We start from the raw sequence: 61,291 nt of genomic DNA, 5'->3' as shown, positions 1-61,291 counted from the left end.
TATCCCACCTTCTGGATTTGTTTGTTCCCTTTGGTGTCATTTAACTTGTTTCACTGTACCCTGAAACCTTTCCCCTTATTTTGAATGTAAGCGTGAGAGGCTCAGCTTGTTGGCTGGTAACATATATACCACATATTAGCACAGCGGAGAGAGCAGGATTTGGCTTATTGCAGTGGTGAAGACCCGAGAATGCATCTGCTAATTTAGCAGTTACATGAGGGTTTGACATCAGGTCCTTGTTAGGGGTTGTTGCATCTGCTGGAACTCACAGGCTTGACTGCAGAGAGCCCACAGTAGAAGGCTGTGGAAGTACTCACCAGGGTAAATTCCAACAGAATGAATCTCCAGACTGTTCAAGTAACTGCCATTTCAGCCTCAAAAGGCACAGTCCACGTTGGAGGCTCCCAGGTTCCCTTCTATTCCAAATCTTTGTGCGATGGCAGTGGCTTTTCTGATGTACTAAGCTTTGGTTTCCCTCCCATTTTCTTTCCAAATGATCTCTGGAGTAGAGAGGAGTTCCATAGACATGAACTGTGACCCTTTGGATGACCTCCATAGGTAACAAACCAGGTGCCGGCACGTTTGACAGTTCCCTTTTCTAAATTGAAGTTAACGTTGTGAAAATAATGGTTACTTTCTGGCATTGGTAGGAGTTAGGAAATCTTTGGATAAACAGAATGAGCATGGTTCTTTATGTTTTTGCTCTAGACAGAAAGCAGCGTGTATATTGTGTTTGGACCCAAACCTGACTCCCATTAATGTCCTGCAGGACTAGTGTAAGTACGGAGCAGTCTATATGCTCTCTCATCCAGTGTTCAAAAATAGACTGGTTGAACTCTAACTTTCAATTTTGTGGAATTTCCTGCAAAACACCAAGAGCTGTAAGAGGGTTTGGCTATAATATGTGAGCTTTTTTTTCAGTGCCAGTTCTTGGGACAGGTAAAGGAGTGACTCTTGGCCAGAAGACTTGAGTCACCAAGCTGCCATGCCTGCTGACTGCTTACGTCCCCAGCTGTGTGTGGTTGGGGGGGTGGCGCCCACGTTGGGCACAGTGTGAGTTGCTGCCAAAAGGGCCGAGGAGGTGCCCCTTTGGCTTCTTATCCCAGGGTGCCTGTCATGCCCACCTGCCCGTGAGAAAATATGGATGATTTCAGTAGGCCCTGGAGAAGCTTGTCACGTCTGATTGTGCCCACCAGCTGGAGTTCCATTCCCAGACTAGATGTGTTCATCAGTGACTTCAGAAACCACATTCAGCTGTGCTTGGCTCTGCTGATGGGGCATTCTAACAACAACTGGACTTCTCTCTGCTGCTTCCAGCTGGCCATCTTTCCTCACCCCTCCAAGCATCGTGAAAGAATTCTTCACATCCTTAATCTCCTCTCCATTTCTCCCCCAAAGTGTGCTTTGATGCTTCAAGAGAGAAGGCATGGAAGTATACCATTGGGGTTCCTGGAGATGGACTTCCACCATGCTCAGCTGTTTGAGCGAGCGTAAGGATCCCTGATGCCGTTCATTTGTATATTCCTACAGCATACAGCTACCAAGGGCCTTCTATGTCCCCCAACTTGAGTAGACACATTGATGTATTGGGGCAGGTGGAAACAGATTCAGGTGGAGAACTAATTCAGGCTTTCTCCCAGCAGCTGCTCCAGGTGGCCACTGTGGGGATGTTGGGCATGAGCCCAGAATGCATTAGGGGCCATATGACCAAAGGAGGCAGTAGGAGGTATAGGAGGAGCTGATCCCCGAGGAAGAGAATGTAGAGTGGGAAGATGAGGCTAAAGTTTGAATCTTGGGGACATGAGTTGAAGTGATTCTTAGCACTTCACTGTTGATGATTTTAAATGCAGAAATTGAGTAAATAAGATGTTATTTCCCAGTTCAGTGTATTGGTTGCCTACAAGAGTGTTTTCCTACCAGGAACAGTCATATACATTTGTTTTAGAATGCCTGGGACTACAGAACTATTGCAGTGATTACTTGCTTTTCTTATGGCTCAAGAATTTATGTTCCCAGGAATGTGACCAGTTTAACCACTAAAGGTTTAATACAACAGAGGGCTACCCAGATCCCTCTGTCTAGATTTGCCTTGGAAGCCAAAGGGATTAGGAAAGGAAAGCAAGGAGAATATATCAATCCCAAGAATTGAATAGAGCAAAAACCCTATGGCTCTTGTACTTAAAATATCTCAGCCCCACAGGCTCATCCCCTGTGCTTTAGGAGGGTCGTATATGCATGTTACAGGCCCCCCGTAAGCTAGTGCTGGGCATGGCTGACCTTCTGTGTTCCTCCTTTTTCTTGTGTTCTAGCCCCAACCCATCAAAATCTTTTCTGTCCGTCCTGATGTTTCCAGTCCTGTGCCCTGGATGTATGCTCTTGGCTCTTAGAACCCCAGAGAACTTTGCTTTTCCCTCTTATATGACCCTTAACTTAGTCTTAACACATTATTAAGGGATTTTGTCTATCAGATGTGGATACTTCTTTTTTTTTAAGATTTTATTTTTTATCTGAGAGAGAGAATGAGCAGTGGGGAGGGGCAGAGAGGGAGAGAGAGAGAAATAGACTCCTTACTAAGCAGGAAGCCCAATGTGGGGCTTGATCCCAGGACCCGGAGATCATTACCTGAGCCGAAGGCAGATGCCTAACCAACTGAGCCACCCAGGCGCCCCCAGAGAAAGGAAGGGCTTTTGTCTGCTCTAGCTCTGGTATCTCTCAGATTTAGCCTGGAGTTTCACAGTTCCTGTGTACTTGTATCCCTTTCACTGAACTGAGGTGCTTAGTCTCCCTGGGAAGACAGGATCTCAGCATAGATCAGCTAGGGAGTATTTGACTCTGGGGGCCTGCAGGCTAGTAATATATTAGAATGCCCAAGAACGACATCATAAAGCAAGAGTTCCTTTTGTGGGCCCTGCTCTGTGGCCTCTTGGAATCTAGATGCCAAGGAAATCCCTAAGCAGAGATTTTCTGTTGGATGATCAAAGCAAGGAATAAAAATTGAGAATTTGGAAAATGTCTCAACAGTTTCATTACCAGAACAATAGAAGAGTCACTTCTAGCTCGCTCTTGGATAATCCATCAGTGGCATTCTGTGCGAGATTCGGGAAATTTCAGTAAATATTCTTTCTTTCTTTTTTTTTTTTTAATTTATTCATGAGAGACACAGAGAGAGAGGCAGAGGCAGAGGGAGAAAGAGGCTCCCTGCAGAACAGGGAGCCCGGTGCGGGACTTGATCCCAAGAGCCTGGGATCATGACCTGATCCGAAGGTAGATGCTTAACTGAGCCACCCAGGTACCCCAAATGTTCTTTATTTCTATTGCTTGTTAAGAAATGTGCAAATGGCAGCTTGGGGATATTTGGCTGCCCAAAGCGAGGTGCATGCCCTTGACGGTCTGCCTTCTCTCAACTGGTGAGGTTCGTGAAGGCTCAGACAAACATTTTGCTTCTTTGGCTTTAATATCACGACTGGCTAGTTAAGTCAGCATTCGGTCACGCTCTTACTTGACCCATACACTGAATTTGACTCTGTTTAGTCCTTTTATCTTTTTGTCCTTTTTACTTTGCTTTTATTAACTGCTGTGTTAGAAAATTTGAAGGTTTTTTGGAGGTAATAGACCTGATCTCAAAACAGACAATGAAAATAATACATCTTGTTTTTATAGATTATGAAAGTACATACATTCTGTATTTACTGTTAGGAGAGTGTGTTCATTTGTTACATATAATGGGAAAAAATAATACAGACTTTTTGAGAAAAATTGGAAAGCATAGATAAATATAATATAAAATAAGCATATATAAATATAATATAAAAAGAATTACTGTAAGCTTACCATCCATAGGCAGACACTCAACATTTTGGCAGGTGTCTTGCTCAGTTTTTTCTACCTGTTTTTGCACAGTTGAAATAATACCGAGTAGAGAATTTTATATCTTGTCTTGTTTTTGTGTTTTGCTATCCAGTGGATCATAAACATTTTTTTAAGCCATGAAAAATGCACAGGCATATTTTAGTATCTATATAATATTCCATGAGATGGATATGCCATCATGTACTTAACCAGTCTTTCTTGTTAGACTTTTAAATTAAACTGTTTCCAAGTTCTTGCTACTGTGAGTAATGCTGGGATGAACATGTTTGGCCAGAGCCACTTCATTCCAGATTGCATTCTCTTGGGGTAGGTTCCTTGGATTGGAGGTTAAAAGTAGTTCTAAGGCTTTTCAGAGGAGTTGGACGATTTACACGCCCCCTGGCAGTTTATGAGACTGCCTCATCACACCACACTGTTGCCAGCATTAGATACTATTACATTTAAATCTTTGCTAATTTTGTAAACAAAAATAATGGCTGTCCCTAATTTGCATCCCCCCTGCCCCGTTAGTTGTGCTACTGAACATTTGGGGGAAGTTCATTACCATTTGAACTTATTTCATGAATTGACTGTGTGTTTGCCCATTTTTTCTTAGGGTGTCCACTTTGTTTTTTTATCATTGATTTGTGAACACTTGTATGGGTGATGATTTGATTATTACCAGTTTTTCCTACTAGACTGACAATATTTAGTTTTGTTCTCCTTATGTCCACAGTGTCTGCTGTCTGCTCTCTTGCCTGGCATTAGTAATCACTCAGTAAAAATTTATTGAAGGAGTAAATGAAGATAATGCTTTGTTTTGCTTGAGAAGGACTAGTAATCATTTTTTTTCCCCCCAGAGGTCTAAAAGAAGGAACTAAGTAACTGAGTGGGGACAGATCAACTCAGGGGTCATCATACATATTTTATTTATTTTTTATTATGATTTATTTATTTATTTATTTTCAAGATTTTATTTATTTATTTGACAGAGAGAGACACAGCGAGAGAGGGAACACAAGCACGGGGAGTGGGAGAGGGAGAAGCAGGCTTCCCTCGGAGCAGGGAGCCTGATGCGGGGCTTGATCCTGGGACCCTGGGGTCATGACCTGAGCCGAAGGCAGATGCTTAACGACTGAGCCACCCAGGCGCCCCTCATCATACATATTTTAGTCGTCATTCAGTCAGCATTGTGTTGCAATTAAAAAAGCCACACATTTATTTAAGTAATCTCTACACCCAATGTGGGGCTCAAACTCAGAATCGCTTGTTCTACTGACTGAGCTAGCCAGGTGTCCTGCATTGTGTTGCAATTATTTATTTATTTATTTATTTATATTTTTTTATTGTTTATTTTTAAATTTTTATTAATTTTTAATTTTAATTTATTTTAATTTTAATTTATTTTATTATAAATTTATTTTTAAAGTTTTTATTTATTTATTTGACAGAGAGACAGAGCCAGAGAGCACAAGCGGAGAGAATGGCAGAGGGAGAGGGAGAAGCAGGCTGGTGCACTGAGCAGGGAGCTCGGATGTGGGACTCAATCCCAGGACCCTGGGATCATGACCTGAGCCGAAGGCAGACGCTTAACCATCTGAGCCACCCAGGCGCCTCTGTGTTGCAATTTAAAAGTATATTTAAATTTATATTCACAGAGGGGAGAAAGCAGAACCTCATCTCTACAAAAAGTATGTAATGTTTGGGATCTAGTTCTGTTGTAAGATAATCATACCTCTTATTCAACTTTTTGACAGGAGGAGAGATTCTCAGTGTCAGGCATTTGTGAAGAGAGTCATAATGAGTCGTCTTTTTAAGATGATTATGATTAGCATCGTCTCATTGAATGCCTTTTTTGTGGTCTTGTGGACTGATTATAATACAAAATACAACTTGTTCAGACTTTTTGAGGTAAGCAGACAAAATGGGTAAAGTTTCTTCTGTTTCATCCTTTTTATTTGTGAAAATGTTATAAGATTTTTAAGGCATTTTGTTCAAGAAAATTTCCCATAGAAAAGCTCTAAGGACTTCAAAAATAGACTCTAAAATCTGGAAAGATGGGAGCAATAGTAGCAGTGGTGACATGGTTTTTTAATCTCTCCGAATTTCCTCCTAAAAAAAAAAAGAAAAACAACCTGGAGCACACCTGGGTGGCTCAGTCCAGTTAAGCATTCAGCTCTCGGTTTCGGCTCAGGTCATGACCTCAGGGTTGTGAGGTTGAGCCCCGTGTCAGGCTCCGCACTCAGCAGGGAATCTGCTTGGGATTCTCTCCCTCTTTCCTTCCCCCGCGTGCGTGCGCTCTTTCTCTCGCTCTAAAAATAAATAAATCAATCTTGAAAAAAACAAAATGGAGCAACTTGGGAGCAAAACCAAAACCCATGGGCAAGACTGAAATCAAAACTAGTTAAAAAGGTATCCCTACTATGAGCCACAACTGCACAATATTAGCCTCTGAGGGAGAGGAAGCAGAGGACATTCAATAAATACTAATTGGAAAATATGGGCTGATGTGAGAACAGCATTTTTTAATTAACATATACTGTATTATTAGTATATAAGGTAGAATTTAAGCAATCTCAAATTACTTAATTTAAGGTAGCATTTAGTGATGCATCAGTTGCATATAACACCCAGTGCTCATTACCTCAAGGGCCCTCCTTAATGCCCGTCACCCTATTACCCCATCCCCCACCCACCTCCCCTTCAGCGACCCTCAGTTTGTTTCCTATAGTTCAGAGTCTCTTATGGTTTGTCTCCCTCCCTCTTTTTATCTTATTTTATTTTTCCTTCCTTTCCCCTATGTTCATCTGTTTTGTTTCTTAAATTCCACATGTGAGTGAAATGATATGGTATTTGCCTTTCATTGACTGACTTATTTCAATGTAGTTCCATCTACATTGTTACAAATGGCAAGATTTCATTCTTTTTGATGGCTGAGTAATATTTCATTGTATATATATACCACATCTTCTTTATCCATTCATCTGTCGGTGAACGGTATTTGATATTGGGAAGGGTGTTGTTCAATCCAGTACTGGGTTAGTGCAAGAGGTTCCTGGTAATTTCTGAAGGGTGTAGAACAGTCTGGACCTTGTGAACTCTGAAGAGTGACCAGCCAAAGCTCCCTTCAGGGACATTCCCCTCCCCTCCCCGCCCCTGCTCCCCATCCACTTAGAAGAAATAATGGGAGTGGAATAAAAATTGAGCAGGGTAGAGACCCAGAGATGAAGAAAGAGAAGGTCCAGATAAAATTGGAGGAGGGGAATGGAACGAAGAAACCTTAAAAATCAAGCTAGCACATCTTTAAAACAGAAGAGGGAGTTACGTAAAGTTAGAACCACACATTTTAAAAGTTCAGGAAAAGTAATGTCATAGGAAAAAGTATATTATAAAGAGATGGAGGTAAAATCCCACACAGAATTATTATGAAATGAGAAAAGAGAATAAATTGGAGAATAATATCCCTGTAGATAGTAGAAGCCCACCACAAAGACATGTCCACAAAACAGATAAAAACTGTAGCATCTTTCTTTTTTTTTTTTAAAGATTTTATTTATTTATTTGAGAGAGAGAGACACAGCGAGAGAGGGAACACAAGCAGAGGGAGTGGGAGAAGGAGAAGCAGGCTTCCTGCTGAGTAGGGAGCCGATTCAGGGCTCCATCCCAGGACGCTGGGATCATGACCTGAGCCGAAGGCAGACGCTTAACAACTGAGCCACCCAGACGCCCCTGTAGCATCTTATTTCAAAACAAGGTAAATGTTTAATAAAATGATACGAAATAGGAAAGAACAGAGGCAAAGTGACAAAACTCAGGAAAGAGTTAGAAATAAAAGTCATTTCAAAAATGAAGATGCAGCTAAGAGCAATAAACACAACAGGTAATAGCTTAAGAGAAATACTGGATTAATGGAAGAGATTTTAATTTTTTTAAAAAATTTATTTATTTATTTATTTAATTTTATTTTTTTTGAGAGAGAGAGAGTGAGAGAGCACACAAGCCAGGGGAGGGGCAGAGGGAGAAGCAGATTCCCTGCTGAGCAGGGAGCCTGATGTAGGACTTGATCCCAGGACCCTGGGATCGTGACCAGAGCTGAAGGCAGACGCTCAACCGACTGAGTCACCCAGATGCCCAAGGAAGAGATTTTTAAAAATCAATCATAAGTGAAGAAATAAAAAGGATTCAAGAGAAAATAATGAATATTGAGAATGGGGGAAGGGGTGCCTGGCTGTCTCAGTTGGTGGAACATGCGGCTCTTGATCTTGGGGTTGTGAGTTTGAGCCCCACGTTGGGTGTAGGTTACTTAAAAATAAAATTAAAAAAAAAAGTAAAAAGAAAAAAAGTTAAAAAAGAAAAGACAGTGGGGGGTGGGGAGGAAGAAAAGATCCAACATAAGGATAATAGGAGTCCCTGATTTGAAACACCAACAAAGTAAAGGGATGGAACAAACACAAATCTATAATCTCAGAAATGTTACCTGAAATAAAAGAATTGAAATTCAGTATTGAAAGAGCACATGTTACACACCTGAGAATATGGATTTAGAACAACAATCACTGAAACATTCTAGTAAAATTATTGGACTCTAAATGAAAGGGAGGTGGAAGAAACTGAGCATCTGGGCAAAGAGGCTGCTAAGGAAAGGGAAAGTATTGGCAGACTTTGCTATGGTAACGCTTTATGCTAAAGGAAAACATTTAAGATACTTCAGGGAAGAAAATGTGAACCAAGAATTCTAGATCCATTTTATTTTATTTTATTTATTTTATTTATTTTAAAGATTTTATTTATTTATTTATTTATTTGACAGAGAGACACACAGCGAGAGAGGGAACACAAGCAGGGGGAGTGGGAGAGGGAGAAGTAGGCTTCCCGCTGAGCAGGGAGCCCAATGCGGGGCTCCATCCCAGGACCCTGGGACCATGACCTGAGCCGAAGGCAGACGCTTAACCGACTGAGCCACCCAGGCGCCCCTCTAGATCCATTTTAATTGACTTTCAAGTATAACACACACAGAGAGACTGTCATCAATCATGAAAACACTTGGGTGATAGTGTTCCCTTGAGCCCTTCCTTTGGTAAAGAATAAGTTGCAGCCAACCAAAATGACTAGAGATGCATCAACATTACGATGAGTGATGAGCATTAAATGCAGTTATTGGTAGAATTAATCATAATTGTGGGCTAACAAGGAGAGAATACAACATATAATGAATCTATCCTCTTGACAGTGAAGACACAGTACAACTCAAAAATGGAGGAGAGTGGGGAGAGTTAATGCCAAAAAAATTTTAAACCACTTTTAGAAGTCAACTTAGTGGAGATACTATTAGTAGTGCCATTTTGAGACTGTTGTGTGTGTAATATGGGATAAAGCAGATGGGCAAATATGGGACAGTTTAGTTCTGTTACCCTCTTTGTTCTTGAGAACCAGTATACTCATGGAAGAAAGGAGAAACAGAGGTAATACAGACAAAGCTAAGTAAAAACCCTCTAGTTTGACATTTAAGTTGGAAGCATCAGGATAAATTACTAAAGTATTTTATCCTTAACCATGAAAGACCTATAACACTGACCACTCAGCAATTATGCAGCCATAGTGCTCACAATTCATGTGATGTTGAAATACCATTTCTCACTAAAAACAAACTAGGGATTTTTAGAGAAATGATTGACCACAAGTCAAGGTAAAAAACATACCAGATGAGTCAGGAATATCTTGTCATACACATAGCAAGGAAGCTGTGAAAGATTACTGGGGTCATGTCAAAAGGACTCAGGAGACAACTTGAAGAGGCTGCTACGCGCCAAAGATGGGACACTTTGGGCTTCAATAAGGATGATAATTAAAATGGATTGGAATGCCTCAAACAGTCCATAAGTTTATAATGATACCCAAAACTAACTGGTCACTTTTGAAGGGTAATAAGGAACTAATTTTTATCTTTAAAACTATTAAGAGAAAGAGTCAAGCATTACTGACCTTATATGAACCATATTACTGAGTAACCATACAGTCAGTAAGGGAAACTCTATAGAAATATCCCAGTTAATAAATGAAAAGGGAGGGGTGCCTGGGTGGCTCAGTCGTTAAGCGTCTGCCTTTGGCTCAGGTCATGATCCCAGGGTCCTGGGATCGAGCCCCGCATTGGGCTCCCTGCTCAGCGGGAAGCCTGCTTCTCCCTCTCCCGCTCCCCCTGCTTGTGTTCCCTCTCTCTCGTTGTGTCTCTCTCTGTCAAATAAATAAAATCTTAAAAAAAATAAATGAAAAGGGAAATGATAGAAGTAGAGTATCACTATTTTCAACCCCCAGCGAAGAAATGGATCTAGGCAATGAGCATGAGTGGCTGCTACCATCATAAAAGGGGAGGCAAGCAGATATATGCCTGCTATGAAAGAACAGAACCTATAATCTTGCCAAAGAGATGAAACCTGAATCTGATCTAGTCTTTGGATCCAACTACTTGTTTCTGGAAAATAGAGGACAGGGGAGCATGCTGAGCTGCACCATGAGTGTGTAGTCAGCAAAAGCCAGACTGGGAAATTCTACCAGTCAAACTGCCTGGATTCATCAACAGGTAAATTGAAAGGAAAAAAGGAATGGAAGACTTGAAAGACATCAAATTAAAAAAAAAAAAACTTAAAGGGCAAGACTAAAGTATTAGTTCCAGGGATGTATACATGGGTTCCTATCTATAGAGAAATGCAAGAGAGTGATTACTGTGAAAATCAGGATAGCGGTTAATGTGGGGGAAAGGGAGGAGGTTGTAACTGGGATGGTGCACGTGGAGGACTTTTGGGATAGCTGGTGAACAAAGTTGTATTTCTTGACCCAGGTGGTAGTTACAGGGGTGTTGGCCTTGTAACAGTCCATTAGGCTATATATTTGTTTGTGTGGTTCTCTATGTATGTTTTGCTGTATAATAAAGTGGTTAAAAATGTACTCTATCTTCATTTATAGTAAATAACAAATTTCTTTCTTGGTGGTAAAAATGGTCAGCATCAACACAATGTGGGGTCAGAGGTCATGGAGGTGGTGATGTGAGGGTCAGTGTCCATTTGGCACCACTTCTGTGAACCTGTTGGTATGGCAGTGCATCTACCCCAGCATTCTGCAGTGTTTGGTAATGGACCGTAGAACATCATGGTAGGTATGGCACTCGATAGGAGTCAGGGGAAGAGCCGACTTGAGGAATCTGAATCTTTGATTGCCCTCCAGAGGCCATGTGGGTCACAAAACATACGGACCCTGGTTTGCAAGCCTGGGGGACGTTCTGTGCTGTGGAAGGGATGCAGATTTCAGTGTTACAGAAATTGGGGCTTTTCGCAAGTTACTTAATCTCAAAATTGTTCAGCTCAACATTTGTAAAGTGATGTTATTAATGCACACAGGATGGCTGAGATCATTGGATAACATGTATGAAAACCCTTGATTAACTATGAAACTCTGAGAAATTATTACCATTTTGGAGGATCTCAATGAAAGTATCAGGAAGGTCCTGGACCTGAGATCCAGGAGGATCTCAATGAAAGTATCAGGAAGGTCCTGAGAAGACCCTGTCACCTCTGGAAAGTCTTGAGACTCTGCCAGCAGGAAATGAAGGCTAAGGCAGAGGTGTAAACTGCTGGACTATTAAATGTATGCCCCAACACTCAACCTCATGGCAAAGGCTGGGAGACTTAGTGGGTCCAGGCATTTACAGAAATATCTGTGCATTCATTAGCAGACCATTAAGTTAGCTGAGTGGGTCTTTGGCCACACATAACAAAGAATACAGACTTTGCAGAAATACTTCTGGAAAGTCCCTTAAAAAAAATGGCAACAATAACAAAATTCTAGGGAGAGGGAATCATCTGATGTCCAGGGTTCCAATTTTATATAATTTAAAATATCCACTTTCTAACAACAACAAAAAATCTTGAAACATGCATGTTTGGCCCCTACAAAAGCAAATAAAAGTACAGTCAGCAGAAACTGTCCCTGAGGAAGCCCCTTTCTTAGGCTTACTAAGCAAAGATTTTTAAATTAGAGCTTGTAAATATGTTCAAAGGACTCAAGAAAAATAATTCTATCTAAAGAACTAAAGGAAAGTATGAGAGGAATGTCTCACCAAATAGAGAATATGAATAAAGAGAGAAATTGTTAAAAAGAGCAAAATAGAAATTCTTTAGTTGAGAAGTACAATAATTGAAATGAAAAATTCACTAGAGGAATTTAGTAGCAGATTTGAGCTAGTGGAGGAAGGAATTGAAAAACAGATAGGTCAATTGAGATTCTCCAGTGTGAGGAACAGAAAGAAAAATGAAGGAATAAAAGTGAGCAGAGACATGTGGAACACCATTAAATAAAAAAGGTGTCCCAGGAGACAAGAGAAAGGGCAGAAAAAAAAATACAAAGGAATAATGGCCAAAAATTCCCCAAATTTGATGAAAAACATTAATCCACACATCCAAAAATATCAGCAAACTCTAAGAATAGACTCAGAAATTCATCTAGACACATCATAAACAAACTGTTGAAAGAGAATTTGAGAGTACCAGTGGAGAAGTGATTCATCACATACAAAGGATCCTCAATAAAATTAATGCTGATTTATCACTGGAAACTACAGTGGCCAGAAGGCAGTGGGATATTGTATTCAAAGTGCTGAAAGGAAAAGACTGTCAGCCAAGAATTCTACATCCAGAAAACCCATCCTTCAAAAATAAAGATGAGTGATGTCAGTGAAAATGGTAAGAGTAGGTAGCTCTAAGGGTCCATCTGTCCATAGAAATACCTGAAAAGGGGCAAAAACTGTCAGAACTCTGGAAAACAGTCAAAGGTTTATAGTAAATGACTGAACAGTGAATCAAGAAAGCCAACTTTTTTTTGTTTTTTTAAAAAGATTATTTTATTTTTTTTAAAAAAGATTTTATTTATTTATTTGTCAGAGAGAGAGTGCATGCATAAGCAGGGGGAGGGGCAGACGGAGAAGCAGGCTCCCCGCTGAGCAGGGAGCCCGATGTGGGACTCGATCCCAGGACCCCAGGATCATGATCTGAGCTGAAGGCATATGTTTAACTGACTGAGCCACCCAGGCATCCCAAAGATTATTTATTTTAGAGAGAGAGTGTGAGCGAGTGGAGGGGGGAGGGGCAGAGGGAGAAGGAGAGAGAATCCGAAGCAGACTCCCTGCTGAGCTTGGAGCCCAACCTGGGGCTTGTCACAGGGCTCCATCTCATGACTGAGATCATGACCTGAGCTGAAACCAAGAGTTGGGTGCTTAACCAACTGCACCACCCAGGCGTCCCAAGAAAGAGTAAACTTAAAAGATAAGAAAACTTTGCAACATTTTAATTTGTCCCTGACCCACTCCCCTCCTCAGCATGGTGATTGCCCTCAAGATGGCAGCCTAAGTTCTCATTGTAGGACTCTGGTCTCTTTGGGTCCAGAAGCAGCAGAGCAGACCTTGTTTTTTTTGTTTGTTTGTTTTTTGTTTGTTTGTTTTTTGTTTTTTCTGCAGACCTTGTTCTTAAAGAGTTGTATTGTCTATTTTGACCTTCAGGGCTACCTGAAGGACTGATGCAAGGCTATTACCTTTGTTTTGCCTAACTTGGAACTTTCTCAGTGCGGAAAGGTAACTCTGTAGAGAGCATTTCTCAAAAGCAATGAGCGGCAAATGAATAACCCACCGCCATCTGGGGCAAAACAACAACAACAACAAACCAGTTGATATAAACAAAGGACATGCTGAAAACCTGAGAAGAAAATCCAGGAGAGAGAGTTTTTGGAAAATGAAGGCATTAACAAGCTCCCATATATATGGGAGAGTTTAGAGAGCCATAAATGCCCAGGGCAGGACACACTCTTAGAAGAGACCTGAGAAGACCCTAAGTTTTCACTTCTGGCTGATCTTTAGGCTCAGTGCAAGTAGGGAGTGAAGGCTAAGGTAGAGTTATAAATGACTTGGCTAAGCATTAGAGGAGTCCCCCAACACAGAGCCATTCTGCAAAGACTACGAGGGTTTCTTTTTTCTTTCCCTCCCTCCCTCCCTTCCCCTTCCCTCTCTTTCTCTCTTGTTCCTTCCTCCCTTCCTCCTTTTCTTCTTTTTGCTTGAGGCATTTAAGAAGATCTCTCCTTAAGCACTAGCTAAAGGAAGACACTTCGAAGACCATACATGACAAAGAATATAGTTTAAAAAAATATTTTAGGATTTTACTTTTAAGTAATCTCTACACTCAATGTGGGGCTTGAATCCACAACCCTGAGATCGAGAGTCACATGCTTTACCAACTGAGCCAGCAGGCTCCCTGCAAAGAGTACAGATTGATTGATTGATTGATTGATTTAATTTTATTCACTTTAAAGATTTTATTTGTGAGAGAGAGAGCACAAGCAGGGGTAGCGGCAGGCAGAGGGAGAAGCAGGTTCCCTGCTGAGCAAGGATCCTGATGCGGGGCTCAATCCCAGGACCCTGGAATCATGACCTGCGCCGAAGGCAGATGCTTAACTGACTTAACCACCCAGGTGTCCCAAGAATACAGTTTTAACAAAACTGTTTAGACAGGCCACTAAACAAACAACTGCTACCCACAAAAAGCAACAAACTCTGAGGAAAGGGAAGAATCTGAATTTTTAGAGTTACTACACTGTAGTAGTGCCTGGGTGGCTCAGTTGGTTGGGCTTCTGCCTTTGGCTCAGGTCATGATCTTAGGGTTCTGGGATCAAGCCCCATGTGGGGCTCCCCCCTCAGCAGGGAGTCTGCTTCTCTCTCTCCCTCTGCCCCTCCCCCTCCTCGTTCTCTCGCTCTCAAATAAATAAAATCTTTTAAAAAAGAGTTATTACATCGTAATATTTAAAATGTCTAGTTTCAGGGGCACCTGGTTGGCTCAGATGGTTAAGCATCTGCCTTTGGCTCAGGTCATGATCCCAGAGTCCTGGGATCGAGCCCTGCATTGGGCTCCCTGCTTGGTGGGGAGCCTGCTTCTGCCTCCCCCTCTGTTGTTCCCCCTGCTTGTGTTCTCTCGCTCTCTGTGTCAAATAAATAAAATCTCTAAAAAAAATAAATGTCTAGTTCTAAAAATTTAAGCATGCAAAAAAACCAAGTAGATATGGCTTTTATACAGAAGAATTGAATAGAAACTGTCCCTGAGGGGCGCCTGGGTGGCTCAGTCGTTAAGCAACTGCCTTCAGCTCAGGTCGTGATCCCAGGGTCCTGGGATCGAGCCCCGCATCAGGCTCCTTGCTCAGCAGGAAGCCTGCTTCTCCCTCTCCCTCTGCCTGCTGCTCCACCTGCTTGTGCTCACTCTCTCTGTCAAATAAATAAAATAAATAATCTTAAAAAAAAAAAAGAAAGAAACTGTCCCTGAGAAAGCATAGACATTGGAATTACTAGACAAAGACTTCAGTAAGTCCACTGTGTAAAATATGCTCAGGGAGCTAAAAGAAATCATGGCGAAGAGCTAAAGGTAACCAGGAGAACAATGTGTCAAGAATGAGAGAATATCAATAAAGAGATAGAAATTATAACCAACCAGAATCAAACAAATTCTGGAGCTGAAAAGTACAATAACTGAAAAATTCACTGGAGGGTTCAAGAGCAGATTTGAGCAGGTGGAAGAAATAATCAGTGAAATAGACAAATCTATTGGACTTAATCTGAGGAACAGAAAGAATAAAGAATGAAGATAAATGAACAGAGTTTAAGAGACCTGTGGGACACAATCAAACATATCAACATATACCTATTGGAAGTTCCAGAAGGAGAGGAAAGAGAGGGAAAGAGGCAGAAAGAATATTTGAAAAAATAATAGCTAAAAATTTCCCAGATTTGATAAAGGATATACACATCCAAGAATCTCTGTAAACTCCAAGGACAAACACATAGAGATCTACAGTGAGACACGTAACTGAGCTGTCAAAAGACAAAGACAAAGAGAATCTTGAAAGCACCAAGAGAGGAGAAACTTGTCACATACAAGTAATTCTTAGTAAGATTAGCAGCTGGTTTCTCCTCAGAAACTATGGAGGACAGAAGTAAGTGACAGAACATATTTCAAGTACTGAGAGAGAAATATTGTTGACCAAAAATTCTATATCCAGCAAAACTGTCTTTCAAAAAATGAAGGAGTGGGGTGCCTGGGTGGCTCAGCCAGTTAAGCGTCTGACTCTTGATTTCAGCTCAGGTCTTGATCTCAGGGTCATGAGTTCAAGCCCTACATTGGGCTCCATGCCCACCATGGAGCGTACTGGGAAAAAAAAAAAGGAGAAATTAAGACATTTCCAGATACACAAAAGCTGAGGGAGTTTGCTGCTAGAAGCTCTACAAGAAATGCTGAAGATAGTCTTTTAGGTGGAAATGAAACTAGACAGTAACTTGAAGCCACTGACAGAAGAAACTACGTAGGTAAATATTTAAAAGGCCAGTATTATATTTTTGGTTTGTAACTGTAATACATATACATACACACACCATATATATATATTTATATATATAAACCACATATATATATGCATATGTATATATGGTTTAAAATACAAATGCATAAAACAATAATTATAGTTAATGGGTGCACAATGTATAAAAATGTATTTTGTGACAACAAAAATGTAAGAGGTGGGGATGGAGCTCTAAGGAAACAGAATTATTATATACTATTGAAGCTAAGGTTGTATTAATTAAAAATAGATTATTACAAGTTTAAGAGCTTAATTGTAATCATGAGAGTAACCACCAAGAAAATAACAAAAAAATATACAGAAGAAGAATGAGAAGGAATCCAAGTGGTATACTACAAAAGAATCAAGCAAAAAAGAAAGCTGTAATGGAGGAATGAAGGAACAAAAAAGATGTGATATATATACAACAAATCACAAAATGGCAGAGGTATTTCTTCTTTATCAGTAATTACTTTAATGTAGAGGAATTGAGCTCTCTAACTAGGACAGAATGGGTTATTTTTTTAAAATCCAAATATATGTTGTCTACAAAAGATTTATTTGAGATCCAAAGATACAAATAGGTTGAAAGTAAAAGAATGGAGAAAGATATTCCATGCAACTAGGAATGAAAAGAGAGCTGGGTTGGCTATATGAATATCAGACAAAATAGATATTAAGGCAAAAACCGAGAGACAAGGGCATTATATATTGACAAAAAGGTCAATTCACCAAGAAAATACAATGATTTTTCTCAAAAGTACATGGAGCATTCTCCAGGATAGACCATATGTTAGGCCATAAAACAAGATGCAATAAATTTAAAAACATTTAAATCATACAAAGTATTTTTCTGACAACAATGGAATGGAACTGGAAATGAGTAACAGCAGGAAAACTGGAAATTTTTCAGATATATGGAAACACTCTTAAATAGCCAATAGGTCAAAGAAGAAATCACAAGGGAGATTAGAAAGTACTTTAAGGTAAATGAAAATGAACACACAACCTAACACATAAGGAATATAGTCAATAATACTGTAATAACTTTGTATGATGACAAATGGTAACTACACTTACTATGGTGAGCATTTCATAATGTATATAAATGTCAAATCACTGTTGTACACCTGAAACTAATATAATATTGTATGTCAATGTACTTGAACTTATAATAAAACAGGATGCAGCAAAAGCAGTGCTCAGAGGGAAATACATACCTGTAGATGCCTGCATTAGGAAAGAGAAAAGATCTTACATTAATAACCTAACTTTAGACCTTAAGGAACTAGAAAAAGAAGAGCAAACCAAACCAAAAGCTAGCAGAAAGAAGAAAATAAAAAAGATTAGAGTGAGATAAACATAATAGAGAAGAGACGAAATTAACAAATTCAAAATTTCATTTTTTGAAAAGATCGACAAAATCGACAACTTAGATTGACTAAAGAAAATGAGAGAAGACTCTAATTACTAATCATAGAAATGACAGTTGGGACATTACTACTGACCTCATAGAAATAAAAAGGGTTATAGGAGAATACTATAAACAATTGGATGCCAACAAATTAGACAACCTAGATGAAATGGACAAATCCTAGAAACATACTAACTGCAAAACTGACTTAAGAAAAAAATAGAAAACTGACATTGGAACAGACCTATAATAAGTAAAGAGGTTAAATCGCTAATCAAAAATCTCCCAACAAAGAAATGCCCAGGACCAGAGGGCTTCACTAGTTAATTTTCTCCTACATTTATTTATTTATTTATTTATTTATTTATTTATTTATTTATTTATTTATTTATTTATTTATGAGAGACAGAGAGACCACAGGCAGGAGGAAGGGCAGAGGGAGAGGGAGAAGCAGATTCCCTGCTGAGCAGGGAGTCCAACTCAGGGCTCGATCCCAGACCCCTGGAATCATGACCTGAGCCAAAGGCAGATGCTTAACTGACTGAGCCACCCAGGCTTCCCTTTCCCCTGCATTTAAAGAAGAATGAATACTAATGCTTTTGAAACTTCCAAAAAATAGAAGAGGATAGAACACTTTTGAATTCATTACATCAGTCAAGCATTACCCTGATACCAAAGCCAAAGACATCACAAGGAAAGAAAACCATAGACAGATATTCCTTATGAATACAGATGCAAAAATCCTCATGGAGATACTAACAAACTGAATCCAACAGCATACTTTAAAGGATTATACACCATGATCATGACACCATGATTCATTACTAGATTTATCCCTGGAATGCCTTCAACATATGAAAGTCAGTCAGTGTAATACACCAGTAGAATGAAGGAAAGAAAATCCATGTTTGCATCAGTTCTTACTGAATAAGAATTTGACAAAATCCAATACCCTTTCATGATTTAAAAACAAACAAACAACAAACCAAACAAAACTTAACAAACTAGAAATAGAAGGGAAGTTCCTTAACCTGATAATGGGTATTTATGAAAAAATCCAGTTAACATTACTCAGGGGTGAAAGATTGGAAATCTTTCTAATCTAAATAAGATCAGAAAAAAGACAAAGATGCCTGCTTTCTCCATTTTTAAAAATTATGCTGGAAGTCCTAGCCAAAGCAATTAAGAAAAAGTAATAAGATGTATTCAAATTGGAAAGGAAAAATTTTGATTATCTTTGCATGTGCCTTGATATTATGTATAGAGAATCCCATAGAATACACACACCCCTATTAGGACTATTAAACTGAGCAAAGTTGTAGGACACAAGGTCAACAACAATAATCAGACATATTTCTATATATGAACAATGAACAATCTGAAAAAGAAATTAAGGAAATTCAACTTACAAAAGCATCCAAAATAATAAAATACCTAGGACTAGATTTCATCAAGGAGATGAGAGACGTGTGTCCTGAAAACTACAGAACATTGATGAAAGAAATAAGACCGACAATAATGGAAAGACATCCTGTATTCATGGATTAGAAGACTTGTTAAGACTTGTTACAGGGGTACCTTGATGGCTCAGTTGGTTAAGCGACTAACTTCGGCTCAAGTTATGATATTGGGGTCCTGAGATTGGACCCTGAATCAGGCTTCTCACTCAGTGGGGAGTCTGCTTGTCCCTCTGCCCCTCCCCCTGCTTATACTCTCTCTCTCAAATGGGTAGATAAAATCTTAAAAAAAAAAACAAAGACTTGTTACAAAGACTACCCAGAGAGACCTACAAATTCAATGCAATCCCTATCAAAATTTCAAGACCCTTTTTTAAAAAAAGAAACTAAAAAGTAAATTCTCAAATTCATATGAATGTGCAAAGCTCCTTGAGTAGCCAAAACAATATTGCATATGAAGAACAGACTTGGAGGACTTGCACTTTCTGACTTCAAAACTTACTACAGAGATACTGTAATCAAAACAGTGTGGTACTGTCATAAGAATAGACATAGACCTATGGAATACAATTGAAATTCTAGGGATAAAACCAAATTAGGTATGGTTAATTGATTTTCGACAAGAATGCCAAGACCATTTAGTTGGGGCAGGAATAGTCTCTTCATCATATGGTTCTAGGACAACTTGATATCCACATGCAAAGAATAAACTTGGTCCCCTACCTTACACCGTATTCAAAATTTAACTCAAAATGGGTCAACGTCCTAAATATAAAAGCTAGAATTCTTAGAAGAAACAGGGGTAAATGTTCATGACCTTGAATTTGGCAATAGATGCTTAGGTATGATGCCAAAAGCACATGCTTTTGTTAAAGGGAAAACATAAATTAGACCTCATTAAATAAAAACATTTGTGAGTCTCAGGGAACTCTCAAGAGAGTGAATAGATAAGCCACAGAAAGGGAGAAAATATTTGTACATCATGAATCTGATAAACAGTTAACATGCAGACTATATAAAGAGCTCCCACAACTCAACAGTAATAACATCAACAACAAAATAAACAACCCAATTTAAAAATATCCAAAGGACTTGAGTAGACATTTCTCTAAGGAAGATACGCAAATGACCAATAAGCACATTAAAAGATGTTCAAAATCACTAGTCATTAGAATGGGAAATGTAAATCAAAATCATAATAAGATACAACTCCACACCCTAGTTATTACAGCTGTTATAAAATCAGAAACTGTGAAATGGAAAAGAACAAGTGTTGGTGATGTGGACATGAAGAAGTTAGAACCCTTGTGCATTGCTGGTGTGAATGTAAAATCATGTAGCTGCTCTAGAAAACATCTCAAAAAGTTAAACATAGAATTGCCATATGATCCAGCAATTCCACTTCCAACTATATACGCAAAAAAATCGGAAACAGGGACTCAGATTCTTGTACACCAGTGTTCATGGCACCATTGTTCACAGTAGCCAAAAGGTGGAAGCAAATCACATGTTCGTTGGCTGATGAATGGATAAAGAAAATGTGTCTATACATAAAATGGAATATTATTCAGCCTTAAAAAAGAATGAAATTGTGATACATGCTACAGTGTGGATAAACCTTGAATGCATTATGCTAAGTGAAATAAAACAGGTATAAAAGGGCAAACATTGTATGGTTTCATCTATATGAAGTACCTAGAACAGGAAAATGCAGACAGAAAATAGAATGGAGTTTCCTGGGGGTCTGGGGGAGAGGGGAATGTGAAATTACTGTTTATTGGTACAGAGCTTCTCCTTGGGAGGATGAAATAGTTCTGGAAACAGATGGTGGTGATGGTTGCACAATATTGTGAATGCACTTAATTCCACTGAATTGATTATACACATAAAAATGGTTAAATACGGTAATTTTCATGATATGTATATATTTTATCATAATCAAGAACAAAGGTTATGAATACTCAAAACTAACCCCCTTTTCATTGAATTTTCCATTTTAAAATGATGAATTTTATGGTACATGAATTATACCTCAATTTTAAAAATTAATGAGCTGACCTTTTGGAAAAGAGCAACAGAATAAGATCAAAAAGAAGGAAAAAGGAAGGAAAAGTAGAAGAAAAAAAGGAAAGTAGAAAAAAGGAAATAATAAAGATAAGAGCAAAAATTAATGAAATAGAAAGCAAAGATTCAATGGAAAGTGTCAACAAAGCCAAAGTTAGACCTTAGAAAACAATTTTAAAATAACTTTGTTCATGAGACAAGACAAATGGAAGCCCTGAATCATGTTAGGGGTTTTTTTTGTTTAAGATTTTTTATTTATTCATTTGAGAGAGAGAGAAGGCAAGAGTATAAGCAGGGGGGAGCGGCAGAGGGAGAAGCAGGCTCCTCGCTGTGCAGGGAGCCCGATGTGGGGCTCGATCCCAGGACCCCGCGATCATGACCTGAGCCGAAGGCAGATGCCTGATCGATGGAGTCACCCATGTGCCCCTTATATTAGGGATTTAAAAGGAAAATTACAGATACAGTAGATATCAGTAATCTAATAATTTTATGCCAGTGAATTTGAAAACCTAGCTGAAATAAGATATTCTAGAAAAAATTTATAAAACTGATTTTCAATAAAACAAAAACCTGAAATAATCTTTATATGTCTTTATATTTCTTTTAATAGCTACAAAGCATTGAATTAGTAGTTAAAACTTTATCCCTGAAACCTACAAACTAACCTGGACTAGATGGTTTTACATTCATGGAAATACAATTCCAAACATATAAAATGCTTGCAGTGATTAGATAAATGAGTATATCTGCCCTGCCCACAGATAGTTCATCTTGTGAGGCTAGTAAAACCATCATGCCAAACTAGACAAGGATAGTATGAGAAAGAAAAATTATACCCAATTATATGAACATTAACACAAAAATCCCAAACAGAACATTAGGAAACTGAATTAGAAAATGGATGAAAAAGAGTATATATCATTGCCAAATTTTTTTTTTCAGGAATTCAAGTATTAGAAAAACCTACATATTTTATTAACCAGCTTAAAACATTAAAGGAGAAAACAACCCCATAAGATAATTTCAAGAGAAGCAGAAAAAGTTTATCATAAATATCCTTCAATATAAAAACTTAGCAGGGCACCTGGGTGGCTCAGTTGGTTAAGGATCTGCCTTTGGCTCAGGTCATGATCTCAGGGTCCTGGGATTGAGCCCCATGTCAGGGTCCCTGCTCAGCGGGGAGTCTGCGTCTTCCTCTCCCTCTTCCCCCGCTCATGCTCTCTCTCTAATAAATAAATTTTTTAAAAATCTAAAAAAAAAGAGATAAAAGCTTAGCAAACTAGGAATAGAAAGGACTTATTTTTAACCCAATTAAGGGTACCTATGTAAAACTTATATCAAAGTTCACACACAGTGATGAAACTTTAGCAGTATTCTCTTTCAAGGTTTAGAAAAATACTGTCATTTTTGCATAGAACTCCCAAAAGAATCTGGAAAAAATTGTTAATTAATAAAGTTAATACTAATTAATAAAGCTAATAATTATAAAGCCCAGCAAATTTGCTGGATATATGATTAATAAATAAAATTAATTACATTTAATATATCAGCTATAAAACAGCACTTCTAATAACAAAATATGAAAAGTAGACAAAAGATTTAATAAAATCTAATAAATCTCATAAAAGGTGTGTGATTTTTAAAAAATTTTATTTGAGAAAAAGAGAGCAAGAGCACAAGAGGGGGGAAGGACAGAGGGAAAAGCAGGTACCCTGCTGAGCAGGGAGCTCAGCATGGGGCTTGATCCCAGGACCCCAGAATCATGACCCAAGCTAAAGGCAGACACTTTTTTTTTTTAAAGATTTTATTTATTTGACAGAGAGAGAGACAGCGAGAGAGGGAACACAAGCAGGGGGCGTGGGAGAGGGAGAAGCAGGCTTCCTACTGAGCAGGGAGCCTGATGCGGGGCTCAAACCCAGGACCCCGGGATCATGACCTGAACTGAAGGCAGACGCTTAACGACTGAGCCGCCCAGGCACCCCTAAAGGCAGACACTTAACCAACTGAGCCACCCAGGTGCCCCAGATTTGTGTGATCTTTAAGGAGAAAACTCAAATATATGAAGGTTGTTTAAAGAAGACAAAGAAATGGAAAGATCTATCAGACCATGGATAGAAAGGCTCAGTTTCTTAGAGGTGCAGTCTCCCCAAATTAGTCCATAAAATCAATGCAATTCCAATAAGAAATAAAGGCAGAGTGTTTTTTATGGGTTGCCAAAAGCTGATGCTAAAATTAAGAGAACAAAATGAAAGAGTAAAAGCAAACAAGATGACTTTGAAAGTTAAAAGGGGAGAGAAGGCTAGACTTACCAGATAACCAGACTTTGTGTAGAGCTTTCGCAATGAAGGCAGGGTGAGGAGGCAGTAGACAGAGAGGCCAGTGCAACAGGGAAGAGTGCTGGGAAACAGACCCTGGTCCATACTGAGACAGTGTACCTGTCAGGGGGCGCTGTGGGCGAGTAGCCAAGGGGTGCCTTCTGCAGGAAACAGTACTGGGACCCTTGGTTGTGCATATGGAGAAAGCGTGTCACTGGAACTTGGCCTCACAGCAGACACAACTGGGTTAAACACCCGACGTGGAAGTGACACTTCAAAATGTTTAGAAGAAAATACAGAATACTTGTATGATCTCAGGAGGGGAAGGTTTCTTAAAATACAAAATATATGTCATGAAAAAATGGTTTGGTTCATTTGATTCCATTAAGATTTTAAACTTCTGTTCATCAAAAGATCATTGAAAAAGTGAAAACATAAGTCAGCATCAGAGAAGGTATTTGCAACACATATAACAGGTAAAGGATCAGGATTCAAAATATCTGAAAAATTGATTGTTGTGCAGGCCAATAAGAAAAAAATCCAGCAGAGAATTTGGCCAAAAATAAGAAACAGGCAGTTTACAATTTAAACATATAAAAAGATGTCCAGCTTCATTAATTAGAGAAATGACAAATGAAATAAAAAGTAAGATACCATTGCATATTCATCAGACTGACAAAAATGGAGAAGTTCAACCGAGGGAAGTGTTGGTAAGCTCTTAAAGCAGTAGAAACATTGTGGTATTAAATTGGTACAATAGCTTCAGAAAACACATCTCACTATCCAGTGAAGTTGAAGGTGCTCATATCCTACAACTCGCTAATTCCACTTCTAGGTCTGTAACCGAGGGAAGCTTTACACATGGATATGATAAACTGTACACCAATTACTCACCCTTTTTGTCCTGTTACGCGGTTTGTAATAGTAAAAATTACCAACAAGCCAAATATCACCCAATGGGTAACTAGATAAATGAATTACAGTATTTTCATGAGTGGTATTGCTACATAGTAAAACTATAAACTAGGTTTACACATATCAACATTGATGAATCTCATAGTTTTATTTATTTTTAGAGGTATTTATCCATTTAGGGGTGCCTGGGTGGCTCAGTTGGTTAAGCATCTGCCTCCAGCTCAGGTCATGATCTGGGGTTCCTGGGATTGAGCCCAGCATAGGGCTCCCTGCTCAGCGGGAAGCCTGCTTCTCCCTTGCCCCCGCCCCCCCTACCCCCCCCCCCCCCCCCCGCTCGTGCTCGCTCTCTTTCTTTCTCTCTCCCCTCTTCCCTTTGACTCCACACCATCCCCCAGTCCGGTCCGGTCTAAATCTCCCCTCTTGCTGGGTGACTGTGAGAAATCATTCTCCTGCTATCTGTCTCTTCCTCCCTAAGCCACCCCCCACTCGCCCTTCTTGCCAGCTCCCCGCCAGTCTCTTTTCCATCGAGATCTCTTAAAAATGTAAGTTAGCTCATATCTCTCCCTTGCTCAGAATCCTCCAAGGTGGAGGTTAAAATCCAAAGCTCTCACCAGGCCTTCCTACGTGGCCTGCCCCTCCAGAAGCATCTCCTGCTCTGCTTGCCCCTTTCTGTTCTAGCCATGCTGACTTTGCTATTCTTTGAACAAACCGTTTCTCACCTGAACGCCCTAGTACTTGCCATTGGGGAACTTTGTCCCAGTTTTTATTATGGCTCCATTCCAAGGCCTCTACTCACCGCCTTTTCTTTTTTTTTTTTTTTTAAAGATTTTATTTATTTATTTGATGGAGAGAGACACAGCGAGAGAGGGAACAGAAGCAGGGGGAGTGGGAGAGGGAGAAGCAGGCTCCCCGCAGAGCAGGGAACCCAATGCGGGGCTCGATCCCAGGACCCTGGGATCATGACCTGAGCCGAAGGCAGACGCTTCACCGACTGAGCCACCCAGGCGCCCCCACCGCCTTTTCTAAAATAGTTGCCACGACTCTCCCTCCCCGACCTGACCAGTCCTTCTATCTCCTTTGGCTGTCTCCTCTACTCCCCTTCCTTCCTACCCGGTATTATATTATCTCTGTATTTGTTTGAGCCTTCACTTCTGTCTCCCCCTACTAGATCATATGCTTCCTGGGGGCTGAACATTTTCTGTCTTATTCATTGTTATGTTTTCCCTACAACAGTTCTTGCTTGGCTCACGGGGGTGCTTAATCAAAGCTGCTTCAGTGAATGAATGCACTGATAACGAAGAGAAAGTTTTATCACTTAAGAAGTACCTTTTGGTAAAATCAAAGCTACTGGAGTTGTAGATGCATGAGAAGAATTTGAGTAAGATTATTTCATAAAGTATAGAAGTAGGAAAAAAGCAGACTGTTCCTCAGAAACAGTTAACTGATTTTCAGTGTGTGTGATGAATGGATGAATATTAGTAGATATTTGAGTATTTCATCTCTGCTCCAAAAAGTTTGGATATTCAGGTTGGCCAGAAAACTCCTGGGATCTTCTCTTTGGGAAAGATTACTTTTAGGTTACCTGAGGTGTTCAGTTGACTTAGACCGGGGTCTAGATGGCCATTCTGTCTTCCAGTCAGTCCGTCATTCTCAAGCACCCTGGGTGTGACCTAGCCCCAGGCTTAGGGCTGCAGGGAGGGAAGATGCAGAAGGGGAAGAGAATCAGACACACTGTGTGTCCGCTGGGTGCCTGTGACCCTGCCCGGGTTTCTCTCTCATGTGGGTGACTGGGGAGTGCCCTCCCCCTGAGATGCACACAGCCGATCTGGCGCCTCGGGCAGGGAGAGGGCAGAACGCTGGGGTTCTGCAGCTTGGCCTGACCCTCTGACCCTCGGCTCCCCCGCAGGTCTCTGACCCTCTGACCCTCGGCTCCCCCACAGGTCTCTGAGCTGGTCTTTGTGTCCATCTATAGCTCTGAGTTCTGCATGAAGCTCTACGTGGACCCCATCAACTACTGGAAGGATGGCTACAACCTGCTGGATATAATCATTATCATCACTATCTTCATCCCCTACAGTCTCCGCCGATTCAAGGGCAAGCACTACCCCTACCTCAACATCGCTGATGGCATGCAGTCCCTGCGTATCCTCAAGCTTATCACCTATAGCCGTGGCATCCGGGTGAGTGGCCTGGCGGTGCCGTGCTCTGGGAGTGCAGGCCACGGGGCCTGGGTGCCCACCAGCCCCTGAGGAAATCATCATTCTGCCACCACCATCCAGTTATTGAACTCTACTGTATGGCAGGTCGATCTTTACCAATGTTACCTCATTTCATCTTAAAACAATTGAGGAAGGGTATCATTGGCTCTATTTTACAGATGAAGAAATGGAGACCCATGGTCACTCAGCAGTTAGATGCCACAGCTGAGATATGAGAGGTGTGGCTGACTCAGGGGCCATGCAAACTTTTCCTCTCTCCCATGCTACCGAAGGGACTGACTTTCTTATGGTACAGGCCCTTTGAACTACAAGTCTCTAGCTCCTTGGTGGTGCTGGCCTCTCAATTTCAATTATATGCTTTCCCCGTACAGCTAAAAATCTGCTGCTTCTCTTGGTGGGACTGGTCTCATTACTTTGTTCAGGCAGCTCTAGGAATGGTGCTCCTGCTGAGAAGTCATGGGGTGACCAGTCTTTCTTTGGCTCAGGAGGTTTCAGAAAACTCCTCATAGCAGACCCAACCTGCCCTGAAGCATCTGTCCTGGGCACAGTATGTTTGCTCTGGCTCTGTGCCCTGTGTCCACACTTCTCCAGGAAGGGGCTGCCGTGGACCCATTTGACCAGCTCGGGTGTGTGTCAGCCTGTTTTGCTGAGAGATTGCCCCTAGCCCAGCCTGGATGTCTGTCTGGGACCTCGGCCCTACACTTAGCAGCCCCAGGCCTGGGGGACGAGATGAGGACAATGTTGAAGAGCTCCCCCTGCTACAGACCCCTGTTCATTCATTGCATGCTCTCATGTAGTCACATGCCTGTGGGTCCCCTCCCAGACAGCGGAGGCCAGGCCTCCTGTCCTTCCCTTAGTGGTGCGGCTCCTGGAAAGAGGTGGCCATAACTCCTACTCCCCACTTCCTTACTTGTCATTTGCGCCCTGGCTTCTTCCCTCCAAAGGAACTAGCCTCTCTGAGGTAATCAACAACCTCCTTGTCACCAAGTCCATCGGCCAATTCCATTGGCACCCCGTCACTGCCTTCTCTTAGGGTTCCTCCAGCCTCTTGAGCTCGATGTCTCGGGTGCGTGCTGTTTTCTCAAGACTGTACCCCAAGTTCTCTTCACCCGTCCCCCCCCCCCCCCACCGCATATCCTCTTTGGGTGATCTTTTCCACGTTTCAGGCTCTTCACCTTGCCCACGCTTCTCTCTGACTCCAGATGCACGGCCTCCTGGATGTCTCATGTGCTCCTCAAACCCATCCCGTCTGAGCTGGAAGTCATCACTCTCCCCCACCCTCGCCTCCCCAGACCCCGGCCCCTCCTCCTGTGTTGTGTCTTTTTGTGAAGGCTGCACCCCATCCCCATTCAACAGCCAGGTCATAAATTTGAGCGTCGGCATTGACGCCTCTGTCTTAAAGTCCTGGTGTGTGGCCTCCTACGTAGTTAGTGACCCGTCCTCATCTTTTCTCCATCAGCACCCACCTTCATCAGGATTCCCGCACTGGCTTCCCACACTCCTGAGAGGGCCCTGGGGCAGGAATGCCCCTGCAGCTGGGGAGAATCTTTAAAGGGTACATCAACTCGTGGCAGCCTTCCTTTCAAACCTGAGAGTGGCTCCCCTTGTTTGTGGCTAGAGATAGACCCTATAATGTGTCCTAGAAGCGGGGGAAGGGAGTGTCAGAGGTGCCAGACATTGGAGTCCATGGCAGGTAGGGATGGTGGTAAGGCGGGTGGACAGGAAAGAGGACTGGAGGTCCTTGGGAGGTGGATGCTGGGTGATGAGGACCTCAGACTGAGACAACAGTCAGACAGTTGGAAGTATAGGCTGCTTTTTGCAGGTGTTGGGCACCAAAGGAGCAGGAGCTGAAAGCAGTGCAAGGGTCACTGGGGATGAGGGAGTCAAGGGACAAAGAGGCCTGGGGGATGGTTGATATTCCATAGGGATGCTGAAGGCCCCGAGGACGATAGCAGCATGGCGTGGAGCCTGGAGGCAGAGATCCCAAGACGCGAGGGGGTGTGGTTAGCTAGAAGGCTGGCTCTTTCTGGAAGGAGGGGCTTTGCTCATGGAAGTAGCGTTTCTGAGGGCGTGGCAGGGGTGGCCTCCTGAATCAGGCCAGTGGGGACTAGGCCCTCCCTTGAGCTGGCTACTGAGGAGTGATGTCCTGCCGAGGAACGGGTTTTCAGGTGAGGCCAGGAAAGAGGTCACCATGGAACGAAGGTGGCAGAGACCTCCAGGAGGCATGTGAGGAAGGAGGATGATGGCTGTGGGCTGAGGGAAAGGAAGCCCAGGGCTTCATGGGGAGGAGGGAGCCATATGGGACTGGGGTCTGGGGGAGGGCCAGTGACCGAGCCTGGCACCTTGTCAAGCTGAGGGCACGAGCTGTCTGCCGAGTACACCGTCTTGGCTCTGTCGTGGCAGCCTGGTCTGAAAGAGCCTGAGGTTTAGGGCCTGGCAGGGACACCCCATCTTTCCAGGGCAGCAATCTAGTGATGAGAAGACAGCCCTCCCTGCTGGCCAAGGTCTGTCCCAGGGCTCAGCCTGGCTTGCTTGGTGACTGCAGACCTTTGTTCAGCCTTTGGTTCTTGTAGACATGAACAGAGACCCATGGACATGCAGACAGAATATTCACCCAGACATCCATGGCCCATGTTTGACCTCAGGGTTTTCCGTCATTCAGCAGAGCCTTGCATCCCAAAGTTGTTCCCTGGGGACGACCAGGCCACTTGGCTGTGGCTCACCTATGGCCTTCGGGATATCATAGGACCCCAGACCCCTAGGGGCAGAGAAGTGACTCTAGATGACACAGCCTCCTACACTGGCCAGGTGGGGCTGGAGGTGCCGGAAGTGGGGCCCGACCTCCGCTCACTTATATTCGCTGAAGTCATAGCCTCAGAGCCCACAGAGCTGGCACTCTGGCACATTCCTGGCTCCTGCCCCTGATGAATTAAAATGACACTCTCTGCCCCCACTCAGGGCAATAAACCTGTACGGTGAGGGAATAGTTCCGTGTTGTTCTGCACACAGACAGGGTCTGTGGGCTGGGCAGCCGAGGGCCACACTGCCCCTGTTCCTCTGCATTTCAGCCCAAAGAACAACCTTCCGGTGCAGGGCTCCTGCCCCTTGGAGCTCATCACCTTCCCTGCCCTGCCTCTAGCTCTTCCCCATAGCCTGAGTGCCCCGGGGCCGGGAGGACAGCTCCGGCTTGACCCAGAGCCCGGGAGAGCTGAACTACGGGCGATGAATTGCTTCCCCAAAGAAAGAGTCTGGGAATTCAAAATCAGGCACCTCTGGGGGCCAGGTTGTGGCTTTGAAAGCCCCGGATTTCCTCGGGAAGGAGCTACCAGCCTGTGGGGTTTGGGGCAACCATCTGCTGGGATTGGATTTCCGTACCTCTGGACTGCAGACTAATGGGGCCCACCTGGACTATGCTCCAAGAACATTGTCAAGGCCAGCCGTCAGGAGTCCCACGTGTCAGGACTTCTGGAGAGCAGGACTTCTCCTCCGCTGTTCTCCAGGCTGCTTGGCTTTGGCCTCAGGTCGCACTGGGCCTCGGGCTGGCCTAGAAGTGGGACCCCCAGCTTGAGCCTGTCCTCCCCCATTCTCCGATGCTCCAGGTTCTCCCGCTCGGGGCGGCCCCTTCCCTGCCCACCTGGGCAGGCCTCTTCTGCAGACTGCGTCCCAGGGTAGTGTTTCTCACGAGTGCTTGCCTCTTCCCTCTCAGTCGTCTTGGGAAAGAAGTTCTGTCTCTGTCTCGCAGGGAGGGAGGCGGTTTTGTACATCTCACCTCTTCTCGAATGAATCCTCAAACCCTGATTCTCTTCCCCCAAGGAGAGGGACGCATTCCCCTCTGCCAGGAGCTGTCCAGCCAGTCCACGTGGAGGGCAGCACCAGGGCTCTCTGCTGGTCTTTCCGCTTCCCAAGTCATCCCAGACTGTCAGCGCTTCACTGTCCCAGGGCTCAGCTCTCTCAAGTATTTCTGTTCTAGTGTGAAGCCAATAAACAGTTTCTTGACCTGGAGAAGGGGGCCCTAGTGGGTGAAGTTGGTGGCACAAGGCAAAGGGCTCAGGAGTTGGTCCTAGCTCTGCCGCTATATTGGCCAAGACTTCTTGCTTTTCTGAGCCTCTGCTTTCTCATCTTGATACGTGACAAATGATAATGCCCACCTGCTTTAAAATGATGTCCGTGGCAGCATCTAGGTAGGTGACCGTGTCTTGAGCACCAAGTGCATGCAAGACTCTGGGGTGTGGAGAATGAACAATGAGGAGCCATACGCTGTGCTCCCAGGAGTGGTCAACATAGTGGGAGGCCAGACAGATGCCCACTTCCTAGGGGATGACTGAGGTCATGGGATGGAGACCTACCTGTGGAATAGGACCCAGGAAGAATGGGAAGCCACATTCCCCTCAGCTTTCATCATTCCCATACCCGGGGTAGCTCTGCTACTCCTCCTGGGCTTGGCAGAGCAAGCAGAGCTGGCCCTCAGCTGAGAGGTAAGAGCAGACACCTTGGGATGACCCAGAGGCAGGCCCGGGCTCAAGTGGAGTGGCTAGTGGTGCTGCTGGGGAGACACCCAGGCCTGAGGACCATCTGCCCATGGCTGACTGACGGTGGGGCCAGGCACTGCTCAACCACTATTGCGTTGGTCCAGCCCTCAGTCTGGGCACAGTTCCCATCCATCCATCCATCCATCCAACCCTTTATGGGGCCTGGCACTGGATGCTGGGGCCAGCTGGGGTGTGGGCAGACTGGACCTGTCCGCTGAGCCCCACTCAGCCTGGCAGCTTGGCCTAGCCCCAGTGCTTCTGCCTTGTAGACACTCATCACTGCCGTGGGGCAGACAGCCTACATCGTGGCCTCCGTGCTCTTCCTGCTCTTCGTCCTCATGTTCATCTTCGCTATCTTGGGCTTCTGCCTGTTTGGACTTCCAGACAGGGGTGATCAGAATAACTGGGGGAACCTGGCTGTGGCCTTCTTCACCCTCTTCAGCTTGGCCACGGTACTGTGTTTGGGAACAAGGGTGGGGGCAGGGGCCTTAAGAAGGGAATGCCAGGGGTGCCTGGGGGGCTCAATTGGTTAAGTGACTGCCTTCGGCTCAGGTCATGATCCCAGGGTCCTGGGATTTGGCCCCACGTCAGGCTCTCTGCTCCGTGGGAAGCCTGCTTCTCCCTCTCCCTCTGCTGCTCCCCCTGCTTGTGCTCTCTCTGTCTGTCAAATAAATAAAATCTTAAAAAAAAAGAAGAAGAAGGGAGTGCCAGTTGGTGTGGTTGTGTGGACAGGCTGGGCCTTACATGGGGTCCTCCTCATGTTCAGGTCCTTAGCTGGGCTGGGGATGCTAAAGGCTGGCCTCCCAGGACTAAGCCAGGGTCCTGGCCAGGGTTCCATTCCTCTCTCTGATCTTGTGACTCCTTAGAGCATTCCCATTTGTCCCATAGGGTTGTAAAACTTTCAAAGAGTTCTCAAAAGATAACTCATTTGGATCAAGTTTACTTTAGAAATGAAACCCATGTCACATAGGCTTTCTGGGACTAGGCTGAAGCTGCCTGCAAAGCCCAAGTGCAGAAAGAGAGACTCTGGGGTCTTTCTAAAGGAGGGTCTTGCAGAGGAAGGATGGGAGGGTGGGCTTTTGGAGAAGAGCCCCCAGGGCACCTTGGCCAGTAGTATCTGTACCCCGTGGAGCCTTGCGTCCCCAGCCCCATGCATGGACTGGAATCACTGGAAGGGGGTGGTGGTGAGGGGCTGCTGTGAAGGCAGAGCCAGCTGCGTCCTCAGGGGGCCTGGGGCTGCCCCGCGGGGCCTTGGCACCCGGCACACCCTGCCGTGCCCACGCAGGTCGATGGCTGGACAGACCTGCAACAGCAGCTGGACAGTCGCAACTTGGCTCTCAGCCGGACGTTCACCATCATCTTCATCTTGCTTGCCTCCTTCGTCTTCCTCAGTATGTTCGTGGGTGTGATGATCATTCACACTGAGGTGAGGCTGCACTTGTAAGGATGGGGGGTCGGCTTAGACGTGGCAGGCGGAGCCGTAGGCCCAGTCTCCAGGGAGGCGAGGAGGTGGCTCCGTGGGCCCTCCCTTGCCCAGCCCCGCTCTTCTCCCTGGGCCAGGGCATTTCCCTGCCTCGTGATGGTGGTCAGCAGGAAAGGGGGCTTGCGGAGTCCCTGCAGCTGCAGAGGGCAGCTTGAGTTGGGGCTGGCCCTGTATGGAGGGGGCTCCTCCTGCTGAGGAGCAATGCAAGGCTAGGGAAGAAGGCAGACGGGGGTGGTGGTATGCCGTGAGAGCCTGCAGCTTACCTCCATCTTCCCCCTCTCTAGGACTCCATTAAAAAGTTTGAGCGGGAGCTGTTGGCGGAGCGGCACATGACGCTCATGGAGGAGAAGCAGGTGATCCTAAAGCGGCAGCAGGAAGAGGTCAGCCAGCTGATGCAGATGCAGGTGGGGAAACAGGCGCGTGGACAAAGAGGGCCTTGGGGCCAGTGTGGACGGTAGGTGGTGTCGGCCGTCTCTGCTCTTAGGTAAGGCAGGCTCTGATGCCCTGGGTCTTCCACAGTCGGGCTTTATTCTCTACATTTTTGTGTATGTCTGGACCTCTGAGAGAGTTGAGTACTGTAGTTATAGTTTCTCCCGTCTTCCGGGGCACAACTCCACTGCCAGGCCTTCTGCCTGGAATGCTCTTGTCACTCACGCTCCCTGGTCGCCAGGCAGCCATAGGCCCTGGCCAGTGTGTGGGGTGAGGCCGTGGAGGTCCTGACAGGTGCTACTCAACTCCGGTTTTTCTAAAGTGGAACGAGGATGAGCATAGCAGGCTGGAGATCTTCTGTCAAGCATGATACACCTGTGAAAGCCTGGGGGCAAGCCTTCTTTTTTCAGCCTAAGCTCTCCGAGCTCCTCAGGCTGGGTGCTGGGTGCTCTGCTGGGTCCTGAACCCCTGCCCCTCCTCCCCTCTGCAGCCAGTGCATCCCTCCTGAGCCCCTTTTCTGAGCTGGAGTCATCTACCTGTCTTGGCTGTGCCCGAGTTTGTGCAGGGCAGGGTGAGACCACGCCGAGCCACACACACTCAGGCTCTCACTGGTTCCTTTCTGGGTCACCTGTCCTCATGTCAGTGATGGTGGCTCACAAGGCTGCTGTCGTCAGGGGGGCCAAGGCTTGGAGGGAGTTGGGTGAACCTGTGATTCAGTGCAGGACTTACCCTGGGGCTGGGGTCAGGCCTTCGCCTGGGCCTCTCGTGAGGGGTTCCTGTGCCTTCCTCTTCACTGCCCTCTTTATGCTTCCCTCTCTAGAAAAATGCTGACTACAGAAGTTTCAGTGAGCTGGTAGAGAACTTCAAGAAGACCCTGCGGCACACTGACCCCATGGTCCTGGATGATTTTGGCACCAGCCTGCCCTTCATCGATGTCTATTTGTCCACTCTGGACAACCAGGACACTACGATCTACAAGTCAGTACCCACCCCGCTGCCCCTGGCCCTGGGAGACCAGGCCTTTCCTGGTCCCTAGGCTTCCTTCAGGGTGGGGCCATGGCAGGTGCCATGGGAAAGCAGGGGGACGGTGGCCTGTCTGCAAGTGGCTGAAGTGAGGCCCTTCCTGGGCGTGCAGGACTCCATGTGTGCACGGGGGCTGCATTGCCGTGTGGACAGGCCTGTTGCTCAGGGACCTCTGCTCCCCTGGCCCTCCCTGGCCTGCTCTCACTGGTCTTGAAGTGCTGGGTTGGACTCTTCAGGCCCCTCCTCACTACTCACTTTTCAGAAGTCAGACGAAAGAGCACCGGTTGGCAAGGCAGGAGCTGAGGCTCCTGGCCTCGTTCTGCTACGACCTTCCTTTGTGACTCTGGGGAGGTCCCTGCCCCTTTTCCACCTGTCACCTGAGGGCTGATGCTCCAAAAGCAGTGTGTGGGGCTTTGAGTTGGCCCGGCCCAGGGCTGTGCTCCGTGTGCTTTAGCTGGAGTTACACCTGACCATTGCTGAGCAGGAAGGGGAGGGGCATGGGCACGAAGGAGTCACAGGGAGCTCTTGAGTGAGGACAGACACCAGGAGGCTGGCTTCATGACCGAAGCCTGCTGGAGGGCTTCACACACTGGAGGAACTCAAAGGAGGGGGTCAGGGAACCTCCACATTTCGCCGAAGAGTGGGCCAGGTAGTGTCTGGTCACCTCCACATAGTCACCTCATTTACAGCCCAGGATTTGGTGTCTCCAACCTGACACATGTGTTGAAATACCTTACTCCGGGGGTCACGGGTAGAGCAGCGGCCCCGGATTCCAGCTGACCCGATCTGCCTCTACAGTCCTTGCTCTTCCCTGCACCCACACCTACCAGGCGTGGGGAATCCAAGGTGCGGACATGCAGTGGGCAGGGCTCAGGTGGCGTGGAGCCCACGTTGAGCCCGGGCCCCCTCCCCCTGGTTCCACTTCCAGGCTTCAGGAGCTGTACTACGAGATCGCGCACGTGTTGAGCCTGATGCTCGAAGACTTGCCGCAGAAGAAACAGTCCCAGTCCTCTGAAAAGGCTGATGAGAAGTAGGGGGGGGGGGGCGTGGGCACCCAGGCACCGAGGTGCCTCGCAAGCCGTGACAGGCCCTCGTTCAACACAGGCTTTCTGAATTGCCCTCTCTGTAGTTGCTTAAGCTCGTGGTATTTCCCAGCCGTGGGGGGTTGGGCCTGGGAAGAGCCCATGAAGTCCGATTGACTGCTCCCCCCTCAACATGATACAGCCAGGCCTGGGGAGTAGGGGGAGGGATGCTCAAGACTTGCCCTTGGCCAGACGCCATGTCCAGGGGCCACACTGGCTATCTCCTCCCTTGACCCCAGCAGCGAGGACTCCCTGGGCTCCTGGGAAAGCCACCTGAAGACCCCAGACCAAGAAGGGCCTCCAGCAGCCCTGTAAGCGTATATGGCTCCTTTGAGCTGGGGTAGCCTCACTGATCTTGGAACCTCTTAAAGCTGGGCTCCTCTTTGTGGGTGCCCCACCCCAGGCAGAGCAGCATTTCTCTCTATGCACCTACTCCCGTGGGGACCCGTCTTTGGAAGCTGACTGCTTTTCTCTAGGCTCACAGTGGTCGTGATGCCCCAAAGGGTGCAGGGGGCACCTCCTAGAGGGGTCAAAGGAGCAGCAGTGTTGGGCACTTTGGGCTGTTGGTTAGTTAGGACTTTTCACTTGAAAGGTGGCATTTTCGGTGTCATTCCTGGCCACATGGCTAGCAGAGTTGTGACACTCCCTTGATCCGGCCATGATGGCATCTTCTGAAGACACAGGGCGGGGCGGGCAGGGTTGGCTGACACTCCTTGTCCCTGACTGGCCAGGCCAGAGGCCCTGCGGTGCCCCTCTGCTCCCATTGCTGGGGGCTGTTCTTGAGGCCCATTCCTTTAGCAGGGCCCCATCTGACAGAAGGAGGACGGAGTTCTGGGCAGAGCTTGGGCGGGGTGGGGGACACCAGCACCTACAGTTGAGGGAAAAAAAGCCCCAGACCCACAATGGGGAGTCAGGTCAGCAGAAAACATGGGCGGTAAAATTGAGAGTGGTTGGACAAAGGGTCCCCTGTGTGGACCCATGGTCTCCGGGCACGGGTGACAACTCTTCCAAGGCCATGGGACAAGGGTACTTGGAAACCTTTCCTCGTGGTTTTGTTCATACATCCAACTACTATTTACTGAGCTGGGCTGGGTGCTGGGGATGCTGTCATGAAAACCCACAGTCCAGTTCTGGTCCTCTTGGGGCGCTCGGTTATGTAGAGGAACCAGTAATCCAGCCAGACTGGATGAGAGAAATTTCCCTGAGGAAGTGACAGTTGTTTGCACGCAGAGAGCACGTGTCTTCTAAGAGACTCAAATCATTGCCATTTGCAAATGTTCACACTCACGTCGTGTAAAAATGCGGAGAAGGCTTGCTCTGGAGAGTGAGACCCGCCACCATGTTATCGGGGAGCCCTCCGAGGGCAGGGGCGATAGCCTCGTTTCCCGAGGCGCAGAAAACTTCATGCCAGTGCCCTTGCGGCGGGGGGGCTGAAGTATGCAGGTCGTGTGTGCCCTTCGCAGAGCGGGGAGAGGCCCAGGGCTTTATGCCTGTGGTGCCTGGCCGGGAAGGCTGGGGGCTTCCGTGGCCGCTCTGGGGGTGGAGCCCCCTCTGTAGGACAGGCCTCGGGCCAGGGCTCTGGTCCGGGCGTGGGGCAAAGCAAACACGGCCGGCTGCTCGCACGGCTGTGGACGCTGTTGGCATTGCTGTGTGCCTACGTTGCTCGGGAGGATATGAAAACACATTCCCCCGCTCTCACCAGGAATCCCAAGAATCGCCTTAGGCCCCTGGAAGTGAACAAAAGATTAAAAAAAAAAAAAACTTGGACTCAGAGAGGTAAGTTGGAAAGTGCCACGGTTTTGGAGTGGGGAGGTCTGGATTCCGTAACTGGGTGACCTTGGGCAAGGTGCCAAATCTTCTGAAAACACAGCTATTTCCTCTGAGAAATGGGCTGATAAAACTGACCCACTCTGAGGACCGAACGAAATACATGTGAGAGCGTGAAGAAAGCTGGAGGCAGCGGTGGCCGGAGCTTCCGTGCCGTCGGCTCTGCCTCTGCTGGGCGACCAGCCGCAGCGGGCCATGCTGGTCAGGGGCCGAGAAGGCCTGGGCCAGCCTCAGGACGGCAGGGAGGACGGTATGGCACCGAGAGCGGGAAGCAGAGGTCGGGAACCGGTGTTGGGGGTGGGCGGTGAAGGGGTCTCCATGGGGAGCTGGCACGGAACGACCTGGAACGCCTGGGTTCCCACAGGGAAGCCCCGGGCACGGGGCTCTGGGCCACGGTGGGGAGGGCCAGCTGCCTTTAAGGGCACAAGCAGTAGGCTGTCACTGAGCAGGGAGCTGGGAGAGGGTGACGTGCAGAGGGCCGGCCCAGCGCTGGGGGCAGAACAAGCCAGTGGGTATTTGGCGCAAAGTCCCAGAGCAGCATTTCTGTTTGGCTCTATTCGTCTGCAGAGCAAACATTGGCAGATTGGAATTCCCACTTGGGCTCTCACCAACTCAAACAGGCTTGGCCACGACTTTCAATTGATTTGCTTGGGGCAGAAGTGCTCTGCCTGCCCAGGCCTGGCTGAGGAAAGCAGGACCCTTCTCACCAGCCCCCAGCCCTTGGGTCCAGCAGAGCTGTCCCCAGATGGCTCTTTCCTCTCCATCCTGCCAGCCTGGTGGTTTGGTAGCTGCACTGGGATGCAGGGGACCTGGGCTTGAGTCTTTTGGTCACACTCAGGCCCTCCCCTAGTTCCTGTGGGAAGGATCTGGAATCCAAGGCTGGAGGTGTTTGGAAGGTGGCCGGATTTTTTTCTTTTAAACTGCTTGTTGATTCCACCAGCAGGAAGCAGTCCCTATATTATGGCGATCCAGGCAGTGAGGGAGAATATAAACTCTATTTATTCCAACAGCCCCTAGAAATCCTACACAGAGATGCTGAGAACTGCACACCTTGTGTTTTCGTCAAATGTGGGTGAGACAGAACACCTCCTAATTTAAAGGGCCCTTTACCCAGTCAGACTTCGCTGTCAGTGGTCTCTCTCCCTGTTTTGGTCTCTGTCCCTGGCCCCAGCTTGCCTGGGCCTGCTCTCTTGGTTCACAGGCTCTCAAGAGAGAGGATAGCTCTGAATTCTTAAGTAGGCTGCCCAGCAGGGAGAGGCAATGGCTGCCAATACGAGTCCCAGGGCTTGGGAAATGACGAGATGGGGGCTAAATGTGATGGAGACAGATTTACTACCGTGTGAGTGCCCCGCTCCTCCCCACATTCCGCACCCCCCCCCCCCCGGAGCTCTGTCTGTGCTGGTCAGCCCCACGCCTCACCATCCCCGAGTTCTCTCTTTGATTTTACTCTAGACTCTGGGTGACACAGTGCTGGGGGAGTGGGGGAGAGCCAGGATGGGATAGGAGAGAGAGGAAAGAGGAGCATTCGTGCTCTCTTGATCTCCTCCGTGATGGAGAGTCAGGGTAATGGGCAAAACAGAGAGCAAATGAGGAGACCAGTCAGCTTTGATGGGTCTACATAATCAGGAGCTGGGACAGGGAGGGAAGAAGGAAGTAAAAGCCGAGGGCCAAGAGTCAGAGACTTTTAGACAGAGGTTCTGACCCAGATGGAGTGTGAGGCTTGCAAAGGGGAGAAATGGGGATGACAGGTGTCCTTGGGGGGTGAGAACCGGGTCCTCACTGATGTTCTTTGAGAGAGGCAAGTCATGGCTGGAATCATTTAAAGATGATTTTTGGTTGCTGACTGTGCCTTTTAAAAAAAATGGAACCCCCTGAATGGATTTGACCACGTGGAATCTGGATTATATTCAGGTGGCCTAAAGATCACCCTGTATAATAGAGACCTCTCAGGTTAAAATTGGGAAATGTTAAAAGGGCTTTACAAACCACCACCTGAACCCCCAAATGGGCTCAGAGGCCTGTAGGTGAAGCACCCCTGGGGGTGGTGGCACAACGTGTGGCTGGCCTTTTGCAAAATGAAACCAAAGTCTCAAAAGAAAGTGCAGAAGAAGCCGAAGGGGGATGAAGAGTCTGTCCTAGAACTCTTGGGACACTGGGGACTGACCCCATGCTCTGTACACTGGTGATGGGACAATGACGTTCTCACAGCGGGGTCCCCCCCTGCCCCACAGTTCAGCACACGTGGCCCTGGACTCCCTCCTTTCCCAGCGGTGCCTTGACACCTAGAATGGTGGTCTGAGATGAGAAGACCTCTTCACAACTTGCCACTGGACCAGGGGAGGATGTGTCCGAGCAGAGTTCAGGCCCAGGCTCTGAAGGTACAGCCCGTTCTCGTTGTTGACAGTGGAAACACCACCTTCTGTTTTGTCGGCATTTCTGCCTACGAGATACTTTCATATACATGATCTGAATCATGTCATGACACTTAGGTATTTTTCATGATTCCCATTAAACAGGCGGTAAAACTGAGGTTTGGAAAGGTGATGGAGCCCCCAGGTCTGTACAAGTAAGGAGGAAGAGCCAGGATTCGCAGCCATGCAGTGTGGCTTTTGCTCTCCCACAAAGCTGTGCACCGATCTTGTAAGGAATCGTTAGCTCCATTTTACAGGTGGGTAAGCGGGCACCCACAGGGACCGTCACTTGGCCAGGATCGTCATTAAAGGGCCAAGTCAGGATTTGACTCATGTACCCACTGCTCTACAGCCTCCCAGTGACCTTGGTCTTTCTTTTCAGAGCTATTTTTTGAACGTTAAAACTCAAGCCCTGATTGCCTTCCGAGCAGGCCCCGAGTCTGCAGTGTGCTGACCCAGTGGCCACTGGCTTGGCTCTGGGAGCCTCAGAGATGGAGAGGACAGCAAGAAGCAATCAGTGCACACGGATGGGTTGTGACTACAGCGCCTAATCGGGAAATTACAGCCTGGGCAGCAGAGGGTTTGGCTTAGAAGTCACCCTTCCGTGGGTTTCAGCGAAGCCAGCCCGCACGGAGGCTTGGCTGGCAGAAGGGATGTGCTGGGCAGGCGTGAGCTCGGCAGGCAGGATAAGCCAGCCCTGTCAGTGCTGTGCCCATACCCAGAAAGTTGGTCTCTCAGGTGGTGACCTTGAGGTTGGTCCTTTCCAGCTCTCTGCCTGCCCCTGCACCCATAGGTAACTCATCAGCAAGGGTAGAAGCTGTGGGCGCCCAAAGGGGGCACTTTGTGAGTCTCTTGGCTTGAGTAGTTGGCTTTTCCCCTGACCCTGGAACGAGCATGCAGAAAAGGAGTGGAAACTGGCAGATGGGAAAAGCCAGTGGTAGGACTGTACGTACATGACGCCCTCGGTATTTTTTTTTTTTTTTTTGGAAGAGGAGAAATAAATAAAACCACATATACAAAGTGGCCATAAGATATATGTTCTCTTCCAGGTGGCAAAGATGATAGACAAAAGCTAGTACGGCCAGTGTATGAAGAATGGGCCCCCTTGTCCACGTCTGGCAGCACCCATAGGCGTGGCCTTCTCCGTGGTCTTCTCCATGGCAGCATGGATGGGATTTTATTGTGCGTTCCTGGGGCTCGCCAGATCTGTTCTTGCAGTTACCCTGATGTCCCAAATGACCAGTGCACAGAGAGTATGGATAAGGATGTTTGCAGTGGCCTGCTATAAGAGAAACACAGCAAAAGAAAACAGGATGTTACCCCAAGGCCCACTGGTGAGGATGCTGGTTAAATGATTATGAATCTATACATGTGGCCCTTAAAAATAGTGATTTTTGGATAAGCATAGATATTCTTGATACTATCCTGAGTGAAAAAAGTGGCTTCTCGAGCAACGCGTGGCAGGATATCCTTTCTGTAATAGCATGTGCACACATACAATGTATGTGTAAATGCACATGTATGCAGGCGGAGGGATGTCTGGGGAGATATCAGCAATGGTGGTTCAGTGGTCTTGACTTCGGTCCTCATACTTTTCTGAACTTCAAAAATGTTAAGAATGAATACGTACGCTCTAATCAGGGAAAATCACACAATATTCACCTGGAACGTAATGCTAAGTGCGGGGTGGGTGTGTGTGTGCGTGCAACCACACCTGTGGCGTGTGGAAGGGCGTTCCAAGCAGAAGGAACCACGTGCACAAAAGAGTGAAGGTAGAGGTCTAGGGGGTTGAGCAAGTGCTGGGAGGTTGGTTTGGCCACAGCTTCCAGGGTGGGGTGGGGTGTTGGGGGGCTGGGGAAGTAGACTGGAGCCAGATCCGGAGGACCTTGAGTGTTCGGCTTGGCAATGCGGAAGCAGGGCGGTAACCTGGCCAGCTTGGATTCCTGCTGCCTGAGAGAGGCCTTATCCCCCTCACTTGGCACATAAGACTTCCCTACTCTGTCTCCCCCTTTTTCTCCCCATACCTCCCAGGGTTCCCTTTGCCAGAACTCAGTCTCACCTCCCCTCCTGCACACCCGTTCCAGGCCTGTTTGTCCTTCAAGGCTCAGGGCCAGGCTCTCTCTCACAGGAAGCCCTCCCAGATTGCTCTGATTAGCCTTGATTTCTCCTTTCTCGTACTCTCACCCTTGGCCTTTTATACCTGACCTTAACTCAGACCTTAATTCCTCCACCCACAGATACTCCCTTTCCCAGCCTTAGTTGGGGAGGGCCGTGATCTGGGAGTCTTGCCCTAACCCCTGGATGCCAGAGGTGGACCGCCTGAGATGTGCCAGCTTTAGAGTCCTGGGGGATGGAGGAGGAGTGGGCAGCAGAGACCCAGGAGTGACTGGGGCCGATGCCACAGGCACCGTGCCAAGCGCTGGACATACCTTTTCACAACTGTTCCCGTTCTGCAGCTGAGGAAAGGGGGCTTGGAGAGGCTTGTGTGACACTAAGTGGCAGGACTGAGAGTTGAACGTGTCTCACTCCAGAGCCCATACTCTTAACCTCTGTGCTGTGCTTGTCTCGGGCCCTTACCCCCTGGACGTCGGCTGAGCTGGGCCTGAGGTGGGGCCTTCCTGCGTCTTGCTGCCCCGAGCCCAGGGGCATGGACTTCAGGGTGGAAAGGAGATGCCAGGTCACTCAGGTGGTAGCTCCTGACCCAGTGGAGGACCTGGGGGCATCGCAGCAGCCCTGCTGAGGCCTGGGGGGGTGGTCATCATCCCCCATGAAATAAAGCAAGATGCTTCCCTGTAGGGCCGGCTGGCAGGGGTGCTGTGGGGGGAGTGTGAAGGGGAGGGAGGCTGAGCCTGTGAGATTCTCCAAGCATAGGTGGTCAGTGAGATGAGACAGCCTACCTGAAAGCCTTACATACTGGTCACATCCAGGATCTCTGCAAACCCTGACACTGAACCTCATGAGGCAAGCAGGCAGGCCCAGTGTCCATTTGACAGAGTGGGACACTCAGGCTCCACGAAGGGAAGGCCAGGCCCCAGGGACGAGCCCAGGCCAGGGGCTAGAAGCCAGGGGGGCCCTGGCCTCCCCCAGGCACCTTGACCAGCCACAGCTCTGCTGGTATCCTTCCCTTGTTGGGCTGGGCGAGTCACTGTGATCCTGGGGGCTGCCAGGGGCGGCCTCAGCGGCCCCACCCTGGGCTCTGGATTGTGGGGAGAGTCAAGGAGCTTTGGAAGGGTGGGCACCGAGCTCAGGAGAGGCCAGGTGTTCACCATGAATAGTGTGTGCCGGTACTCAGTACCAGCCTTGGCGACTCAGAAGAAGCGCGAGCTTGGGGGAGAGAGGAGGGGTCCTTGGCCACATCTTGTGTGTGTGTGTGTGTGTGTGTGTGTGTGTGTGTGTGTGTGTGTGTGTGTGTTGGGGGTGGTGTTTCATGTAAATCTGTCCTTTATTAGATTGGGTTTATCCACAGGGACAGAGAGGTATGTGCATGGAAAGACTGGAGTAAGGGTGAGGATAAGCGTCCATCCCAGTGTGTCCTGGAAAGTTCCCAGATAGGCCACAGGCGGCAACAGTTTGGGGAAACCCTTGTCAGGCCCCGCCACAGACTGGCGAGTGGCGAAGTGGCCGGCTGCTTTGTGGCTGCGGTGTCTTCGGGGGTTTGCCAAGCACTTTCCGTGAAGTCACGGGGACGTAAAGCCCTTGGTTCAATTAAATGGGTTAATATGCTTTGTCTGATTCTGAGGAATAATAATAATATAATGTGATAATAGCAATAATGGTGCTATTAGCTGTGGTTATTACACGTGCCTGCACTGTCCCAGGCACGGAGGGGAAAGTGCGGCATGCATTCCCGCACACTCAGGCCTCATTTTCCTCTCATAAAACCCCATTCTTCAAAGCCTCCCCAGCCCAACTCCCTATATCCATTTTCAGGACAAATTACGAATACTTAAAAAAAATTGGTCCATTTTGTGTGAAAGCCAAGTCCAAATTACTGTTACTTTCCCCTTTATGTTTTGAAATTTAAAAATGAGTAGGGGTGGGGAGCTGAGGGGGGGCGCAGGGGGGATGGAGAGAGGTGGAGAGGGGGGAGCAGGGGAAGGAGGGAAAAAATGTATGAACGAAGGAGAAAAAATAAGCCTTCTTGTTTCAGTAAAAATGTATTTCTGGAATGATGTTTCAGTTTACTCAGGCAGAAAAATTAGAAATGGTGTGCTTATTAAGCAGGCTAAGTAAGCATGACTATTTTTAGTAGTGTAGTAAAACCTTGGTAATTTGGACCTCTTTAATAAAGATTCCATGATCATGCTGGCTGGCAGGCACACCCTACATGTGTGTGTGTGTGTGTGTGTGTGTGTGTGTAGGCAAGGTAGGAGTGCAAAGAGGTTGCTGAGTTGGAGGACTGGGAGGGGGCAGGGGGTGCAGCCAGGGGACACAGGGGAGAGGGATAGATTCCCTGCCTATGACAGCCATTTTTTAAACTCTGAGCCCTCTTTGCTTAGCAAAAAAAAAGGAGCATCACAAATGATTCTTCTCTCTGAACGTTCCTCTTGGCACCTATTAATTTGACATCCATTTAAAGAAGAATGTATTTCAAAACAAAAATTTCACTTGGGTAGAAATCTGACAGTAAAGGTTTACTTGACACTTGTCACACGGGCTTGCCCCTAAATGAGGCTGAATTCTGAGGGTTGACTCGTCATTGCAGGCAGGTGATGACTGACACCTTCAGGGTGAGGGCAGGGTCCCGCAGGGACACCCCTCCCCATCCTGTGGATCACAGGTCTTGGTATATTTAAAGTAATATTTGTTGTTTCATGTCACCTTTACAAAAGAAATACATGCTCAGTGCAAAAAGCTTGGAAAGGACAAATGAAAAAAAAATCCCTCATTTCCCACCACCCCGAGGTAGCTGGTGTTAACACTTTGTGCACATCCAGAAACGTCCCTGTGCATATATAAGAGCAAAAATGGTACAGTGCTTAAATACTGTTTTATAGCCTGTCTTGTTTAGTTTTCTTACAGAGAAGCTCAGTTAAAAAAAAAAAGAGGCAGCGGCAGACCTGTTATTTAACATTTGGCTAAACTGATGGAGAACAACCATCCACACCAGTTCTCTCTTGGTTGCAAAATAGACACTCGGTAGGGGAAGTGTCCTCATGGGGTCCCACTGCTGCAGTGCACGAAGGGATGGAGAATGGGGTGAGGGCCATGGGGAGTGGGTCAGCTGTCCTGGGGGCTTGCATGGGGCTGCTAGTTAAAGAGGGCTGCAGGGAATTGTTTTCCGATCGACAGCAGACCAGCTGTGGCTGTGGGCTCGGCCCCTGAGCGTCCTGGGCACCAGCCCCTGCATGCCTCTCTGGAGAAGGTCGGGGCATAAACACAGATACACCTCTTTATAAAAAGGTTCTGGTCAAATACGTGAAATTTACCATGTTAACCTTTTAAAAATAGATCGTTCAGTGGCATTTACTATATTCACATTGTTGTGCAACCATCACCACTGTCCATCTTCAGAACATTTCATCATCCCAAAATGAAGCCCCATACCCATTCAACAATGACTCTCCCCTCTCCCCCTGTCTCTGGCAACCACCGTCCTATTTCCTGTCTGCATAAATTTGCCTACTCTAGGTACCTCAGATGAGTGGAATTCCAGTAGTTGTCTGGCTTATTTCACTTTAGTATAATGTCTTCAGGGTTCGTCCATGTCATAGCAGGTGTCAGAATATCCTTTTGTTTTAAGGCTGAATAGTATTCCATTGTATGCCTGAACCCCATTTTGTTCATTCATCTGTTGATGGACAGTTAGGTGGCTCCCACATTTTGGGATTGTGAATAATGCTGCTATGAGCATGAGTGTACATATTTCTTTTTGAGTCCCTGCTTTTGTTTCTTTTGGGTAAATACCCAGAAGTGGGAATCGCTAGATCATATGGTAATTCTATGTCTAATTTTTTGAGGAACCGCCATACTGTTTTCCAGAGCAGCTGTACCATTTACGTTCCTACCACCAATGCACAAGGGTTCCAATTTCTCTACGTCCTTACCAACACTTGATATCTTGTTTTATTCCTAATGGATGTGTAGCAGTATCTCACTGTGGTTTTGATTTGCGTTTACCTAATGAGTAGTGATGCTGAGCATCTTTTCATGTGTTTATTGGCCATGCATCTATCTCCTTTGGGGAGATGTCTATTCAAATCCTTGGCCCATTTTTGAATTGGATGGTTTGTTTTTTTGTTGATTCACTTAAAAAAAAAAGATTTATTTATGTATTTATTTGAGAGAGAGTGGGGGTGAGGGACAGAGGGAAAGGGAGAGAGAGAATCCCAAGCGGACACCCAGCTGAGTGAGGAGCCCGTTGCAGGGCTCAATGTGGGGCTCCATCTCAGGGTGCCAAGATCACGACCTGAGCCGAAACCAAGAGTCGGACGCTTAACTGACTGTGCCACCCAGGCGCCCCTGTTGATTCACCTTTATTTATTTTATTTTATTTTTATTTTATTTTTTTTTAAAGATTTTATTTATTTATCTGACAGAGAGAGACACAGCGAGAGAGGCAACACAAGCAGGGGGAGTGGGAGAGGGAGAAGCAGGCTCCCCGCTGAGCAGGGAGCCCGATGCGGGGCTTGATCCCAGGACCCTGAGATCATGACTTGAGCCGAAGGCAGACACTTAACGACTGAGCCACCCAGGCGCCCCTTATTTTATTTTATTTTTTTTAAAGATTTTATTTATTTGACAGAGAGAGACACAGTGAGAGAGGGAACACAAGCAGGGGGAGTGGGAGAGAGAGAAGCAGGCTTCCCGCCGAGCAGGAAGCCCAATGTGGGGCTTGATGTGGGGCTCGATGTGGGGCTCGATCCCAGGACCCTGGGATCATGGCCTGAGCCGAAGGCAGATGCTTAATGACTGAGCCACCCAGGCGCCCCATTGAGTCACCTTTAAAAGCAGTGCCCAGAGCTGCCTGTGCTGAGAACAAGGAATAAGTGTGTGTGGAGGAAGGAAAGAAACAAGAGAGAGGAGAGAAAGGAGCAGGGAGAGGGAGAAAGGGCCAAGACCTGTTTCGTGGAGGGAGGGGTAAGGGAAGGCAGCCCCTCAGTTCTTTTATTCAGCAAATGTTTCTCTGAGCGTGACTGTGCGCGGACGCTTCCCCAGGTGCTGCGGTCCACACCTGTTTGCCTGGGCATGCTGACTCTGTGATGGCAGCCCCCTGCCCAGCTGCCAGTGCCCTGCCCCCAGGAGGCTGTGTCCACACTAGCGAGGCTGTGGGCTCTGTGGTCTGGCGGGGACCTGAGTCCCTAAAAGCTGTGTGCCCTTGGACAGGTTATGTGACGTGCTTGAGCCTCAGCTTCCTCATCTATAAAATGAGACAAAGAAGAGAAATAAAATATGTCCGGTGCACAGCAGGGGCTAGTGCAGGGTGAGATGTGGCCACGGGATGGAGAGAGCCAGAGCAAGCTTTCCTCCACCCCCGTCCCGATGCAGCTTCCTGCACCCTGACCTGCTCCTCTGCAGCGTCTCTCTGCCCTGGGTCACAGCCCACCCCTCCCCCCCCCCCAAGCCTGGCTGGGCTCTGGTGGCTGAGTGTCCTGAAGTTCCTATAGCCACTCAGTAGATGGGCACCTGCTCTGGGCAGCACCAGACTACTGGGAGGCCAGGTCCAGGGCCCTGCGAAGGCAACACAGGAGTGTGAAGAGTGGGGTGGTGAGAGGGGCAAGGAGCCAGGCCTTGCTGGCTACCCCCAGTAGCCAAGTGAGCTCAGTGGAGGCCAATCCTGGGGCCTGGGGCCTTTTCTTTTTCTCTCCCAGAGCACACCTGAGCCCAGCTTCTTGACAGGAATCGACATGAATTATAATTGTTTATCCTTCCCCCCCACCCCCTGCTGCCCAATACAAATGTCAAGAGAGTGTACGGTGCAGTGGAGGGGACCATGGACCTCGGTCCCAACTCTGTCCCTCACTCCCTGTGGCATCACGGGTGAGCTGTTGATTCTCTCTGAGCCTCGGTGTCTTCCCGCGTAAGGATAAGAGGCCCCTCTCTCCCCTGAGGAGTGAGCACTGTAATTGTTATCAAGTGCTTCTCGGGGCCTGGCACTCGGTAAGGGGCTGATGTTAGCTATCAGTAAGATGAGAGAACACAGAAGTGTCCAGGCCTCTTTGTCCCATGTTGCAGGGAGTCCTTAGAGGAGAATTCTGGGGTGAGTGCCCCCTCTGCTCCCCCGGCTCATCTCTCAGAGTACTGCCTGCCCATGTGCCTCTCCCCAGGCCCAGTGGACAGCAGTTCCTCAGGGCCTCCCAGGCCCTGGCGCTAGGACACCGGGCTGGGTTCCCAAGGGTCCAAGTCCAGGATGGGTCCCCGGGTGGGATGCAGTGGGGAAGGCAAGTCGGTGGGACTGTCAGTCAGGACTCACACCCACGACACCCAGCCAAGCTGGAGGGAAAACCAAATTGGGCTCCAAAGGACATTTTCAGAAATGACCCGTTGAGAAACTCAGAGAAGCCCGACTAACGTGGAAAGCGGGGAACAGGGCCCCCAAGGGGAGAGGCAGACTAACAACCACACTGCCACCGCCATCAGTAATAACTCTCTGCCGGCCCCACAACTAATGTCTGATGTGTTATCTCCTTTAATCCTTCAAACAACTGTGTGAAGGGATTGTTATTCCCTTTTATGGAAGAGGAAGCAGGCTCAGAGACATGGTGTCTTATCCAAGGCAACTCAGAGGTGGAGCCAGAACTCAAACCCTTGCTCTCAAAGACTACAGCGAAGCTTCCTCTGGATGCCAGAGCGGAGTCACGGGCCCGGGAGATGGCGAGGTCGGTGGGCACGAACCATCCTTCCTGTCTCGTGACTGAGGCCCTGCTGCACTGTCACGGGGGGCAGCAGGCTCGGGCAGGTGGCGCTGAAGGGCGGCACACAGCCACCTCCGGGGCCTGGACTCCCAGGGCAGTGCCCCCTCCGAGGCAGACCTTCCAGCTGTGACTTCCCGTCCCCTTCTAGACGACTCTGGCAGCTGTCCTCAGGGATGCCATGGCCCCAAGGGAGGCCCCCAGCCTGGCTGGGGCCCTCAAGCTAGGGGAGGGAACTCGGTTCCTCTCAGTGACCGGGGACTCTGGTGGGTGTGCATTTTCCTTTGGTGCCCGTAGGCCCTGCAAGCCGGTGCTGGGCACCCGCCTCAGGCCCGCCTGTTTCTAATTCATAGCTGCTCTAAGCCTGCAGCAGCCCTTTGGGGCTTTCGGCACCAAGCAAGGACCAGATCTGCTTTTCTCTTTCCTGGGGTTAGTCCCGGGTAGCCCGTAGAAATCACGATCTCTTGCAGGCCAGACTCCTCCCCCTCCCCACCATGTTGCCTGTGGTGCTTGGCATGGGGCAGCCCGGTGCAGACGGTTGAGTGGCCCTGGACTGGGCTGGAATCCACTCCATCACTTCCTGCTGTGGACCTTGGCCAAGTGACCTGACCTCTCTAAGCCTCAGGGACCTCATCAGGGAAAGGGGATAATGAGAACTCTTCCTCCTAGGGTTGGCGTGCAGGTAAAGGGGCTGATCCGTGAGGAGTGTACGCTTAGCCCTGGGCCCTGGGCCCCAAACGGGCAGAAGAAATGAGAGCGCTCGCCGCTCAAGACAGAGACACAGCCTGGTCTGAGCACCCTGTTCGAGGCAGACCTCTCATTTTTTTCTGACTCACAGCACCCTGTTCTTGTTCTTCAAAAGCACTCAGCCCAGTTTGTAATTATACACGTGTTTGTTTACTTGTCCATGAGAGCAGGGACCGTCTGTTTCCCAGCGCTCAATCCCGAGCGCCAAGGACAGGAACACAGCAAACGTTGCGTGAATGAATGACACTCCTTCCCCGGTCTTCAGGCAGAGGAGGACTAGGGCTCTTTGCCTTTTGTCAGAGGCTTGGACTTTCAGAGCCCCCCTATATTCCTCAGCCTTCCTTCAGAGATGATCCTCTGGCGGGTACAGCTGGGAAGGGCTGGGTGCTACCACTCCTGTCTGCACCACAGAACAGCCGGGTCAGAGGAGCTGGGGGGACCGCACGATAGGGTCTCACGCACACCTTGTTGGCCGTGGTCCTTGATGGGTGATGGGGACGTTCTGGGACTGCTTCTGCCCTGCCACCTATATCTGCGGCTGTTTGGTCTGGGGCCCCAAAGCCACACTGAGTCTCCACCAGAGCCCCTTGTCGGCCATGTCACCTGAGGCCGGGCCCGACTTTCAGGAGAGGCCTCTCTGCCTCCCTTTTTCCTCCAGTCCCATCTCCTAGGTCTCTCCTGCCTTCTGCCCTCAACTGAGACCAGGGCCCCCTGGCCTTGGCAGATGTGTGAGGCTGGGGGAGGCACTTTGAGTCCAGATGTGATTGTGTTTATGTTTCCAGAGAGTGAGGGGTTTCCAGAGAGTGAGGGGTCGGAGCTCTGGACTGGAGCCGTTGGGGGAGGGGTGGTCTGGCTCCAGCCCCCTGCCCTAGCCTTCCCTCCCCCCACCTCCCTCCTCTGGCCTGTGTATCTGGCCCTGTCCTCAGAACCCCACACTGTAAGTCCTACAGCATCAGGCTGGGCCATCCTCCAGGAAGGACCCTTCCTCACTCCTCATCTAAATGTGGGAAGATGGGTGGAAAGATGCTTTGGAACATAAAGACTGTTGACTCCTGTGACCTTGGCCCAGTCGCAGAGCATGGTGAAGTCTCGGTTCCATCACCTGTGTAACAGGGACAACACTCCTGCCCTCAGAGGCGGTGTTGACCTGGTTTGAGAATGTGTGCACAGGGCTCTCCAGCTATTAGCTGGTGATTAAGCCCATGGCTGTGCCCCGCTCCCATCTAGGGCTTGCCGGGGGTCCGGCTCCAGGGCAGTGCCAATCCCAGTCACAAGGTGAGTCTGAAGCAGAATACCCACCCCTCTGCAGCTGCAAACATCTTGTTTTGCCATTGGAAGTGACTGCCTTAAGGGAAGCAGAATATTACAGGCACTTTACAGGCTGGTCTTGTTCATCGTTTCCAAAGCCTGGGGAGAGTGGAAGCGCCCTCAGCCTCCTTCCGGTACCTTGGGGTGGAAGGGAAGTGAGATGTTCCTTCTGTGCCATGGACACTTTCTCCAGCACACCGAGTGGGATTTCCGCAGGGGGAAGAGCTGAGGGAGGCCCTGGCTAGACACTGGTGGATCCTGCATCCTCAGTCCTCCTGGAACAACTCGGGAAGGGCTCCAAGGTGGGAGTACTGGGCCCACAGGAGAAAAGACAACCCCAGGACTAAAGGAGCTCTGGGCGGCCCTCACCCCAACTCTCCGGGTGGACAAGGGCCACACAGCACCCCGAGGGCTTGGGGGTTCCCGCGGACACAGCTTGGGAAGAGCCTGCAGAGTCGGGCAGCCGCGGAAGTGGGGGTGCTGGCTAGGGCGCCGAGCACAGCCCCGAGGCTGAGCTGTCCCGCCGGTGAGCCCCTGGTGGGCTCGGAGCTCCCGACGGGGGCCCTCACGGAGTGGGGCTGAGCAGGTCAGGAATTGTGGTGGGAAGAGAGAGCACCTCCCACTCCACCAGGAGGCGGCCGCTGAGCTCCTCTCTTACCCCACAGGGCCCATGGTGGCGCCGTTCCCCTCCTACCCGCCTCCCTCCTCAGTGGAATGAAGCAGTCGCGGCTCGGCAGTGGTTAGCACGCTTGTACTATGGTTTTAATAGACGTACATGGACAAGTCGATATAGACAGATTTATAATTCTATACAGTCAGTCCGACATACACAGGGACGCTGTAAACAGGGGCGCGGGCCGGAGAGCGGGTGTGCAAAGTGGGCGCGGCGCGGGGGGGGGGAGCCTGGCCGCGCCCCGAGCTCTCCCGGCTCGACTCTTGCACGGCGGGCGGTGAGGAGGGGGCTCTTCGCCGGGCCAAGGGGGGCACCTCCTAGCCCGGGAGCGTAGAGGAGGGTCTGAGCCTGTGGCGAAACTTGGGCGGGGGCGCCCGGGGTGCTCGGAGACGAGCCCACCCCATTCTCCCGCCACGTCCGCACCGCCAGCTGGGGCTCCGTAGCCTTAAAATAGGACTCCGGTGCTCGGGGCTGCCGAGGGTTCTCGGGGCGCGCCGCGGCCGCGTGAGGCTCCACAGCGAGTCCCCGAACCCAGGCTGGGCGCCGTCATCCCCGACCCAGCGCCCGCTCCAACTCGGATCCGAATCGAGCTAAGGTACGCTCGGCCGGGCCCAGCTTGGAGGGGGAGCCTCGGTTCCTATAGGGCCGGGGCCGGCCTGCACGGGCTCCGCGCGTCCAGTTCGCAGGCGCGGCCGCTCCTCCCGGGGCCAGCGCGGTGGGAACGCGGGCTACGAGGGCGTCCTCCTCGGCCCGCCGGCCTCCCGTGCCGCGCCCCCTCCGTGCGACGGCCCGCCCGGCCCGAGGGAGCGAACACACACCACCCGCGCCATCCCGAGGGAAATTGCAACTCATCCGTTTTTTCGCAGCACTTTTCTCCGACGTCTTTTTGTTTTGTTTCGTCTGGTTTGGGAGGGCAGAGTGGGGTCCAGAAAAAGCAAACACACAACCAGCCCGGAGGTGGGGAGGTGGGGAGGAGAGGGCTGCGCGGGCGCAGGGGCCGCGGCGTGGCTAGGTCCTCCGCGCCGCCCCCGCCCCGGCGCCGCCCCGGCCGCGGGCCCGCGGGGCCTGGCGGGCCGGTCAGCTGTTGTACTGGCACGCATTGAGGCCCGAGGCCGGGCCCTGCAGGCCGCCGTAGCCGAACGACGAGTGCTGCTTGGACTTGAGCCGCAGGCTGGCCAGGCTCGAGTTGCACGTGTCCCGGTAGACGCTGTAGGGCGAGCCGGGCGTGCCGTACGGGCAGGCGCCCGGTGACATGGCCGAGTTAAGCGAGGAGCCGGTGAGGTTGTTGATGTTGTTGAGGCCCGAGTTGGGCATGCCGGGCACGGCGCCGGGGCCCATGCTGGACGGCATGGTCATGGAGGAGATGGAGCTGGGTGCCGAGAACATGGACTGCGAGGACAGCGGGCTCATGGAGTTGAAGAAGGTGAAGCTCTTGGTGGAGAGTGGCGCTGGCGCCAGGCTCTTGGCGGCCCAGTTGTTGTAGGAGTAGCCGGCGGCGTACACGTCCTCGTAGGGCTGCACCAGGCCGCTGAACTGCGGCACGTAGCCGCCCTTGCACAGGTCCAGCTGCTGGTTACGCTCGCGCTTTCGCCACTTGGCTCGCCGGTTCTTGAACCAGACCTGGGGGAGGGGGCAGGAGAAGGGTCAGGGCTGCCGAGGGCGGGAAGGCCCCTCCACCTCCACCCCCTCCGCCCCCTCCACCCCGAGCCCGCCGCCGCTGCCTTCTCTCGGAATAGCGTCTCTTTTCTTCGTTATTTCCGCCCCTGCGGGCCGCGCTCCTTAATGGTTCCTTTCCTGTCCCCAGAAAACATTTCGTCTTTCCCCTTTTCTGATCTATATCCACTCCCACAAGTTAAATCTGATGTCTTCTCCTAATATGGGTCGATCCTCTTTTGTTTTAGCGAATATTCGTTTGCTTTCTTTCTCTCTCAATCAGTCCATCTCCCGCCTTCTCCCCTAAAGGGGTCCCGGTCTGTCTCCTAAATATTCCATTTTTTTCCTTCTCCCTCCAATACAAAAGGTATTTTTCTTCCCTGAAATATAGATCTTCTGACTCCCTTTATTCTATTATTTCATTCCTCAAATAGTCCGTATCCATATTTACTGGGAATCTTTGATATTCTCATTTCTGCTGCAAATGTTTATTTTCTTTTGGTCCACCCCGCTATCTGAACTGCTTTCTTTTCCCTCAGTCCATTTTCTCCGTTATCCCTCATTTTTGATCCTTTTGATTCTTCCCCCAATATTTAGTTTCCCCTTTCTTCCCAAATATCTGACCATCACTGTTTCTCTTAAATAGTTGATTCTTTATTTTTCTCAAATATTTGATCCTTTTGCCCTTAAATATTTTATTTTTCCTGCCACCTAATTATATGCCAAATATGTTTCTCTGCAAATATTTAATTTCCTTTCACTTCTTACTAGTTTCTCTCTAATCTCCCCTCCACTTTCTCCCACAAAATTTAATAAGAACCTGTTCTTTCCCAACTCCTGGTCCTTGCCCATCCTCTCCTATCCTCCTACTGTATGCCTTCTCTCCTCCGAAGCCCTCCTCCAGCCCTGGGCTGACTTTTCTGAGCTAGCTGCCGACCCCCGCATCTCAGCCTTTTCCAATCCCCGGCACTGACATTGCCTGATTCCACCCCCACACCACCCCTACCACCATAAACCTGGGCAGGATTAGTGAGTTCTGGATTACTGAGTGCTGTCTTCACTTGAGTCCCACTGGGCTGGCCAGCCTGACGGGAGGGGCAAGAGCTTGGGTTATAGGAGGGAGTCACCAGGCCAGGTAGCACTTTGGGCTGGCTTGGGACGTCCTCCCAGTATCTGATTAAATATTTGCGTACTCAGAGAAATGATTCTCTTGCTGCTCTGGCAAGAGAACCTCTATGCTCTTGTCTTTACTGGGAACCAAAGGGCAAGGAGAGGGAGGGTGCAGTCTGGTCACGGGTCAGAGATCTTACATCTCCAAAGGGACTCGGCCTGAGGGTCACTCTTCCACCAGAGCTGCTCCTCCTTCACCTGACCCCAGCCTTACAGGAAGGGGCAACAGGGAAAGGGTCCAGCTACTCACTGGCTGACGGGCTGGAGACGAGTCAGGTGGGGACTACGCTGAGGTTCTGGAGAAGCAGGCTGTGGTTGGGATCACTGCCCCAGGAGGTTCTGAGCCTCCAAGCCTAGGTACCCTTCAGGCCTCTGCCAGGTGGCCAGGCAAGGCCTGCCTTTCCCTTTCGTTTTCGGGGGGAAGGCGCCAGCAGCTCCGAGGTCCCCGTAGGCGGGAATCCTCTGTGCAGTCTAAGGCCGTAACATCTGAGTGGGCCCTGGGCCCTGCAGTGCAGGGGAAATCCCCCTGGGGCCACAGATCTTGGGGTGAAGCTGCAGTAGAGCCCGAGGGTCAGGTAGGATACCAGGCGGCAGCAGCCCAGGGGCACCACCCACCCAAGGGCTTAGCAGCAGCCGGGGACACCGGGCCTAAAGCGGAATCTTCAATGGCGGAGGGAGGGAGCAGGTCTGAGTGGCGGGACAGAGACAAAGTCTGCGCGCGAGGACTGCGGCAGAGGTGGCCAGCAGCCCTGGGCGCGGGTCGCCTTAGGCGTGCACGCTGCGCTCACCCTCACGCGCGGCTCGGTGAGGTTGGTCCACACAGCGATCTCCTCCCGCATGCTCATGTCGGGGTAGCGGTTCCTCTGGAACGTGGCCTCCAGCTCTTGCAACTGCTGGCTTGTGAAGTGCGTGCGTTGCCGCCGCTGCTTCTTTTTCTTGGCCGGGTCCTCCCCGCCGCCGCAGCCTGCGCCTCCCGCGCTGCTGTCCTCCGGCCCCTTGACTTCGCCGCTGCGCTCCTTCTCTGAATCGGGCAGGACAGGCCCCAGTCACCTTGGGCTTATGCCCGTTTGCACCCCGTCCCGCCTCCACCGAAGCGCCCGCCATCAGCGCTGGCGGCCCTTCGTCCCGCCAGGGGCCCTAGAACTGTCCCCTCTGGAAAGAGCCTGCTGGCTGCCTGATCGTCTGTAGTCACCTTTGGTCGGTCCTGCCCCGAAGAGCCCAGGAACCGGAGGCACAGGCCTAGGTTCCTGGCTGGGCAGAGCCTGCTCTTGCGGCTGGGCAGAGCCTGCTCTTGCAGCTGGGCTCAGGCTCAAGCCCGACTGCCTGTGTCACCCGCAAATGTATGAAATTTTGAGGGCTTTTTGGGGTCTAAATCTGGGGGGGGTGTCTCTCTGCTTTTCTGAACTAGGATCAAATCTTTCCAGCCTGAAGCTAGTGGGTCTGGGGAGCAGGGGCTGTGGCCTGCAGCCCCCCTCCCCCGACTCTCTTCTCCCCAGGGCTGTGTGGGAGCCACACTGGGCAGGCACAACACAGCTGTGTTCTCGGCCTCTGCTCCAAGCCTCAAGTCCAGAGGCCCAGAAAATCCCTCAGGCGGCAGCCCAGACCGACAGACTCTGTCTAGGTGACCTGGGGCTCTAGCCTCTCACTCTTTCAAGCTACGCAAAACACATTTAGTCACAGACACACAGAAACAAAAAGACAAAATTTAAAAACAAAACATAGAAGCCCAGATAAACGCAATTCTATCCTAACACCATGGAAAGGCTCACAAACTCTTAAAAATAGGCAGGTAGGAACACAGAGCAAATGCAAATTAAGAAGGCAAAAACCTCCGTGCAAACACACCCCTAACTAAATACAGTGCTGTACGGGTATAAACTCCAGGCACACACACACACACACACATTTATTTCTCTGGGATTTAAAAAAAAACAAACTTAATGTACTGTTGTAGATAGATTTTTTTAACCCCTGCCTAATAATGCCCTTTCTAGAGATAATTTTTAAGTACCGGGGAACTACAGCACTATAGTTAGATAAATTATCAAAATAACCCCGCTGCAAATGGATTTTGAAAAAAAAAAAAAAAATCCCGGAGAAACGCGCCATTTTGGATTGACTTTTAAAAAATCTCCCCAAGAATAATGTTGCATGTAGAGATTTTAAATTCCAGAGAAGTATGTCTAGTGTAGTAATTCTTTTTATATCGAAAATTACAGTTAACATTTTAAATATGTTCTCATGGATTCGGTTTTAAAAAGCAATCTACCGCTGCATATTTCTCTGGGTTTTAAAAGTAAAAACCAACCAAAGGCCACGCTTAAAACTTTTGGAAAACAAAAGTACAGTTCAGCGTTGTTTTTTAGCCAAGCAAACAGACCCTCTCAGAGAAAAGTCACTTAGGGATGCAAAACAGAAACAAATAGAGATTAAAAACGCATAGAGAAACACTCAGCGGTGGATTAAGAAATGAACACTGCAGAGGCATCCACGGCCCGGGGAGCAGGGAGTTCTGCCGCAGCGCCGAGGTGGGACGGCGAGCGCGCGAGCCAAACCGAGACCCCGGCGGCTCGGCCGGGCCGAGGATTAGCCGCGCTGCTGCCCGCACCGCCCCGCCGGCCCAGCTCGAGGCCAGCCTGGGGAAAAAAGCTTGAGCTCGGACAAAAAGGCAGCGCGGAGGGAGACGTGCCCGAGCCGAGTCAGGGCCCTGGCTGGGCGGCCTGGCGGCTCCTGGGCCCCGCGGCGCACGTGGGGCCGGGCTCCCTCAATGAGGGGGTCCTGCCCGGAGCCGAGCCGCACCCCTTGGCCCGGTCGCCCTCGCTGTCCTCTGCCTTCTTTTTACTTGAGGTTGTCCACCCACCCACCCCCAGTTTGTTTTCTGACTTTTCCCGTCACCCCTTCTCTTCGATTTCTCCCTCTCAATCTGTCGCCCACTGCCTGTCGGGGTGTGTGCCCCCACCTCTGTCTCTCTGGGCACTTTCTCTCATTCGCCGCCCCATTCCTTTCTCGATCTACTCCTCTCCTGCGGTCTGAGCGGCCCCTGGGCACCCAGTTGCGCAAACCGAATTTTATTTTCCTGTTCTCTTTGCTTCTGAACAAGAGGGGCTGTCAGTCCGACCCTCCCGTTGTAGGTTTGTGCATCTGCCGGTCTCTTGGCGCGTGGGGACCGGGTGGAAGTAAAGCTCTGAATTTCGTTTTATAAAGCGTGTAAATTTCCGCGTTCACCCTCAGTCCGAGAACGAGAAAAGAAAAGGTCCTGACGCTCCTGGGTGTAGAGGGAGCCCGACTACGCGGCGCGGGCTCCAGGCCCTGCTCCCCGCTCCGTGCGCCCGGCTCGGCTCGGTGCGCGCCTCGCGGGGAGCCGCGCTTACCTGGCAGCTCCGTGTCGGACGACTCGCTGGCGGAGTTCTCGAGCGGCTCGCGGGGGTCGGCGGCGCGGGCCAGGTGGAAGGCAGGCCCCATGTCGTGCGGCGGCGGCGGCGGCGGCCGGAGTCCCTCCGGTAGCCGCTCCAGGCTCATGCCCCCCTTGAAGGCGTCCATGGAGGCGGGGACCGCGGCGGGCGCTCCAGGGGCCGGGGCTGGACGCGCCCGGCCGCCCTGGCTGCGACCTGCGGGGACAAGAGTACAGCGCCTAAGCGGCTGCCCCCCAGGGCTGCCCGCGCCCGCAACGACGCCGCGCCCGCCCCATGGACCGCCCGGGGCTGCGGGGCCAGGCGGGCGGCAGCGGCAGCGGTTTCTCGCGACCGGATGCCCGGCTTCGCGCTCCGCGCTGCGCTCCCGCCGCTCGGGCCTCTGCCGCCCGCCCGGCCCCGGCTCCGGCTCCCGATCCGGGGCCGGTTTCTAAGGCTCCGGACGGCGCCGGCAGAGACTGTCTTAAAGCGACAGCGCGCACCGCCAGGTTCCAGCAGTCCCTGCGCCAGGGGTGGTGGGTGGGGTGGGCCTGGGTGGGAGGGGGCTGGGGAGGGAGGGAGCCAGAGAGCGAGGGAGCGCGGGCGGAATCCAGCCCCGAGCCGCCCGCCCTCCCGAGCCGGTGCCCTCCCCCTCTGCAGCCACCTTCCCGCCGCCTCCCCGCCCCCTCCCCCGCCCCCCCCCGCGGCCTCGCCGCGCCGCTCCCTCCTTCCCCGTTGACACACCGACTTCGAGAACCTCGGCCGCACAAAAGAAACGCATCTGGCCTCCAAGTCCCGCGTGGCTCGTGCCCACCTCAAGCCCCAAATGACTTGTTTTGCTCAGAATCAACTCCTGTCTGGGCCGCCTCGAAGTCCCCAGCCCCCCGGCGAGAACAGCCCAGGATGAGAGAATGTTCCCTGAGCAGGATCGCACGGAGCGGGCGCCTCCGAGCCAGCGCCAGGGCGGGGGCAGAGCCCGGGGCCCGTTCCGGCAGCTCCCAGCGGCGTCCCCGTCGAGGGGCCGCCGGCCCCTCCTTGCTCGGCCTCTTCTCCCGGGACCTGAGCCCGGCCGAGTGACAGCAGCCTGCGTTCTAATGGGCCCCCGGATGCTGCCTCCTAACTAGCTTGGACCCTGTCCTTCAAGGCTGCTTCTCTGGCCTCCCCCTCTGCACCGCAGTCAATTTTCCGGGATTGGGATAGAACTGATGGCTTCTAATCAGACGAAACGTTTCTGTTGGCTCCAGGCCTCTGGCGAGTGCAGCGGGAGACCCCAAGAGCCCCGCCAGGCCCCACAGCCTCTTCTGTAGGGCTCTTTCCCCTTGTTTTGTGCCAGTCCGGCCAAATCAGCCAGGCCCGGGCCTTGGCAGCCAGGGGGTTGGCTTCTGCCCCCTTCAGGGCAGGTTTGCAGCCATCTGGGGCCTCTGCTGTGGCTTCCCAGAGCTGCAGGCACCTGGCCTCCATGCAAGGCCAGGTGCCTGAAGTTTCCCAGCCCTGGGTCGCCAGGCCAGGAAGCCGACCGCCTTTGAGGCTCTCTCTCATACAGAGGTAGCTGAGCTCAGCTCAGTGGGGCCTCCATGGGGGCAGGCACGGCCGATCCCCTCCCCACCCCTAAGAATGATCCCCTTCTGGAGTCCTCCTACTTCAGTGAAGTTTGTTGAAGGATTTTGCTGAACAATTGTTAACCGGCCCTGAGACCTCAGAGTCTCGAGCAAATAGAGGGCGGCTAGGGTGGGAGAGTGCAACCCTGACCTGTTCCTCTGGCCACAGCTGGCCCCAGGCTGCCCTCTGCCCGTCATCTGCTGACCAACTCCACCAGATAGGAGCAGCGCTGGGCAGGGCAGCAACCCGGTGGAGAAGCACTGCCTTACTCTCCAGGCCCTGCGCCTCACCCCAGGGCCCGGTGCATCCCCCCATCTCTTCCTGGGGATCTCTGCTTGGGGCTGACCGTGCAGACTGTGAGGATCTGGGATGTTCCGCAGGCGCTGCCTTCCAGCCCTCACCCTGGCTCCTCGTCAGAAGGAGACCCACAGCCTCAGGCTGAGGTGTGTGGTGAGGATTGCCGGGGTCGGATGGGTACAGGGTGGAAACAGGCCTGCCTCTCGCTCCCTCAGTCTTAGCCCGAGGCCCCCAGCTCTGGGCCCTGCGAGAAAGCACAGCTCCTTAGGGCTGGCACACCTCTCTCTGGGTGCCTGTGACCGCAGGGGCAGGGTCTGGGTCTGAGGTCAGAGAGAGGATGTACCTCAGGGATTTGGGTTGCGGAGGCTCAGCAACTTCTGCCCTTTTCTCCCAGAGGGGAGTTTCTCTAAGTTGAGACCCCATACGATGAAAATAGTCTTGGGGGTGTGTGTGTGTGTGGGGGGGAGGATGGCAGAGGGGGACCTGGGAAGGATGGTTGCCCAGCATTTGCCCTCAGCCCCATCTTTTACCACAGTTCTTGGTTGCATGTCCCGTAGCAGCAGGTAACTCTTTTCAAGCACGGCGTGTGACGCAGCCTGCCCGGGCACTGGCAGGGACTCGGGAGCATGCACACACACACCTAGCGCATCACATAGGTGTGCTGCGCACACACACACACACACACGTACTCACTACACCCACCCATGGGGTGCTGTGTATAGTCACAAGGGTGCCCCCACAGCCAGGCCTCTGGGTCACAGAACACTGCTCAGCACCAAATCGGGCTGGGAGGGGACAGGAGGTGTGTTCTAAGGCTGCCAGTTGTCAGGCCAAGGTGGGAAGCACAGTGCCCTCCTGGGTGGTGACATGGAATAGATGGCGCACGGATGGGCGTCCAGAGGCTGAGAGCCCTAGCCTTCCACTGTCCACGGGGTGCAAAGAGTCACATCTTCCACGGACAGAGACCGTTCTGTGACTCTGCAGCTCTAGCTGGTCCGTCTGAGGGGTTCACCTCCCTCACCGTTGATGCATTGAATGCAGTTATTGAGCACCTGCTGTGTGCTCCTCTGGACCCAAGCCTCTGGCAGTGTTCTAGGGAGTCACAGTAGTCCCTCTATTTGGAAATCTTAAAAGCCTGCTGTTGGATGGACGGGAAGGCCCTCAGACTATTGCGGATGAAGCTCCATGTCCCCAGGGGCTCGGAGCCCTAGAGAGGGGCAGAGACTAATAGGGACTGTCCAAGGGAGTCTGTTCTGCTGCCCCCCCCCCCCGGGCAGTGCTGACTGAGCAGGGGGTGAGGAAGGGGGGATTGACCACGAGGACACCCTGGCCTGCTAGGGTGTTGGCTGGAGAACGGACATGGGCACTTTCTCTTCTTCCCCAGCCTCACCCTCTGCTGGGCCCTGTCCCAGGCAGGGAAGGGGCTTCGAGCACACTCACAGCCACACATCACACACACAGGACAGGACGCAGCTCTCTTTCAGGAGTAAAAGCAGGGGTTCAGTGTTCTCCCCGCTTTGCCGTCTGACCTTGGGGAAGGCTTGGCCTGCACTGTGCCCCAGTTTCCATGTCTGACACGGGACTCAGCAATTCCTACCTGCTGCTTCAGCTTCCATCTCACTTGGCAGATGGGAACGGGGGAGAGGAGGGAAGGGGGCTTACAGGAGCTGGAACCATGCGCCCTATTCCCCATCCCTCCAGGCCACGCAGAGCTAGCAATGATTCTATGACTTTCAGGAAATTTGGAGGCTTAGAGTCCTGGCTGGGTTGAGCGGAGGGGCCTAGGCTGTTGTGGGGTTTGAAGTAGTCACCATAGGGACCTTTCCTGAGGCTGGGCTCGCTCAAAACAGATTCTGTGCCCAAGAATGGTTTAGCAATTTTATTTGGGAAGAGTGGTTGGAGGGCCCTCATGGAGGGCATCCTTCCACACACTGATTGGGGGGGGTACCCTGCCCTAATCTTTGCACTAGAATCAAGGGATTTTAGGAAAAGGGAAGGAATGTGCCGTGGCTTGCCCTCGAGGCCATCCATGACTCTGTGGGACATTCCAACCCTAAGCCTCTTAGGCCGTGGAGAAGTTCAAACTAGAAAACCCAGTTTTGGGAGTGCATCTGGGACCACCTACCTCCTTCTGTCTGCTCTACCCCCCCCCATAAAAGCTCTTGTTTC

At 49.5% G+C, this 61,291-nt stretch overlaps 2 protein-coding genes across 3 annotated transcripts; one reads left to right on the top strand and one right to left on the bottom strand.

Annotated features, from left to right (window-relative positions):
• The first annotated feature begins 718 nt into the window (after positions 1-718).
• On the top strand, positions 719-41,241 carry CATSPER3 (cation channel sperm associated 3). Of its 2 annotated transcripts, XM_036084302.2 has the most exons (8): positions 719-3,110; positions 5,607-5,760; positions 26,372-26,611; positions 31,449-31,631; positions 32,465-32,605; positions 32,947-33,066; positions 33,912-34,069; positions 35,043-41,241. In XM_036084302.2, exons 1-8 carry the CDS (start codon positions 3,010-3,012, stop codon positions 35,146-35,148), a joined length of 1,203 nt encoding a protein of 400 aa, XP_035940195.2. In that variant the 5' UTR covers positions 719-3,009; the 3' UTR covers positions 35,149-41,241. The 2 variants fall into 2 exon arrangements, with proteins under 2 accessions (XP_035940195.2, XP_035940194.2); XM_036084301.2 differs by lacking the exon at positions 719-3,110 and having other exon boundaries at positions 4,073-5,760; positions 26,404-26,611.
• A 9,840-nt stretch (positions 41,242-51,081) lies between these two features.
• Positions 51,082-57,536, bottom strand: PITX1 (paired like homeodomain 1). The gene is made up of 3 exons (XM_036084309.2): positions 57,209-57,536; positions 54,626-54,858; positions 51,082-52,634 (listed from the first exon to the last, which is right to left on the bottom strand). Exons 1-3 carry the CDS (start codon positions 57,375-57,377, stop codon positions 52,092-52,094), a joined length of 945 nt encoding a protein of 314 aa, XP_035940202.2. The 5' UTR covers positions 57,378-57,536; the 3' UTR covers positions 51,082-52,091.
• Positions 57,537-61,291: the final 3,755 nt, after the last annotated feature.

Source organism: Halichoerus grypus, chromosome 2, assembly GCF_964656455.1.
Source record: "Halichoerus grypus chromosome 2, mHalGry1.hap1.1, whole genome shotgun sequence".
Classification (NCBI taxonomy): domain Eukaryota; kingdom Metazoa; phylum Chordata; class Mammalia; order Carnivora; family Phocidae; genus Halichoerus; species Halichoerus grypus.
The sequence above is the reverse complement of the archived record's forward strand: the minus strand, read 5'-3'. Positions and strand labels throughout refer to the sequence as shown.

Excerpts from the sequence above, each read along its gene's own strand:
- PITX1 (XM_036084309.2), bottom strand. The coding sequence starts at position 57,377 with ATGGACGCCTTCAAGGGGGGCATGAGCCTGGAGCGGCTACCGGAGGGA. Across the intron at positions 54,859-57,208 it reads GTCCGACACGGAGCTGCCAG|AGAAGGAGCGCAGCGGCGAA; the intron begins GTAAGCGCGGCT and ends TGCCCGATTCAG. Across the intron at positions 52,635-54,625 it reads TCACCGAGCCGCGCGTGAGG|GTCTGGTTCAAGAACCGGCG; the intron begins GTGAGCGCAGCG and ends CCCCTCCCCCAG.
- CATSPER3 (XM_036084302.2), top strand. The coding sequence starts at position 3,010 with ATGTCTCAACAGTTTCATTACCAGAACAATAGAAGAGTCACTTCTAGC. Across the intron at positions 3,111-5,606 it reads GCGAGATTCGGGAAATTTCA|GAGGAGAGATTCTCAGTGTC; the intron begins GTAAATATTCTT and ends ACTTTTTGACAG. Across the intron at positions 33,067-33,911 it reads GCCAGCTGATGCAGATGCAG|AAAAATGCTGACTACAGAAG; the intron begins GTGGGGAAACAG and ends TTCCCTCTCTAG.